Below are 72,089 nucleotides of genomic sequence, written 5' to 3'. Positions count from 1 at the left end.
AACTTTACAACTATTGAAAACCTGGACTTTACATGGACTTGATGATCATCCACTTATCTTTATAAAGGACACTGCTCTTACGCATAACCCAGTTGTTATGCCTACTTGTTTGTAAGTTTTTAATCTATATTCATTAAACAATATCTTTTTTATTGCACTATTTCGTTTCTTATCTTCTACACAGAAGCTCCTAAGACGAAAGAAAGTATGGATTTTTGACGAGCTTTCTATTTCTAATACACTTGTGAGTGCAACAAACATCTCTATTTTTATTTTTTTCGTATTAACTTATTACACTATATTTGTTTTATTTTTTCCCACATATCTATGCGCCCCGACCTTTGCCTATACATCATTTGTTATAACACTTATGAGGAGTGTTGATCTGCGGGAGCAGCAAGATTTGTAGGGTACTGTAATTTATTTCATATTCATTTTTTAAGACCTACCCACTCGTGAAGGTGTTTCTTTTCCGTTCTATATTGTGATGTAAGGATCTGGGGTATTACATAACTTTTAAGTCACTTAAATGCAAAATAAAACCAAACATGTCAGTGGTGACATTAAGTCACATAAAAATGATGTATTTCCAATCTTTAATCAATGTGCATTGCTATAGAATGCTTGATTCTTGTTTTGGAATCCACACAAGATATGAAATCTGAGATCGGTCTAAGCTTTTCCTTCAAGCATGCGAGCACGGTTTAATTGTTTTATTATTCAACATAAAATTTCCAGGTACTTAAAATCTAAATTTGTAAAATATAGCAAGGAAAAGGTATTTTTGCCAAATAGTAAAAGGAATTTTATTGGTGTAACAGTGCTATCCGCGTCAGGTTGGGTCTCTACTCTCCCTTGTTGAATTTGTCCTCATCAGTGTTCAAAAGCAAAGGAAATCTCCTCCCTGCGCAGATTCCAGATCTGATTTAGAGCACGGTGGTTGCCCATCAGACGGGACTGGGGTCTACTCGTGATCTTTTTCGTAGATACCAGTGAATGAAAACCACCAGCGGTCCCATAACCATTACAATGGCCGCACTCATTATCACTGCCACTAATGTTGTTTGAGGGATCCGGATGAATGAGGCGTTCTGTAAGTCTACACTTGGGGAGTCAGATCTTACGCATGAGTTGTCTTTTCCATTATATTCGTATAAAGGGGAACAGGAAGTGCAATTATTGGCAGACGACCCTTTACACGTAAAGCAGGATGGGTGGCAAGCGGCACAAGAACGAACAAGGTGAAAGCTGCTGGGCTCTGACACCTCCGCTCTCTGCGTAGACTTAAAGTATTTGGCAGGGCAGTAAGATAGACAGAGCTTTCCAAAGGTATAATATGGTGCCAAACATTCTATGCACGACCCATTTCTATCCCGCCTCAGACACTTTCTCATGACAGACTTCTTGATTTTCCTGGACATCATGTGTTCATCTGTCCCGTACAAAATCAACGTGACGTGATGTAGAAATCCGTGGTTGGTGTAGCTTCCTCTGTTCCTAAATTCTAAGGTCCAAAGGCCCAATGGATTTTCATCCCAAGATTGTGTGGTCATGAAGGACCAATCTCTGTACCCATCAGTGCTGGTATCATGTGGTCTCTTGCCCATCAGCACAGAACGGGTGCCCATAGGACTGGTAAGATAGATTTCCAGGTCACCTCTGCGACTGTAGCTGAGGGTCATTTGGGCTTGGACATGCTCAAGGGATGTTATGTGATTGGGGGACCCAGAACAGGCAGTGACATTGTAAGTCAAAATCAGATCTGAATGCACTCTTTTAGGGGTGCTCACAATTGTTATGAGGCACTTTCTTTGAGGCTGCGTTGTCTCCCATGTTTCGGCCAGCTCCACTACTCGTCCAGCATGCAAGAGTCCGTAGCCGAAAAAGTGGCTCACTTTTCTTCCCACTCCATTTATGACCCAATCGTCAGCCATTAGGTGGGCAGGACTGGACGCTCTTACCACGATATGTTGTATATCCCTCCATGTAAGAGCTGGGTTTGCCTCCAATGCCAAAGCAAGGATCCCGGCAGCAAGTGGAGTGGCGGCTGAAGTCCCGGTGTGTTTATCTGTACACGTGTGGCGTATATCAGTGGTGATAAAAGTCTCTTCCTCACCACCACCGCTGCTGTAAGTGCTTGTAAGTTTGCATGCACACGCCTCACTGTACCAAGGGACTGTTCCATGATTTGTGACACTCCCAACAGCAACAGTGTAGATACTGTTGGAGTAGCCGTCACTGTTGCAGTTGTCATTCCTGCCACCGTTTCCAGATGCCCAAACAAAGATAGATCCAAGGCCACGGCGGCCATTTAGTATTCCTTTGTAAAAAGCCTCAGAAGACAACACTCCTGGTCCATCCAGTATCTTTCCATCATCAGTGGGACCCCAGCTGGCGCTATAAATGTCAATATGCTGTGGGTTCAAACTCAACGACTGAGCTTCAACAAAGTCTGTGACTATCCCATCCAGCATTCGCACACCTCCTATTCTAGCGTTGTATGCTACTCCAGCGCCGCAGATATCATTATTGGCAACCGCAGCCACCTCGCCTGCACAGCGGGTCCCGTGGTTGGTCTCATTAGATGAGTTATATCGGGGCTGAGGGTCAGGATCGTCGTCATTAAAATCATAACTCGCTTCCGGATCATAGTTTAATGCGAGATCGGGGTGGTCCTTTTCAAGCCCATCATCCAGAACGGTCACCACCACGCCTCGTCCGGTATATCCACGGTTCCAAGCAGTCTGGATGCCTAAGTCAAGATTTTTACCCAGGTACCACTGCAAGCTGAAGAGGGGGTCTGTGGGAACCATACTAGGCTGTCTTTTCTCCCTTCTCCTCAGCGTCTGCTGCTCAAACCAGCTAACCTTGGGTTCTTTTTTCAGTTGAATATTTCTACCCCAGTGAGGGCTGAAGGATTTCCTTTGAATGCCACGATGAGATAAATGGTAGAAATCACTGCCAAGCACCACCTGGCCAAGGTTGATGAAACCGAATTTCTGTGCAATACGTTCTGCCTCTACAGAGCCATCAGGTATGTGCACAGCCCAGCTATTTGTGTAAATCTCCAAAGTAAAGATCACATGGATCAGAACAGTAACAACGAAAACCAGAGCTATGCTCCTCATCTTGTACTGTCAGCTTACAAAAGCATCTGTTGGCCTAACGGCCAGTGCTTTTATAACCTACACTATGTCACAGTAGAAGGGCGTGGCACATCTGTTACATCACAATAGCAGGGCGGGGCTCGGAACTCTCAGCGACAAGCCGGCTAGACAACGCTTACAGTTATGATGTCAATATATAATTCTGAAACAGTAGTGTGTGATTATATATATATATATATATATATATATATATATATATACACGGTATATACACACACACACATATATATATATCACACACAGACTACCATTCTAAAATGTGGGGTCATTTGGAAAATAAATGTCTAGCTGTAACAATTGCAAAAGGGGTTTTCTAATTATTGATTAGCCTTTTAAATTTAAACTTGGATTAAACACAACGTGCCGTTGGAACGCAGCTACAATCATTCAGTCATTTATAACATTAATGATGCCTGTGCTGTATTTCTGATGCATTTCATGTCATTTTAATAGACAACATTCGTTTTCTTACATAAAGAGAGACAGATCTATGTGACCTCGTACTTTTGAATGGTAGAGTATATATATATATAATTATAATTATATATATATATATATATATATATATTGCCAAGAGAACGCCAAGTATAAACAAAACCCTTGGGGACTCTAATCAAGATAATCTAACAGAGTAATAAAGTGACATTTAAAGAAGCGACGTGATTAAGGGTTCAAAATGGTGTAAAAAAGGCACGAGAAGACAAGCAGTCGCAGGGTCGGCCCCTGTACTTACGCCACTGACCAAGATGGCTCCGGATATAAAAACATCAAATCCATGGCATGTAGCTGTATGTCCTGACTGAGTGGTGGCGGTTAACACAGTAAGGGAATATAGATATGAATGGGATCGGCATATTGTTATCCCGACTCCTGAGTGAAGATGCGAGTCTGCAGTCAAACTCTATTCCTATGTTTCTTTTTTTTTTTGATTCCCATTGCTATGTTTCATGTACAAAGTGAAATATGTTTTAATGATCCCTTTTTTTCCCAGTGTGATACCCACAGTGTTAGCAAATGCATACACACGTATATAACCCTGGGGGGACCTGTGGGATCAATAAGGATGTCCTCCATGATGAGAGAGGCACAACCAGGGTTCATGGAATTTTATTAAGGAGAAAAACTACACAAAATCCTGATCCGTTTCATACATTTATTATACATCTATGCACAGACATGTAGTACATACATATATTCCATTTAATCTGTAATAATTGAAAACTGTTCAGATCTTTAGTCATAATATAAACAAAAGCCACATAATAGCTTGATTTATACTTTCTATGCCGACTATCCGTTTTAATGGGTTAACTACTTCCATGTCTGCTTATGGTGAACATTTCGCCCTCACAAACACGGCAGCTCCTTGAGATGAGGTACAGATGGCAGACCGCGCGGAGGGCACTGGGTGTACAGAACGGCACTAGAAGCATGAAATAAATACGTTAAAAAAAAACCACTGTATTTGTTGTTCGGTTTTGTTTATAATCCAGTCCCTCGTTTGATTGCTGCTAAAACACCGACATGTTTAGTGCGGCTGGTAACAGGCGGTGACCCGCCAACACGTCCTCTTCATGCGGAAGCTTTATATATATACGAGACCAGAGTTCTCCTCATTCCACGGTAAGCTGGACACTGTCACTTTGACCGTGCTGATCGTGTTTCCGTGCTGAAAAACATCAAGAATATTATCTTTTATTTATAATATAATATATATTTAGAATATATTCCTATAGTCCATACATTCAGAGTCTGACAAAACTAGAACTGACAGATTAAAAACGATCATTTACGTTAAGTAAATAGAGACCGGTCCGTAAACTTACAGTCTAGAGGATATTTCGATTCAATGGCCACCATCCTAGATTAAAACGCAAAAATTAACACATCTACCACTTTTGCTCCGGTTACATAGTTACATAGTTACATAGGCTGAAAAAAGACATGCGTCCATCAAGTTCAGCCTTTCCTATATCTGTTAATTTGTTGCTGTTTGATCCAAAAGAAGGCAAAAAACCCTGGCTTCGCTCTTTCCAATTTTGCACTAACCAGGGAAAAAAATTCCTTCTTGACCCCAAAATGGCAGTCAGATTTCTCCTTGGATCAATAAGCTGTTTCCCCATAATTAAAGATTATATCCCTGAATATTATGTTTTTCCAGGTATCCATCCAGTTGCAGTTTAAACGTCTGTACAGACTCTGATAAAACTACCTCTGCAGGCAGAGAATTCCACATCCTTACTGCCCTTACTGTAAAAAACCCTTTCCTCTGCTTTAGTCTAAATCTCCTTTCTTCCAGTCTAAATGCATGACCACGTGTCCTATGCATAGTCCTGTTTATGAACAGATTTCCACACAATGGTTTGTATTGGCCCCGAATATATTTATATAATGCTATCATATCCCCTCTGAGGCGACGTTTTTCTAAACTAAACAGATTTAAATTAGTTAACCTTTCTTCATAACTATATTGCTCCATTCCTTTTATTAATTTTGTAGCCCGCCTCTGCACCCTTTCTAGTGCTATGATATCCTTCTTTAGAAAAGGCGCCCAAAATTGCACAGCATATTCAAGGTGCGGCCTTACCATTGATTTATACAGAGGCAAAATTATATCTTTATTCTGCGACTTGATGCCCCTTTTTATACACGACAATACCTTACTGGCCTTAGCAACCGCAGACTGACACTGCACATTGTTGCCTAGTTTGTTGTCTATAACAATTCCCAAATCCTTCTCATTTGTCATTACCCCTAATTCACTACCGTTTAGGGTGTAGGTTGCTTGTGCATTCGCTACCCCGAAGTGCATAACTTTACATTTATCTACATTGAATTTCATCTGCCATTTGAGTGCCCAGTCCCCCAGTCTATCTAGATCCCTCTGCAGCACATTAATATCCTGCTCGCCCTGTATAACTTTACCTAGTTTTGTGTCATCTGCAAACACAGAAACATGACTTTCAATGCCTCCTGCCAGGTCATTTATAAATATGTTGAATAAAATTGGTCCCAGAACAGAACCCTGAGGGACACCACTTACCACTTTTGACCAGCTTGAAAATTTACCATTTATAACAACTCTCTGTTCTCTACCTCTAAGCCGATGTTCTACCCAAGAACAAGAATTTGCATCTAGGCCAATTTCCTTCAGTTTGAATACTAACCTATTGTGTGGAACCGAGTCAAACGCCTTGGCAAAAACCAAGTAGATTCCATCCACCGCGACCCCCTGATCCACACTTCTACTACCATCTACCATCTTAGCTTCTAGAACTTCCTTGTCATTGACATGACCACCATACTACCTCTCACCCCATCACTGATACCCCCACACCACCTCTCACCCTTCCTCTGTGCCTTATGTTTGTCACCCCATTCCCTCAAGATTGTAAGCTTGCAGGGTCCTCTCCACCAAATGTATCGGTTTGTCTCGTCAGACCCCTTGAATTTATGTATTGTATTAAGCGCTGCGTAAACTGTTGGCGCTATATAAATAAAAGATAATAATAATAATAATAAGATTATTAAGGCAGAGAACCAATTAACACTTTTCTGTTATAATATAGGGGGTTTTAATTTTTTATTTTATAATGAAATTAATAAAACACATAATATTCATAATTCTACCAAACTCAAACTATCTCTGCCAGCCTCATCCAAAAAAAGCATGCTGTATTTTTTATAATACAATACAAGGCAGTTAAAGGGGGCATATTAATCACTGAATGTTTAACTAGACTTGAGTACATGGACCAAAAATGATTTGGACACAATTTCAATTTTTCCTTTCCTGCACCTTTCGGTTTGGATGAGATTCAGGGTTTTTTTTTTTGTTTTTTTTTTTTTATTATTATTATTATTATTATTATTAGTGCTCCATTCACTATCACACTCTCAATGTCCTCATACCTTTTTCGCCAGCCAGCATAGCCGAGCAGAAATCAGGAAGAAGATGACCAAGAAAGAAGATGGGGACACGGAAGAGATTAATGGGAAAATGTGTGCTGACGACCTATAGGATATGCCACAGCGTTTCGGCAGTGAAACAACTTATTTTCTCTTATTATACCCTATAGGGATTCATCTGTCATTCTCTAGCACACAGCTATATTTTCACTTAATCTGACTCTTAGAACCTGTGACTGTACTAAGTATGTGTGTACCAAAATCTACGTTTTATTCCTATGAACACTGACCCAGTGCTGTCATTCCATAGGGGGAAAAAAAAAAAGATATAATTTCACTTAGTTTGACTCCAGAAAAAAACACAAAACATCTTATTACATTGGACATTTAACCATTTAACATTTAATCATTCATCTGTCACTCCCTAAAACACAGCAATTGTTTAAAATGCTATAAAGGGTGATAATGGCTCACATGCAGGGTTCTCAACTACTAATGTGTTAACTGCTCCAATTTAATTGTACAGCGCATCTTAATTTCTTTCTCTGAACAGATAAAGGGTAATAATAATTCCATCTAATCTAACTACCGCATTTGCTCGATTATAAGACGACCCCCCAAATCTGAATATTAATTTAGGAAAAAAAGAAAAAGCCTGAATATAAGACGACCCTAAAGGAAAAAAGTTTTACCAGAAAATGTTAATTCATGTAAACTATTTTTTTTATAAAGCTATGATTGAGAAAAATATTTTTTTTGTTTTTATTTCCTTGTATTTTCCAACCTGTCCCCCAGTTACGCACATCTGCCCCCAGGCTTGCCACTCCAATATGGCACTGTGGCCCATGATATGCCTTTTAACCCTCTATATGCCACTGTGCCCCATGGTATGCCTTTTGACCCCCTATGTGCCACTCTGCCTCCAGAAATGCCTTATACCCCTAAATGCCACTCTGGCATTTAGGGGGTTAAAATGCATATTATGGGGCAGAGTGGCATATAGGGAGGTATAAGGCATTCCAGGAGGCAGAGTGGAATTAAGGGAGTTAAAAGGCATTGTATAGAGCACTCTGCCTCCAGAAATGCCTTATACCCCTATATGCCACTCTGGCATTTAGGGGGTTAAAAGGCATATTATGGGGCAGAGTGGCATATAGGGAGGTGAAATGCCTTATACCTCCCTATATGCCACTCTGCCCCATAATATGCTTTTTAACCCCCTAAGTGCCAGAGTGGCATATAGGGGTATAAGGCATTCCAGAAATGCCCTATGCCCCCATTTAACACACACACACACACACACACACACTTACTTACTTACCGGTGCTTCCAATTTCCTGCTGTTTTGCCGGGGCAGCGGGTTAACATCTCCTTCCGCTGCAGCGGGGTTTGTTGGCAGCGGGGTTTGTCTGCGTCCGTCTCATATAGCTTCCCTGGCTGTCAGAGATCAGAGTTCCCCGCAGCGGTGCGAGGAACTCTGATCTCTGACAGCCGGGGAAGGTATACACGACGGACGCAGACAACCCCCGCTGCTAGCCACACCTCCTTCCGGCTGCAGCGGACGTTGTGTACGCGGATCGCTGCCCCGGCAACACAGCAGGAAGCACCGGTAAGTGTGTGTATGGGGGGGGAGACAGGAGGATCCAGGTCCCCTGCAGCGGTGCGGGGGATCTGGATCTTAGTCTCATAATCAGACCTCTATTTGAGGTCTGATTAGAAGACGACCCCGATTAGAAGACCCAAAATGTGGGGTCACTTTCATGTATCAATTGCAAAAGGTTTTTTTAACGATTGATTAGCCTTTTAAACTTGGATTAGCAAACACAACGTGCCGTTGGAACGCAGGAAAGATGGGTGAGATAAAGAGCCTCAAGAGTTATTCCATTAAAAATCACCAAAAAAGAATACCAGCTCTTCATCTAAACCCAGAGAAAGATGGGAAAGGGCAGACCTCCTGGAAGTATAATCTGTCGGCACTAAAGAGATTACCTGCTAGCCATACTGACCACAGAACATAATAAAACAAAACAAAAGTACACTCAGCACTGGAGATACATAATAATGTCGATCCTTAAAAGAAGGAAAAAAAAACAAGCACTATAATAGAATATCTGGAACAGACACATCGCGGACCCCTTCTGGCACACTAACTGTGAATAACGGTCAGGGACCCAGAACCTCCTCTAATGATCACACAAACCGCTATCTCCAGCGGCGCACACAGGCGCGGACCCGCATACATCTCCACACGGCCGACATAACAGTAACAACACGGCAACACCGTAAACTACACGGGTGTACACAACAATCTCCTGACCATACAAAGTGCTCGTGTTACTCCGGGACACAAGAATTATAGCAAAACATTCCTATTAGAAGGAGGACATCCTAAGAGGAATGTAATAGTCTTAAAACTTTAAGATGTAGGGTTTATAAAAATTCAAAAAAAAATCACTTTTTATGCCCCTTTTATTATAGTCTACGGCCTACGGCCTTCCTTTTTATCCTCCCTGTTAGCATGTACCATGTTTCAGTTCTCTTATGACATAAATGAGCTCTAATGACGCCATATAATTACTAATTCACGCAAACACGAACATTACAAATGAGTGTGAATGTGCAGGTGAAACCTGTGACAGCCGGTAGCGCGGATGCAGAATAAAGGTATTTGGCGGTACTACAGACTTCCAAGAGCCCCAACACCGGCCCATTTAAACATAAAGGCATGCGGTCACCTGCTCACTAAACCGGCTCTCCTTGGCATTCTGTACCGGCGGGGCGACCACGAACCCCAAACACACAGGGAGCAGGAGCGGGTTCATGTCCTGTCACTCGTACTGGAGTCCCTCACAGCATTCTGACACAACGTCGCTTCCTGCTTCCTGCTCAACTGGCGAGAAAAGAGCGCTGGGATTGGTCCACGCATTCTAGCGGCTGAATGCTCGCTCATTATTGGTCAGAACTGATGACACGTCCTCCCAATAGCAATGCGCACCCGCCATCTTTATTCCTGGCAGCGATTACGCTACTGTTCGTGATCTGTCGCTTTTTCATTTATCTGTTTTGTGTACGGAATTCGTGTGGATTCTCATAACACTGTCTATATGTTTATTATCTGAAGCAAAACGATTGTTGAATAAAATAAATATTGTTTCCAATATATAATACTTTATCAATGCTCACTCACCCTTACACATAGACATTCATGCTCAAAATATATTTTCTGTAAGATATAACAAAATATTTTTCTGTATGTGATGTAAGGATAAAAATAAAAATAGAGATGTTTGTTGCTCTCACAAGTGTATTAGAAATAGAAAGCTCGTCAAAAATCCATACTTTCTTTCGTCTTAGGAGCTTCTGTGTAGAAGATAAGAAACGAAATAGTGCAATAAAAACGATATTGTTTAATGAATATAGATGTCCCAAGACACTGTATAAAATGTAATAAATTCTCGTTTTCCGATTTTAAAGTAATAGGGATAGATTTAGTATCCCCCCACTGGCGGGGAGGAGATGTAAAAGATATGCTATCAAGAAAAGAAACTGAATGGATATATAAATTTCAAACCTACAAGAAAGACGGATTGAATGTAGAATTCGATATATCCATTTTTTTGTGAATCCATTCATTTTTTGTGTATTAATTCCCTTTTCAAACAATCAAAATTTATTTTTTCTTTTTTAAATTATATTTATTTTATTAAGTTTTTATTTACAACATATTTTATCACACATACTAATTAAAATTGCATATAAGCGTTTTTATTCATATACTTTTTATATACACGATTTTATACACATGATTTTTAAACAATATTTTTACAAGATTTCTCTCTTTTAATAACATCATTTTTACACCATGTTTGTTCCATCTGAAGGTTAATTGTTCAACCACAGAACAGATGGATATCAGTAACATAATCGTGACAGCATTCAATTAATCAATTAGCGAGAGTACAATCAGAATACTTTCTTCTACATCTCTCTCTTATGTCTTCTTTCGTGTGGGAGTTCTGTCCAACAGGATAGATTCCTAAGAAAATAAAAATACATTCACTGAATACATTGGATCTTTAAATTGGTACCAATTAATATTGTTACTAAGTTGCTACATTGTTTCACTTGCCTATTGAGGTTTGGACGGATGCCAAACCACATACACAGATGTCTTCTATCTTGAATCAGCCTGTCTGTCTTTCCTTCTGTTGGTCCCTTGATGCTCTGCCGATATATCCCTGTAACTAGAAAAGATAGTTAAATGAAAAACATTCTATATGTCATGTTTTTAACAGTATAAATCTATTTTACACACTTACCGATTTACGAATACTGCCGACTACGAGTCCCGTTGACAGAATGAAACAGAGGGTTCCACAACATCTGCCGTTATTTCATCCTGAGGAATTAAAAAAGAAAAGAAAAAAGAAAAAAGACTAAACGTGATGACGTCGAAATGACGCAAATAGAACAAGACGGCGAGCCGGGACCTTTAAAAGAACCGCGAAAACACAGACAGGATACAGATTGATTTCTTAAATTTTCTCCTGAGGAAGCCAGAATTGGTGAAACGCGTTGAGATATTTTGGAAAACTTTACAACTATTGAAAACCTGGACTTTACATGGACTTGATGATCATCCACTTATCTTTATAAAGGACACTGCTCTTACGCATAACCCAGTTGTTATGCCTACTTGTTTGTAAGTTTTTAATCTATATTCATTAAACAATATCTTTTTTATTGCACTATTTCGTTTCTTATCTTCTACACAGAAGCTCCTAAGACGAAAGAAAGTATGGATTTTTGACGAGCTTTCTATTTCTAATACACTTGTGAGTGCAACAAACATCTCTATTTTTATTTTTTTCGTATTAACTTATTACACTATATTTGTTTTATTTTTTCCCACATATCTATGCGCCCCGACCTTTGCCTATACATCATTTGTTATAACACTTATGAGGAGTGTTGATCTGCGGGAGCAGCAAGATTTGTAGGGTACTGTAATTTATTTCATATTCATTTTTTAAGACCTACCCACTCGTGAAGGTGTTTCTTTTCCGTTCTATATTGTGATGTAAGGATCTGGGGTATTACATAACTTTTAAGTCACTTAAATGCAAAATAAAACCAAACATGTCAGTGGTGACATTAAGTCACATAAAAATGATGTATTTCCAATCTTTAATCAATGTGCATTGCTATAGAATGCTTGATTCTTGTTTTGGAATCCACACAAGATATGAAATCTGAGATCGGTCTAAGCTTTTCCTTCAAGCATGCGAGCACGGTTTAATTGTTTTATTATTCAACATAAAATTTCCAGGTACTTAAAATCTAAATTTGTAAAATATAGCAAGGAAAAGGTATTTTTGCCAAATAGTAAAAGGAATTTTATTGGTGTAACAGTGCTATCCGCGTCAGGTTGGGTCTCTACTCTCCCTTGTTGAATTTGTCCTCATCAGTGTTCAAAAGCAGAGGAAATCTCCTCCCTGCGCAGATTCCAGATCTGATTTAGAGCACGGTGGTTGCCCATCAGACGGGACTGGGGTCTACTCGTGATCTTTTTCGTAGATACCAGTGAATGAAAACCACCAGCGGTCCCATAACCATTACAATGGCCGCACTCATTATCACTGCCACTAATGTTGTTTGAGGGATCCGGATGAATGAGGCGTTCTGTAAGTCTACACTTGGGGAGTCAGATCTTACGCATGAGTTGTCTTTTCCATTATATTCGTATAAAGGGGAACAGGAAGTGCAATTATTGGCAGACGACCCTTTACACGTAAAGCAGGATGGGTGGCAAGCGGCACAAGAACGAACAAGGTGAAAGCTGCTGGGCTCTGACACCTCCGCTCTCTGCGTAGACTTAAAGTATTTGGCAGGGCAGTAAGATAGACAGAGCTTTCCAAAGGTATAATATGGTGCCAAACATTCTATGCACGACCCATTTCTATCCCGCCTCAGACACTTTCTCATGACAGACTTCTTGATTTTCCTGGACATCATGTGTTCATCTGTCCCGTACAAAATCAACGTGACGTGATGTAGAAATCCGTGGTTGGTGTAGCTTCCTCTGTTCCTAAATTCTAAGGTCCAAAGGCCCAATGGATTTTCATCCCAAGATTGTGTGGTCATGAAGGACCAATCTCTGTACCCATCAGTGCTGGTATCATGTGGTCTCTTGCCCATCAGCACAGAACGGGTGCCCATAGGACTGGTAAGATAGATTTCCAGGTCACCTCTGCGACTGTAACTGAGGGTCATTTGGGCTTGGACATGCTCAAGGGATGTTATGTGATTGGGGGACCCAGAACAGGCAGTGACATTGTAAGTCAAAATCAGATCTGAATGCACTCTTTTAGGGGTGCTCACAATTGTTATGAGGCACTTTCTTTGAGGCTGCGTTGTCTCCCATGTTTCGGCCAGCTCCACTACTCGTCCAGCATGCAAGAGTCCGTAGCCGAAAAAGTGGCTCACTTTTCTTCCCACTCCATTTATGACCCAATCGTCAGCCATTAGGTGGGCAGGACTGGACGCTCTTACCACGATATGTTGTATATCCCTCCATGTAAGAGCTGGGTTTGCCTCCAATGCCAAAGCAAGGATCCCGGCAGCAAGTGGAGTGGCGGCTGAAGTCCCGGTGTGTTTATCTGTACACGTGTGGCGTATATCAGTGGTGATAAAAGTCTCTTCCTCACCACCACCGCTGCTGTAAGTGCTTGTAAGTTTGCATGCACACGCCTCACTGTACCAAGGGACTGTTCCATGATTTGTGACACCCCCAACAGCAACAGTGTAGATACTGTTGGAGTAGCCGTCACTGTTGCAGTTGTCATTCCTGCCACCGTTTCCAGATGCCCAAACAAAGATAGATCCAAGGCCACGGCGGCCATTTAGTATTCCTTTGTAAAAAGCCTCAGAAGACAACACTCCTGGTCCATCCAGTATCTTTCCATCATCAGTGGGACCCCAGCTGGCGCTATAAATGTCAATATGCTGTGGGTTCAAACTCAACGACTGAGCTTCAACAAAGTCTGTGACTATCCCATCCAGCATTCGCACACCTCCTATTCTAGCATTGTATGCTACTCCAGCGCCGCAGATATCATTATTGGCAACCGCAGCCACCTCGCCTGCACAGCGGGTCCCGTGGTTGGTCTCATTAGATGAGTTATATCGGGGCTGAGGGTCAGGATCGTCGTCATTAAAATCATAACTCGCTTCCGGATCATAGTTTAATGCGAGATCGGGGTGGTCCTTTTCAAGCCCTTCATCCAGAACGGTCACCACCACGCCTCGTCCGGTATATCCACGGTTCCAAGCAGTCTGGATGCCTAAGTCAAGATTTTTACCCAGGTACCACTGCAAGCTGAAGAGGGGGTCTGTGGGAACCATACTAGGCTGTCTTTTCTCCCTTCTCCTCAGCGTCTGCTGCTCAAACCAGCTAACCTTGGGTTCTTTTTTCAGTTGAATATTTCTACCCCAGTGAGGGCTGAAGGATTTCCTTTGAATGCCACGATGAGATAAATGGTAGAAATCACTGCCAAGCACCACCTGGCCAAGGTTGATGAAACCGAATTTCTGTGCAATACGTTCTGCCTCTACAGAGCCATCAGGTATGTGCACAGCCCAGCTATTTGTATAAATCTCCAAAGTAAAGATCACATGGATCAGAACAGTAACAACGAAAACCAGAGCTATGCTCCTCATCTTGTACTGTCAGCTTACAAAAGCATCTGTTGGCCTAACGGCCAGTGCTTTTATAACCTACACTATGTCACAGTAGAAGGGCGTGGCACATCTGTTACATCACAATAGCAGGGCGGGGCTCGGAACTCTCAGCGACAAGCCGGCTAGACAACGCTTACAGTTATGATGTCAATATATAATTCTGAAACAGTAGTGTGTGATTATATATATATATATATATATATATATATATATATACACGGTATATACACACACACACATATATATATATCACACACAGACTACCATTCTAAAATGTGGGGTCACTTGGAAAATAAATGTCTAGCTGTAACAATTGCAAAAGGGGTTTTCTAATTATTGATTAGCCTTTTAAATTTAAACTTGGATTAAACACAACGTGCCGTTGGAACGCAGCTACAATCATTCAGTCATTTATAACATTAATGATGCCTGTGCTGTATTTCTGATGCATTTCATGTCATTTTAATAGACAACATTCGTTTTCTTACAAAAAGAGAGACAGATCTATGTGACCTCGTACTTTTGAATGGTAGAGTATATATATATATAATTATAATTATATATATATATATATATATATATATATATATATTGCCAAGAGAACGCCAAGTATAAACAAAACCCTTGGGGACTCTAATCAAGATAATCTAACAGAGTAATAAAGTGACATTTAAAGAAGCGACGTGATTAAGGGTTCAAAATGGTGTAAAAAAGGCACGAGAAGACAAGCAGTCGCAGGGTCGGCCCCTGTACTTACGCCACTGACCAAGATGGCTCCGGATATAAAAACATCAAATCCATGGCATGTAGCTGTATGTCCTGACTGAGTGGTGGCGGTTAACACAGTAAGGGAATATAGATATGAATGGGATCGGCATATTGTTATCCCGACTCCTGAGTGAAGATGCGAGTCTGCAGTCAAACTCTATTCCTATGTTTCTTTTTTTTTTTGATTCCCATTGCTATGTTTCATGTACAAAGTGAAATATGTTTTAATGATCCCTTTTTTTCCCAGTGTGATACCCACAGTGTTAGCAAATGCATACACACGTATATAACCCTGGGGGGACCTGTGGGATCAATAAGGATGTCCTCCATGATGAGAGAGGCACAACCAGGGTTCATGGAATTTTATTAAGGAGAAAAACTACACAAAATCCTGATCCGTTTCATACATTTATTATACATCTATGCACAGACATGTAGTACATACATATATTCCATTTAATCTGTAATAGTAACATAGTAACATAGTTCATAAGGTTGAAAAAAGACCAAAGTCCATCAAGTTCAACCTATATACATATTGTGTCCCTACTGTGTTGATCCAGAGGAAGGCAAAAAACCCTTATCAAGCAGATGCCAATTGCCCCATACCAGGGGGAAAATTCCTTCCCGACTCCAAATATGGCAATCAGAATAAATCCCTGGATCAACGTTCTCTCCCTATTAATCTAATATCCATAACTTGTAATATTATTGCTTTCAAGAAACACGTCCAGGCTCCGTTTGAACTCTTTTATTGAGTTTACCATCACCACTTCCTCTGGCAGAGAGTTCCATAATCTCACCGCTCTTACTGTAAAGAACCCCCGTCTGTGCTGGTGTAGAAACCTTCTTTCCTCCAGCCGTAGAGGATGTCCCCTTGTTATAGATACAGTCCTGGGTATAAATAGGTCCTGGGAGTGATCTCTGTACTGCCCCCTTATGTATTTATACATAGTTATTAAGTCCCCCCTAAGCCGTCTTTTTTCCAAACTAAATAACCCCAATTCTGATAATCTTTCTGGGTACTGTAGTCCTCCCATTCCCCTTATTACTCTGGTTGCCCGTCTTTGAACCCTCTCCAGCTCCACTATATCTTTCTTGTACACTGGTGCCCAGTACTGTACACAGTATTCCATGTGTGGTCTGACTAGTGACTTGTACAGTGGTAGAATTATTTCCTTGTCGTGGGCATCTATGCCCCTTTTGATGCACCCCATGATTTTATTTGCCTTAGCAGCAGCTGCCTGACACTGGTCGCTACAGGTAAATTTACTGTTAACTAAAACTCCTAAGTCCTTTTCCATGTCAGTCGTCCCCAGTGTTTTCCCATTTAATACATATTCCCAGCCTGGATTTTTCTTCCCCATGTGCATAACCTTACATTTATCTGTGTTGAACCTCATCTGCCACATCCCAGCCCAAGCCTCCAACCTATGCAGATCCATTTGTAATCGTGCGCTGTCCTCTATTGTGTTAACCACGTTACAGAGCTTAGTATCGTCTGCAAAGATTGATACTTTACTATGCAATCCCTCTACAAGGTCATTAATAAATATATTAAAAAGAATAGGACCCAAAACTGACCCCTGTGGTACCCCACTAGCAACAGTCACCCACTCAGAGTATGTACCATTAATAACCACCCTCTGTTTCCTATCACTGAGCCAGTTACTTACCCACATACACACATTCTCCCCCAGCCCAAGCATTCTCATTTTATGTACGAGCCTTTTATGTGGCACCGTATCAAATGCTTTGGAAAAATCAAGATATACGACATCCAGCGATTCACCCCGATCCAGTCTTGAGCTCACCTCCTCATAAAAGCTGATCAGGTTAGTTTGACAGGACCGATCCCTTGTAAACCCATGCTGATATGGAGTCATACATTTATTTTCATTGAGATACTCCAAAATAGCATCTCTTAGGAAACCCTCAAACAGTTTACACACAACAGAAGTTAAACTAACAGGCCTATAATTCCCCGGGTCACTTTTTGTCCCCTTTTTGAATATTGGCACAACATTTGCTATGCGCCAGTCCTGGGGAACAGACCCTGTCACTATAGAGTCCTTGAATATAATAATAATAATTGAAAACTGTTCAGATCTTTAGTCATAATATAAACAAAAGCCACCTAATAGCTTGATTTATACTTTCTATGCCGACTATCCGTTTTAATGGGTTAACTACTTCCATGTCTGCTTATGGTGAACATTTCGCCCTCACAAACACGGCAGCTCCTTGAGATGAGGTACAGATGGCAGACCGCGCGGAGGGCACTGGGTGTACAGAACGGCACTAGAAGCATGAAATAAATACGTTAAAAAAAAAACACTGTATTTGTTGTTCGGTTTTGTTTATAATCCAGTCCCTCGTTTGATTGCTGCTAAAACACCGACATGTTTAGTGCGGCTGGTAACAGGCGGTGACCCGCCAACACTTCCTCTTCATGCGGAAGCTTTATATATATACGAGACCAGAGTTCTCCTCATTCCACGGTAAGCTGGACACTGTCACTTTGACCGTGCTGATCGTGTTTCCGTGCTGAAAAACATCAAGAATATTATCTTTTATTTATAATATAATATATATTTAGAATATATTCCTATAGTCCATACATTCAGAGTCTGACAAAACTAGAACTGACAGATTAAAAACGATCATTTACGTTAAGTAAATAGAGACCGGTCCGTAAACTTACAGTCTAGAGGATATTTCGATTCAATGGCCACCATCCTTACCACTTTTGACCAGCTTGAAAATTTACCATTTATAACAACTCTCTGTTCTCTACCTCTAAGCCGATGTTCTACCCAAGAACAAGAATTTGCATCTAGGCCAATTTCCTTCAGTTTGAATACTAACCTATTGTGTGGAACCGAGTCAAACGCCTTGGCAAAAACCAAGTAGATTCCATCCACCGCGACCCCCTGATCCACACTTCTACTACCATCTACCATCTTAGCTTCTAGAACTTCCTTGTCATTGACATGACCACCATACTACCTCTCACCCCATCACTGATACCCCCACACCACCTCTCACCCTTCCTCTGTGCCTTATGTTTGTCACCCCATTCCCTCAAGATTGTAAGCTTGCAGGGTCCTCTCCACCAAATGTATCGGTTTGTCTCGTCAGACCCCTTGAATTTATGTATTGTATTAAGCGCTGCGTAAACTGTTGGCGCTATATAAATAAAAGAAAATAATAATAATAATAAGATTATTAAGGCAGAGAACCAATTAACACTTTTCTGTTATAATATAGGGGGTTTTAATTTTTTATTTTATAATGAAATTAATAAAACACATAATATTCATAATTCTACCAAACTCAAACTATCTCTGCCAGCCTCATCCAAAAAAAGCATGCTGTATTTTTTATAATACAATACAAGGCAGTTAAAGGGGGCATATTAATCACTGAATGTTTAACTAGACTTGAGTACATGGACCAAAAATGATTTGGACACAATTTCAATTTTTCCTTTCCTGCACCTTTCGGTTTGGATGAGATTCAGGGTTTTTTTTTTGTTTTTTTTTTTATTATTATTATTATTATTATTATTATTAGTGCTCCATTCACTATCACACTCTCAATGTCCTCATACCTTTTTCGCCAGCCAGCATAGCCGAGCAGAAATCAGGAAGAAGATGACCAAGAAAGAAGATGGGGACACGGAAGAGATTAATGGGAAAATGTGTGCTGACGACCTATAGGATATGCCACAGCGTTTCGGCAGTGAAACAACTTATTTTCTCTTATTATACCCTATAGGGATTCATCTGTCATTCTCTAGCACACAGCTATATTTTCACTTAATCTGACTCTTAGAACCTGTGACTGTACTAAGTATGTGTGTACCAAAATCTACGTTTTATTCCTATGAACACTGACCCAGTGCTGTCATTCCGTAGGGGAAAAAAAAAAAAGATATAATTTCACTTAGTTTGACTCCAGAAAAAAACACAAAACATCTTATTACATTGGACATTTAACCATTTAACATTTAATCATTCATCTGTCACTCCCTAAAACACAGCAATTGTTTAAAATGCTATAAAGGGTGATAATGGCTCACATGCAGGGTTCTCAACTACTAATGTGTTAACTGCTCCAATTTAATTGTACAGCGCATCTTAATTTCTTTCTCTGAACAGATAAAGGGTAATAATAATTCCATCTAATCTAACTACCGCATTTGCTCGATTATAAGACGACCCTGATTATAAGACGACCCCCCAAATCTGAATATTAATTTAGGAAAAAAAGAAAAAGCCTGAATATAAGACGACCCTAAAGGAAAAAAGTTTTACCAGAAAATGTTAATTCATGTAAACTATTTTTTTTATAAAGCTATGATTGAGAAAAATATTTTTTTTGTTTTTATTTCCTTGTATTTTCCAACCTGTCCCCCAGTTACGCACATCTGCCCCCAGGCTTGCCACTCCAATATGGCACTGTGGCCCATGATATGCCTTTTAACCCTCTATATGCCACTGTGCCCCATGGTATGCCTTTTGACCCCCTATGTGCCACTCTGCCTCCAGAAATGCCTTATACCCCTAAATGCCACTCTGGCATTTAGGGGGTTAAAATGCATATTATGGGGCAGAGTGGCATATAGGGAGGTATAAGGCATTCCAGGAGGCAGAGTGGAATTAAGGGAGTTAAAAGGCATTGTATAGAGCACTCTGCCTCCAGAAATGCCTTATACCCCTATATGCCACTCTGGCATTTAGGGGGTTAAAAGGCATATTATGGGGCAGAGTGGCATATAGGGAGGTGAAATGCCTTATACCTCCCTATATGCCACTCTGCCCCATAATATGCTTTTTAACCCCCTAAGTGCCAGAGTGGCATATAGGGGTATAAGGCATTCCAGAAATGCCCTATGCCCCCATTTAACACACACACACACACACACACACACACACTTACTTACTTACCGGTGCTTCCAATTTCCTGCTGTTTTGCCGGGGCAGCGGGTTAACATCTCCTTCCGCTGCAGCGGGGTTTGTTGGCAGCGGGGTTTGTCTGCGTCCGTCTCATATAGCTTCCCTGGCTGTCAGAGATCAGAGTTCCCCGCAGCGGTGCGAGGAACTCTGATCTCTGACAGCCGGGGAAGGTATACACGACGGACGCAGACAACCCCCGCTGCTAGCCACACCTCCTTCCGGCTGCAGCGGACGTTGTGTACGCGGATCGCTGCCCCGGCAACACAGCAGGAAGCACCGGTAAGTGTGTGTATGGGGGGGGAGACAGGAGGATCCAGGTCCCCTGCAGCGGTGCGGGGGATCTGGATCTTAGTCTCATAATCAGACCTCTATTTGAGGTCTGATTAGAAGACGACCCCGATTAGAAGACCCAAAATGTGGGGTCACTTTCATGTATCAATTGCAAAAGGTTTTTTTAACGATTGATTAGCCTTTTAAACTTGGATTAGCAAACACAACGTGCCGTTGGAACGCAGGAAAGATGGGTGAGATAAAGAGCCTCAAGAGTTATTCCATTAAAAATCACCAAAAAAGAATACCAGCTCTTCATCTAAACCCAGAGAAAAATGGGAAAGGGCAGACCTCCTGGAAGTATAATCTGTCGGCACTAAAGAGATTACCTGCTAGCCATACTGACCACAGAACATAATAAAACAAAACAAAAGTACACTCAGCACTGGAGATACATAATAATGTCGATCCTTAAAAGAAGGAAAAAAAAACAAGCACTATAATAGAATATCTGGAACAGACACATCGCGGACCCCTTCTGGCACACTAACTGTGAATAACGGTCAGGGACCCAGAACCTCCTCTAATGATCACACAAACCGCTATCTCCAGCGGCGCACACAGGCGCGGACCCGCATACATCTCCACACGGCCGACATAACAGTAACAACACGGCAACACCGTAAACTACACGGGTGTACACAACAATCTCCTGACCATACAAAGTGCTCGTGTTACTCCGGGACACAAGAATTATAGCAAAACATTCCTATTAGAAGGAGGACATCCTAAGAGGAATGTAATAGTCTTAAAACTTTAAGATGTAGGGTTTATAAAAATTCAAAAAAAAATCACTTTTTATGCCCCTTTTATTATAGTCTACGGCCTACGGCCTTCCTTTTTATCCTCCCTGTTAGCATGTACCATGTTTCAGTTCTCTTATGACATAAATGAGCTCTAATGACGCCATATAATTACTAATTCACGCAAACACGAACATTACAAATGAGTGTGAATGTGCAGGTGAAACCTGTGACAGCCGGTAGCGCGGATGCAGAATAAAGGTATTTGGCGGTACTACAGACTTCCAAGAGCCCCAACACCGGCCCATTTAAACATAAAGGCATGCGGTCACCTGCTCACTAAACCGGCTCTCCTTGGCATTCTGTACCGGCGGGGCGACCACGAACCCCAAACACACAGGGAGCAGGAGCGGGTTCATGTCCTGTCACTCGTACCGGAGTCCCTCACAGCATTCTGACACAACGTCGCTTCCTGCTTCCTGCTCAACTGGCGAGAAAAGAGCGCTGGGATTGGTCCACGCATTCTAGCGGCTGAATGCTCGCTCATTATTGGTCAGAACTGATGACACGTCCTCCCAATAGCAATGCGCACCCGCCATCTTTATTCCTGGCAGCGATTACGCTACTGTTCGTGATCTGTCGCTTTTTCATTTATCTGTTTTGTGTACGGAATTCGTGTGGATTCTCATAACACTGTCTATATGTTTATTATCTGAAGCAAAACGATTGTTGAATAAAATAAATATTGTTTCCAATATATAATACTTTATCAATGCTCACTCACCCTTACACATAGACATTCATGCTCAAAATATATTTTCTGTAAGATATAACAAAATATTTTTCTGTATGTGATGTAAGGATAAAAATAAAAATAGAGATGTTTGTTGCACTCACAAGTGTATTAGAAATAGAAAGCTCGTCAAAAATCCATACTTTCTTTCGTCTTAGGAGCTTCTGTGTAGAAGATAAGAAACGAAATAGTGCAATAAAAACGATATTGTTTAATGAATATAGATGTCCCAAGACACTGTATAAAATGTAATAAATTCTCGTTTTCCGATTTTAAAGTAATAGGGATAGATTTAGTATCCCCCCACTGGCGGGGAGGAGATGTAAAAGATATGCTATCAAGAAAAGAAACTGAATGGATATATAAATTTCAAACCTACAAGAAAGACGGATTGAATGTAGAATTCGATATATCCATTTTTTTGTGAATCCATTCATTTTTTGTGTATTAATTCCCTTTTCAAACAATCAAAATTTATTTTTTCTTTTTTAAATTATATTTATTTTATTAAGTTTTTATTTACAACATATTTTATCACACATACTAATTAAAATTGCATATAAGCGTTTTTATTCATATACTTTTTATATACACGATTTTATACACATGATTTTTAAACAATATTTTTACAAGATTTCTCTCTTTTAATAACATCATTTTTACACCATGTTTGTTCCATCTGAAGGTTAATTGTTCAACCACAGAACAGATGGATATCAGTAACATAATCGTGACAGCATTCAATTAATCAATTAGCGAGAGTACAATCAGAATACTTTCTTCTACATCTCTCTCTTATGTCTTCTTTCGTGTGGGAGTTCTGTCCAACAGGATAGATTCCTAAGAAAATAAAAATACATTCACTGAATACATTGGATCTTTAAATTGGTACCAATTAATATTGTTACTAAGTTGCTACATTGTTTCACTTGCCTATTGAGGTTTGGACGGATGCCAAACCACATACACAGATGTCTTCTATCTTGAATCAGCCTGTCTGTCTTTCCTTCTGTTGGTCCCTTGATGCTCTGCCGATATATCCCTGTAACTAGAAAAGATAGTTAAATGAAAAACATTCTATATGTCATGTTTTTAACTGTATAAATCTATTTTACACACTTACCGATTTACGAATACTGCCGACTACGAGTCCCGTTGACAGAATGAAACAGAGGGTTCCACAACATCTGCCGTTATTTCATCCTGAGGAATTAAAAAAGAAAAGAAAAAAGAAAAAAGACTAAACGTGATGACGTCGAAATGACGCAAATAGAACAAGACGGCGAGCCGGGACCTTTAAAAGAACCGCGAAAACACAGACAGGATACAGATTGATTTCTTAAATTTTCTCCTGAGGAAGCCAGAATTGGTGAAACGCGTTGAGATATTTTGGAAAACTTTACAACTATTGAAAACCTGGACTTTACATGGACTTGATGATCATCCACTTATCTTTATAAAGGACACTGCTCTTACGCATAACCCAGTTGTTATGCCTACTTGTTTGTAAGTTTTTAATCTATATTCATTAAACAATATCTTTTTTATTGCACTATTTCGTTTCTTATCTTCTACACAGAAGCTCCTAAGACGAAAGAAAGTATGGATTTTTGACGAGCTTTCTATTTCTAATACACTTGTGAGTGCAACAAACATCTCTATTTTTATTTTTTTCGTATTAACTTATTACACTATATTTGTTTTATTTTTTCCCACATATCTATGCGCCCCGACCTTTGCCTATACATCATTTGTTATAACACTTATGAGGAGTGTTGATCTGCGGGAGCAGCAAGATTTGTAGGGTACTGTAATTTATTTCATATTCATTTTTTAAGACCTACCCACTCGTGAAGGTGTTTCTTTTCCGTTCTATATTGTGATGTAAGGATCTGGGGTATTACATAACTTTTAAGTCACTTAAATGCAAAATAAAACCAAACATGTCAGTGGTGACATTAAGTCACATAAAAATGATGTATTTCCAATCTTTAATCAATGTGCATTGCTATAGAATGCTTGATTCTTGTTTTGGAATCCACACAAGATATGAAATCTGAGATCGGTCTAAGCTTTTCCTTCAAGCATGCGAGCACGGTTTAATTGTTTTATTATTCAACATAAAATTTCCAGGTACTTAAAATCTAAATTTGTAAAATATAGCAAGGAAAAGGTATTTTTGCCAAATAGTAAAAGGAATTTTATTGGTGTAACAGTGCTATCCGCGTCAGGTTGGGTCTCTACTCTCCCTTGTTGAATTTGTCCTCATCAGTGTTCAAAAGCAAAGGAAATCTCCTCCCTGCGCAGATTCCAGATCTGATTTAGAGCACGGTGGTTGCCCATCAGACGGGACTGGGGTCTACTCGTGATCTTTTTCGTAGATACCAGTGAATGAAAACCACCAGCGGTCCCATAACCATTACAATGGCCGCACTCATTATCACTGCCACTAATGTTGTTTGAGGGATCCGGATGAATGAGGCGTTCTGTAAGTCTACACTTGGGGAGTCAGATCTTACGCATGAGTTGTCTTTTCCATTATATTCGTATAAAGGGGAACAGGAAGTGCAATTATTGGCAGACGACCCTTTACACGTAAAGCAGGATGGGTGGCAAGCGGCACAAGAACGAACAAGGTGAAAGCTGCTGGGCTCTGACACCTCCGCTCTCTGCGTAGACTTAAAGTATTTGGCAGGGCAGTAAGATAGACAGAGCTTTCCAAAGGTATAATATGGTGCCAAACATTCTATGCACGACCCATTTCTATCCCGCCTCAGACACTTTCTCATGACAGACTTCTTGATTTTCCTGGACATCATGTGTTCATCTGTCCCGTACAAAATCAACGTGACGTGATGTAGAAATCCGTGGTTGGTGTAGCTTCCTCTGTTCCTAAATTCTAAGGTCCAAAGGCCCAATGGATTTTCATCCCAAGATTGTGTGGTCATGAAGGACCAATCTCTGTACCCATCAGTGCTGGTATCATGTGGTCTCTTGCCCATCAGCACAGAACGGGTGCCCATAGGACTGGTAAGATAGATTTCCAGGTCACCTCTGCGACTGTAGCTGAGGGTCATTTGGGCTTGGACATGCTCAAGGGATGTTATGTGATTGGGGGACCCAGAACAGGCAGTGACATTGTAAGTCAAAATCAGATCTGAATGCACTCTTTTAGGGGTGCTCACAATTGTTATGAGGCACTTTCTTTGAGGCTGCGTTGTCTCCCATGTTTCGGCCAGCTCCACTACTCGTCCAGCATGCAAGAGTCCGTAGCCGAAAAAGTGGCTCACTTTTCTTCCCACTCCATTTATGACCCAATCGTCAGCCATTAGGTGGGCAGGACTGGACGCTCTTACCACGATATGTTGTATATCCCTCCATGTAAGAGCTGGGTTTGCCTCCAATGCCAAAGCAAGGATCCCGGCAGCAAGTGGAGTGGCGGCTGAAGTCCCGGTGTGTTTATCTGTACACGTGTGGCGTATATCAGTGGTGATAAAAGTCTCTTCCTCACCACCACCGCTGCTGTAAGTGCTTGTAAGTTTGCATGCACACGCCTCACTGTACCAAGGGACTGTTCCATGATTTGTGACACCCCCAACAGCAACAGTGTAGATACTGTTGGAGTAGCCGTCACTGTTGCAGTTGTCATTCCTGCCACCGTTTCCAGATGCCCAAACAAAGATAGATCCAAGGCCACGGCGGCCATTTAGTATTCCTTTGTAAAAAGCCTCAGAAGACAACACTCCTGGTCCATCCAGTATCTTTCCATCATCAGTGGGACCCCAGCTGGCGCTATAAATGTCAATATGCTGTGGGTTCAAACTCAACGACTGAGCTTCAACAAAGTCTGTGACTATCCCATCCAGCATTCGCACACCTCCTATTCTAGCGTTGTATGCTACTCCAGCGCCGCAGATATCATTATTGGCAACCGCAGCCACCTCGCCTGCACAGCGGGTCCCGTGGTTGGTCTCATTAGATGAGTTATATCGGGGCTGAGGGTCAGGATCGTCGTCATTAAAATCATAACTCGCTTCCGGATCATAGTTTAATGCGAGATCGGGGTGGTCCTTTTCAAGCCCTTCATCCAGAACGGTCACCACCACGCCTCGTCCGGTATATCCACGGTTCCAAGCAGTCTGGACGCCTAAGTCAAGATTTTTACCCAGGTACCACTGCAAGCTGAAGAGGGGGTCTGTGGGAACCATACTAGGCTGTCTTTTCTCCCTTCTCCTCAGCGTCTGCTGCTCAAACCAGCTAACCTTGGGTTCTTTTTTCAGTTGAATATTTCTACCCCAGTGAGGGCTGAAGGATTTCCTTTGAATGCCACGATGAGATAAATGGTAGAAATCACTGCCAAGCACCACCTGGCCAAGGTTGATGAAACCGAATTTCTGTGCAATACGTTCTGCCTCTACAGAGCCATCAGGTATGTGCACAGCCCAGCTATTTGTGTAAATCTCCAAAGTAAAGATCACATGGATCAGAACAGTAACAACGAAAACCAGAGCTATGCTCCTCATCTTGTACTGTCAGCTTACAAAAGCATCTGTTGGCCTAACGGCCAGTGCTTTTATAACCTACACTATGTCACAGTAGAAGGGCGTGGCACATCTGTTACATCACAATAGCAGGGCGGGGCTCGGAACTCTCAGCGACAAGCCGGCTAGACAACGCTTACAGTTATGATGTCAATATATAATTCTGAAACAGTAGTGTGTGATTATATATATATATATATATATATATATATATATATATATACACGGTATATACACACACACACATATATATATATCACACACAGACTACCATTCTAAAATGTGGGGTCACTTGGAAAATAAATGTCTAGCTGTAACAATTGCAAAAGGGGTTTTCTAATTATTGATTAGCCTTTTAAATTTAAACTTGGATTAAACACAACGTGCCGTTGGAACGCAGCTACAATCATTCAGTCATTTATAACATTAATGATGCCTGTGCTGTATTTCTGATGCATTTCATGTCATTTTAATAGACAACATTCGTTTTCTTACAAAAAGAGAGACAGATCTATGTGACCTCGTACTTTTGAATGGTAGAGTATATATATATATATAATTATAATTATATATATATATATATATATATATTGCCAAGAGAACGCCAAGTATAAACAAAACCCTTGGGGACTCTAATCAAGATAATCTAACAGAGTAATAAAGTGACATTTAAAGAAGCGACGTGATTAAGGGTTCAAAATGGTGTAAAAAAGGCACGAGAAGACAAGCAGTCGCAGGGTCGGCCCCTGTACTTACGCCACTGACCAAGATGGCTCCGGATATAAAAACATCAAATCCATGGCATGTAGCTGTATGTCCTGACTGAGTGGTGGCGGTTAACACAGTAAGGGAATATAGATATGAATGGGATCGGCATATTGTTATCCCGACTCCTGAGTGAAGATGCGAGTCTGCAGTCAAACTCTATTCCTATGTTTCTTTTTTTTTTGATTCCCATTGCTATGTTTCATGTACAAAGTGAAATATGTTTTAATGATCCCTTTTTTTCCCAGTGTGATACCCACAGTGTTAGCAAATGCATACACACGTATATAACCCTGGGGGGACCTGTGGGATCAATAAGGATGTCCTCCATGATGAGAGAGGCACAACCAGGGTTCATGGAATTTTATTAAGGAGAAAAACTACACAAAATCCTGATCCGTTTCATACATTTATTATACATCTATGCACAGACATGTAGTACATACATATATTCCATTTAATCTGTAATAATTGAAAACTGTTCAGATCTTTAGTCATAATATAAACAAAAGCCACCTAATAGCTTGATTTATACTTTCTATGCCGACTATCCGTTTTAATGGGTTAACTACTTCCATGTCTGCTTATGGTGAACATTTCGCCCTCACAAACACGGCAGCTCCTTGAGATGAGGTACAGATGGCAGACCGCGCGGAGGGCACTGGGTGTACAGAACGGCACTAGAAGCATGAAATAAATACGTTAAAAAAAAACCACTGTATTTGTTGTTCGGTTTTGTTTATAATCCAGTCCCTCGTTTGATTGCTGCTAAAACACCGACATTGTTAGTGCGGCTGGTAACAGGCGGTGACCCGCCAACACGTCCTCTTCATGCGGAAGCTTTATATATATACGAGACCAGAGTTCTCCTCATTCCACGGTAAGCTGGACACTGTCACTTTGACCGTGCTGATCGTGTTTCCGTGCTGAAAAACATCAAGAATATTATCTTTTATTTATAATATAATATATATTTAGAATATATTCCTATAGTCCATACATTCAGAGTCTGACAAAACTAGAACTGACAGATTAAAAACGATCATTTACGTTAAGTAAATAGAGACCGGTCCGTAAACTTACAGTCTAGAGGATATTTCGATTCAATGGCCACCATCCTAGATTAAAACGCAAAAATTAACACATCTACCACTTTTGCTCCGGTTACATAGTTACATAGTTACATAGGCTGAAAAAAGACATGCGTCCATCAAGTTCAGCCTTTCCTATATCTGTTAATTTGTTGCTGTTTGATCCAAAAGAAGGCAAAAAACCCTGGCTTCGCTCTTTCCAATTTTGCACTAACCAGGGAAAAAAATTCCTTCTTGACCCCAAAATGGCAGTCAGATTTCTCCTTGGATCAATAAGCTGTTTCCCCATAATTAAAGATTATATCCCTGAATATTATGTTTTTCCAGGTATCCATCCAGTTGCAGTTTAAACGTCTGTACAGACTCTGATAAAACTACCTCTGCAGGCAGAGAATTCCACATCCTTACTGCCCTTACTGTAAAAAACCCTTTCCTCTGCTTTAGTCTAAATCTCCTTTCTTCCAGTCTAAATGCATGACCACGTGTCCTATGCATAGTCCTGTTTATGAACAGATTTCCACACAATGGTTTGTATTGGCCCCAAATATATTTATATAATGCTATCATATCCCCTCTGAGGCGACGTTTTTCTAAACTAAACAGATTTAACCCCTTCGAGACAAAGGCTGATTTTACTTTTTGTACCCTTTGTGACAATGGCCTTTTTAACATTTCTGCGCTGCTTGTGTTTAGCTGTAATTTTCTTCTTTCCCGTTTACTGAACCCACACACATTAGATATTGTTTTTTTCAGGACAAGAAGGGCTTTCTTTAGATGACATTGTTTTGATTGTATCATATTATTTACTATTAAAAAAATTATAAAATATGGTGAAAAATTTAGAAAAAAATGACTGTTTCTAACTTTTAGTTGAAAAATCTTTTACTCATCTATAAAAGGTAATGAAAAAACCTGCTAAATAGATTCTACTATTTGTCCTGAGTTTAGAAATACCCAATGTTTTTATGTTTTTTTGCTTTTTTCTACCCATTATGGGGCAATAAGTACAGGTAGCGTTTTGCTATTTCAAAGCCATTTTTTCCAAATCTGGTAATTCTTCCCCCCATGTGCCGTTTCGGGTATCTTTGAACCCGGCCAATGCAATTTACCCCATCAAGTCATATATTTTTGAAAACTAGACAGCCCAGGGTATTCAAAATGCTAGTATTTTAACTCTTTCCATGCACCATATCTACCACCAGTCTTTGTCAAACTTTATGGTAGTCATTTTTTTGCATTTGTTTTGTCATACACATTTTACTTCAGGTATGAATTAAAATGTTCTAGTTTATGTCACTATCACAAAACACCCCAATATGTGTTCAGCAACATCTCCTGAGTGCAGCGATACCCCACATGAATGATTTTGCCTGGCTGTTTGGGGGCAAAAGGGCCACATTTGGGGCATGCGCATTTTTCAATGTTGAACTTTGGCATTTGGGGATCCACTGCCCATGCCCTATTTGGTACATCTTTGAGCCGGGCCATTTCAGTGTGCCCAATAAACCCATATATTTTTGAAAACTAGACACCCCAGGGTATTTCAAATGCTAGTATTTTAACTCTTTCCATGCACCATATCTACCACCAGTCTTTGTCAAACTTTGTGGTAGTCATTTTTTTGCATTTGGTTTTCCACACACATTTTAATTCAGGTATGAATTAAAATGTTCTCGTATATGTCACTATCACAAAACACCCCAATATGTGTTCAGCAACATCTCCTGAGTACAGCGATACCTCACATGAATGATTTTGCCTGGCTGTTTTGGGGCAAAAGGGCCACATTTGGGGCATGCGCTTTTTTCAATGTTGAACTTTGGCATTTGGGATCCACTGCCCATGCCCTATTTGGTACATCTTTGAGCCAGGCCATTTCAGTGTGCCCAACAAAACCATATATTTTTCAAAACTAGACACCACAGGGTATTTTAAATGCTGGTATTTTAACTCTTTGCATGCACATATTTTACCACCAGCATTTTTTCAAAGTTTGCAGTAATATTTTTGTGTGTGTATTTTTCCCACACACACCTACTTTATGTATGAATTTACAGCTCCTGGTATATGCCGCTGTCACACGACACCCCATAATGTGTTCAGCAACATCTCCTGAGTGCAGTGATACCCCACATGCATGGGTTTGTCATTTTTTGGGGGAACTAAAAGGCCACATTTGGTACGTGTGCATTTTTCTAATTGGAAATTAGATGTGTGGCCATCCTTCCCCCCGTGTTAATTGGGACGTTGTTGAACCTGGCCCATTCAATTTACCCCATCAAATCATACATTTTTTAAAAGTAGACACCCCACGGGCATTTAATATGCCAGTATTTTAACTCTTTCCATGCGAGAATTGTTTTAAGCTAATATGCTAATTTTAGGACTTGCTCACAAAAATATATTTTTTATATATATATTTTTTTTATTATTATTTTTTTAAAAAAATTTAACATTTTTTTTCAACTTGGAGGTTCCCCTGATAGTGACATCAGTGGGAAATGATTTTTACATTTTACTGTTTTTTTACTATTTTTTTCTAATTATTATTAATTTTATTTTATTTTTTAATTTATTTTTACTAATCACACTGTGATTAGAAAGCTGGGCTCCATTGACTTGCATGGTGAATGCAGTACCTGTATTCAACCTGCAAGTGGAGCCAAAGTTCTCTAGATGGTCTGGACCGTCTAGCGAACTTTTAAAATTTGTGGTTCCTGTTACAGGACGGCGGCCATCTTCCTTGATGGCGAAGATTGCCGGCAGCTGCGGCTGTGACCGCTCTCCGGAGCGGTCACAGCCCATCAAAAGGTTAGTGTTTGGTGTCGCTGGATGCCTCCTGATCGAGGCATTCCAGCGACACCATTTAAGTTTAGGAGGCGATCGTCGATCGCCTCCTAAACGCTTTTAAAACGGGCGTCCGCCGCCATACAAAGTATGGCGGATGTTGACGCCCCGTGGAGGGGCCAGAGATGGCCCCTTCGTGCCGATCGCGGTGTTGCTGAATGCCTCGAGGTCGAGGCATTCAGCAACGCTTTTTGGGTGCAGAAAGCGATAGTAGATCGCTTTCTGCACCCGTTTAAAGACGTGCCGGTCCTGGCACGTCAATTGTCGTAAAGCACATGCTTTTCCGTGTCGTGCCAGGACCGGCAATTGTCGTTAAGGGGTTAAATTAGTTAACCTTTCTTCATAACTATATTGCTCCATTCCTTTTATTAATTTTGTAGCCCGCCTCTGCACCCTTTCTAGTGCTATGATATCCTTCTTTAGAAAAGGCGCCCAAAATTGCACAGCATATTCAAGGTGCGGCCTTACCATTGATTTATACAGAGGCAAAATTATATCTTTATTCCGCGACTTGATGCCCCTTTTTATACACGACAATACCTTACTGGCCTTAGCAACCGCAGACTGACACTGCACATTGTTGCCTAGTTTGTTGTCTATAACAATTCCCAAATCCTTCTCATTTGTCATTACCCCTAATTCACTACCGTTTAGGGTGTAGGTTGCTTGTGCATTCGCTACCCCGAAGTGCATAACTTTACATTTATCTACATTGAATTTCATCTGCCATTTGAGTGCCCAGTCCCCCAGTCTATCTAGATCCCTCTGCAGCACATTAATATCCTGCTCGCCCTGTATAACTTTACCTAGTTTTGTGTCATCTGCAAACACAGAAACATGACTTTCAATGCCTCCTGCCAGGTCATTTATAAATATGTTGAATAAAATTGGTCCCAGAACAGAACCCTGAGGGACACCACTTACCACTTTTGACCAGCTTGAAAATTTACCATTTATAACAACTCTCTGTTCTCTACCTCTTAGCCGATGTTCTACCCAAGAACAAGAATTTGCATCTAGGCCAATTTCCTTCAGTTTGAATACTAACCTATTGTGTGGAACCGAGTCAAACGCCTTGGCAAAAACCAAGTAGATTCCATCCACCGCGACCCCCTGATCCACACTTCTACTACCATCTACCATCTTAGCTTCTAGAACTTCCTTGTCATTGACATGACCACCATACTACCTCTCACCCCATCACTGATACCCCCACACCACCTCTCACCCTTCCTCTGTGCCTTATGTTTGTCACCCCATTCCCTCAAGATTGTAAGCTTGCAGGGTCCTCTCCACCAAATGTATCGGTTTGTCTCGTCAGACCCCTTGAATTTATGTATTGTATTAAGCGCTGCGTAAACTGTTGGCGCTATATAAATAAAAGATAATAATAATAATAATAAGATTATTAAGGCAGAGAACCAATTAACACTTTTCTGTTATAATATAGGGGGTTTTAATTTTTTATTTTATAATGAAATTAATAAAACACATAATATTCATAATTCTACCAAACTCAAACTATCTCTGCCAGCCTCATCCAAAAAAAGCATGCTGTATTTTTTATAATACAATACAAGGCAGTTAAAGGGGGCATATTAATCACTGAATGTTTAACTAGACTTGAGTACATGGACCAAAAATGATTTGGACACAATTTCAATTTTTCCTTTCCTGCACCTTTCGGTTTGGATGAGATTCAGGGTTTTTTTTTTTTTTTTTTTTTTTTATTATTATTATTATTATTATTATTATTATTATTAGTGCTCCATTCACTATCACACTCTAAATGTCCTCATACCTTTTTCGCCAGCCAGCATAGCCGAGCAGAAATCAGGAAGAAGATGACCAAGAAAGAAGATGGGGACACGGAAGAGATTAATGGGAAAATGTGTGCTGATGACCTATAGGATATGCCACAGCGTTTCGGCAGTGAAACAACTTATTTTCTCTTATTATACCCTATAGGGATTCATCTGTCATTCTCTAGCACACAGCTATATTTTCACTTAATCTGACTCTTAGAACCTGTGACTGTACTAAGTATGTGTGTACCAAAATCTACGTTTTATTCCTATGAACACTGACCCAGTGCTGTCATTCCGTAGGGGAAAAAAAAAAAAGATATAATTTCACTTAGTTTGACTCCAGAAAAAAACACAAAACATCTTATTACATTGGACATTTAACCATTTAACATTTAATCATTCATCTGTCACTCCCTAAAACACAGCAATTGTTTAAAATGCTATAAAGGGTGATAATGGCTCACATGCAGGGTTCTCAACTACTAATGTGTTAACTGCTCCAATTTAATTGTACAGCGCATCTTAATTTCTTTCTCTGAACAGATAAAGGGTAATAATAATTCCATCTAATCTAACTACCGCATTTGCTCGATTATAAGACGACCCTGATTATAAGACGACCCCCCAAATCTGAATATTAATTTAGGAAAAAAAGAAAAAGCCTGAATATAAGACGACCCTAAAGGAAAAAAGTTTTACCAGAAAATGTTAATTCATGTAAACTATTTTTTTTATAAAGCTATGATTGAGAAAAATATTTTTTTTGTTTTTATTTCCTTGTATTTTCCAACCTGTCCCCCAGTTACGCACATCTGCCCCCAGGCTTGCCACTCCAATATGGCACTGTGGCCCATGATATGCCTTTTAACCCTCTATATGCCACTGTGCCCCATGGTATGCCTTTTGACCCCCTATGTGCCACTCTGCCTCCAGAAATGCCTTATACCCCTAAATGCCACTCTGGCATTTAGGGGGTTAAAATGCATATTATGGGGCAGAGTGGCATATAGGGAGGTATAAGGCATTCCAGGAGGCAGAGTGGAATTAAGGGAGTTAAAAGGCATTGTATAGAGCACTCTGCCTCCAGAAATGCCTTATACCCCTATATGCCACTCTGGCATTTAGGGGGTTAAAAGGCATATTATGGGGCAGAGTGGCATATAGGGAGGTGAAATGCCTTATACCTCCCTATATGCCACTCTGCCCCATAATATGCTTTTTAACCCCCTAAGTGCCAGAGTGGCATATAGGGGTATAAGGCATTCCAGAAATGCCCTATGCCCCCATTTAACACACACACACACACACACACACACACTTACTTACTTACCGGTGCTTCCAATTTCCTGCTGTTTTGCCGGGGCAGCGGGTTAACATCTCCTTCCGCTGCAGCGGGGTTTGTTGGCAGCGGGGTTTGTCTGCGTCCGTCTCATATAGCTTCCCTGGCTGTCAGAGATCAGAGTTCCCCGCACCGGTGCGAGGAACTCTGATCTCTGACAGCCGGGGAAGGTATACGCGACGGACGCAGACAACCCCCGCTGCTAGCCACACCTCCTTCCGGCTGCAGCGGACGTTGTGTACGCGGATCGCTGCCCCGGCAACACAGCAGGAAGCACCGGTAAGTGTGTGTATGGGGGGGGAGACAGGAGGATCCAGGTCCCCTGCAGCGGTGCGGGGGATCTGGATCTTAGTCTCATAATCAGACCTCTATTTGAGGTCTGATTAGAAGACGACCCCGATTAGAAGACCCAAAATGTGGGGTCACTTTCATGTATCAATTGCAAAAGGTTTTTTTAACGATTGATTAGCCTTTTAAACTTGGATTAGCAAACACAACGTGCCGTTGGAACGCAGGAAAGATGGGTGAGATAAAGAGCCTCAAGAGTTATTCCATTAAAAATCACCAAAAAAGAATACCAGCTCTTCATCTAAACCCAGAGAAAGATGGGAAAGGGCAGACCTCCTGGAAGTATAATCTGTCGGCACTAAAGAGATTACCTGCTAGCCATACTGACCACAGAACATAATAAAACAAAACAAAAGTACACTCAGCACTGGAGATACATAATAATGTCGATCCTTAAAAGAAGGAAAAAAAAACAAGCACTATAATAGAATATCTGGAACAGACACATCGCGGACCCCTTCTGGCACACTAACTGTGAATAACGGTCAGGGACCCAGAACCTCCTCTAATGATCACACAAACCGCTATCTCCAGCGGCGCACACAGGCGCGGACCCGCATACATCTCCACACGGCCGACATAACAGTAACAACACGGCAACACCGTAAACTACACGGGTGTACACAACAATCTCCTGACCATACAAAGTGCTCGTGTTACTCCGGGACACAAGAATTATAGCAAAACATTCCTATTAGAAGGAGGACATCCTAAGAGGAATGTAATAGTCTTAAAACTTTAAGATGTAGGGTTTATAAAAATTCAAAAAAAAATCACTTTTTATGCCCCTTTTATTATAGTCTACGGCCTACGGCCTTCCTTTTTATCCTCCCTGTTAGCATGTACCATGTTTCAGTTCTCTTATGACATAAATGAGCTCTAATGACGCCATATAATTACTAATTCACGCAAACACGAACATTACAAATGAGTGTGAATGTGCAGGTGAAACCTGTGACAGCCGGTAGCGCGGATGCAGAATAAAGGTATTTGGCGGTGCTACAGACTTCCAAGAGCCCCAACACCGGCCCATTTAAACATAAAGGCATGCGGTCACCTGCTCACTAAACCGGCTCTCCTTGGCATTCTGTACCGGCGGGGCGACCACGAACCCCAAACACACAGGGAGCAGGAGCGGGTTCATGTCCTGTCACTCGTACCGGAGTCCCTCACAGCATTCTGACACAACGTCGCTTCCTGCTTCCTGCTCAACTGGCGAGAAAAGAGCGCTGGGATTGGTCCACGCATTCTAGCGGCTGAATGCTCGCTCATTATTGGTCAGAACTGATGACACGTCCTCCCAATAGCAATGCGCACCCGCCATCTTTATTCCTGGCAGCGATTACGCTACTGTTCGTGATCTGTCGCTTTTTCATTTATCTGTTTTGTGTACGGAATTCGTGTGGATTCTCATAACACTGTCTATATGTTTATTATCTGAAGCAAAACGATTGTTGAATAAAATAAATATTGTTTCCAATATATAATACTTTATCAATGCTCACTCACCCTTACACATAGACATTCATGCTCAAAATATATTTTCTGTAAGATATAACAAAATATTTTTCTGTATGTGATGTAAGGATAAAAATAAAAATAGAGATGTTTGTTGCACTCACAAGTGTATTAGAAATAGAAAGCTCGTCAAAAATCCATACTTTCTTTCGTCTTAGGAGCTTCTGTGTAGAAGATAAGAAACGAAATAGTGCAATAAAAACGATATTGTTTAATGAATATAGATGTCCCAAGACACTGTATAAAATGTAATAAATTCTCGTTTTCCGATTTTAAAGTAATAGGGATAGATTTAGTATCCCCCCACTGGCGGGGAGGAGATGTAAAAGATATGCTATCAAGAAAAGAAACTGAATGGATATATAAATTTCAAACCTACAAGAAAGACGGATTGAATGTAGAATTCGATATATCCATTTTTTTGTGAATCCATTCATTTTTTGTGTATTAATTCCCTTTTCAAACAATCAAAATTTATTTTTTCTTTTTTAAATTATATTTATTTTATTAAGTTTTTATTTACAACATATTTTATCACACATACTAATTAAAATTGCATATAAGCGTTTTTATTCATATACTTTTTATATACACGATTTTATACACATGATTTTTAAACAATATTTTTACAAGATTTCTCTCTTTTAATAACATCATTTTTACACCATGTTTGTTCCATCTGAAGGTTAATTGTTCAACCACAGAACAGATGGATATCAGTAACATAATCGTGACAGCATTCAATTAATCAATTAGCGAGAGTACAATCAGAATACTTTCTTCTACATCTCTCTCTTATGTCTTCTTTCGTGTGGGAGTTCTGTCCAACAGGATAGATTCCTAAGAAAATAAAAATACATTCACTGAATACATTGGATCTTTAAATTGGTACCAATTAATATTGTTACTAAGTTGCTACATTGTTTCACTTGCCTATTGAGGTTTGGACGGATGCCAAACCACATACACAGATGTCTTCTATCTTGAATCAGCCTGTCTGTCTTTCCTTCTGTTGGTCCCTTGATGCTCTGCCGATATATCCCTGTAACTAGAAAAGATAGTTAAATGAAAAACATTCTATATGTCATGTTTTTAACTGTATAAATCTATTTTACACACTTACCGATTTACGAATACTGCCGACTACGAGTCCCGTTGACAGAATGAAACAGAGGGTTCCACAACATCTGCCGTTATTTCATCCTGAGGAATTAAAAAAGAAAAGAAAAAAGAAAAAAGACTAAACGTGATGACGTCGAAATGACGCAAATAGAACAAGACGGCGAGCCGGGACCTTTAAAAGAACCGCGAAAACACAGACAGGATACAGATTGATTTCTTAAATTTTCTCCTGAGGAAGCCAGAATTGGTGAAACGCGTTGAGATATTTTGGAAAACTTTACAACTATTGAAAACCTGGACTTTACATGGACTTGATGATCATCCACTTATCTTTATAAAGGACACTGCTCTTACGCATAACCCAGTTGTTATGCCTACTTGTTTGTAAGTTTTTAATCTATATTCATTAAACAATATCTTTTTTATTGCACTATTTCGTTTCTTATCTTCTACACAGAAGCTCCTAAGACGAAAGAAAGTATGGATTTTTGACGAGCTTTCTATTTCTAATACACTTGTGAGTGCAACAAACATCTCTATTTTTATTTTTTTCGTATTAACTTATTACACTATATTTGTTTTATTTTTTCCCACATATCTATGCGCCCCGACCTTTGCCTATACATCATTTGTTATAACACTTATGAGGAGTGTTGATCTGCGGGAGCAGCAAGATTTGTAGGGTACTGTAATTTATTTCATATTCATTTTTTAAGACCTACCCACTCGTGAAGGTGTTTCTTTTCCGTTCTATATTGTGATGTAAGGATCTGGGGTATTACATAACTTTTAAGTCACTTAAATGCAAAATAAAACCAAACATGTCAGTGGTGACATTAAGTCACATAAAAATGATGTATTTCCAATCTTTAATCAATGTGCATTGCTATAGAATGCTTGATTCTTGTTTTGGAATCCACACAAGATATGAAATCTGAGATCGGTCTAAGCTTTTCCTTCAAGCATGCGAGCACGGTTTAATTGTTTTATTATTCAACATAAAATTTCCAGGTACTTAAAATCTAAATTTGTAAAATATAGCAAGGAAAAGGTATTTTTGCCAAATAGTAAAAGGAATTTTATTGGTGTAACAGTGCTATCCGCGTCAGGTTGGGTCTCTACTCTCCCTTGTTGAATTTGTCCTCATCAGTGTTCAAAAGCAAAGGAAATCTCCTCCCTGCGCAGATTCCAGATCTGATTTAGAGCACGGTGGTTGCCCATCAGACGGGACTGGGGTCTACTCGTGATCTTTTTCGTAGATACCAGTGAATGAAAACCACCAGCGGTCCCATAACCATTACAATGGCTGCACTCATTATCACTGCCACTAATGTTGTTTGAGGGATCCGGATGAATGAGGCGTTCTGTAAGTCTACACTTGGGGAGTCAGATCTTACGCATGAGTTGTCTTTTCCATTATATTCGTATAAAGGGGAACAGGAAGTGCAATTATTGGCAGACGACCCTTTACACGTAAAGCAGGATGGGTGGCAAGCGGCACAAGAACGAACAAGGTGAAAGCTGCTGGGCTCTGACACCTCCGCTCTCTGCGTAGACTTAAAGTATTTGGCAGGGCAGTAAGATAGACAGAGCTTTCCAAAGGTATAATATGGTGCCAAACATTCTATGCACGACCCATTTCTATCCCGCCTCAGACACTTTCTCATGACAGACTTCTTGATTTTCCTGGACATCATGTGTTCATCTGTCCCGTACAAAATCAACGTGACGTGATGTAGAAATCCGTGGTTGGTGTAGCTTCCTCTGTTCCTAAATTCTAAGGTCCAAAGGCCCAATGGATTTTCATCCCAAGATTGTGTGGTCATGAAGGACCAATCTCTGTACCCATCAGTGCTGGTATCATGTGGTCTCTTGCCCATCAGCACAGAACGGGTGCCCATAGGACTGGTAAGATAGATTTCCAGGTCACCTCTGCGACTGTAGCTGAGGGTCATTTGGGCTTGGACATGCTCAAGGGATGTTATGTGATTGGGGGACCCAGAACAGGCAGTGACATTGTAAGTCAAAATCAGATCTGAATGCACTCTTTTAGGGGTGCTCACAATTGTTATGAGGCACTTTCTTTGAGGCTGCGTTGTCTCCCATGTTTCGGCCAGCTCCACTACTCGTCCAGCATGCAAGAGTCCGTAGCCGAAAAAGTGGCTCACTTTTCTTCCCACTCCATTTATGACCCAATCGTCAGCCATTAGGTGGGCAGGACTGGACGCTCTTACCACGATATGTTGTATATCCCTCCATGTAAGAGCTGGGTTTGCCTCCAATGCCAAAGCAAGGATCCCGGCAGCAAGTGGAGTGGCGGCTGAAGTCCCGGTGTGTTTATCTGTACACGTGTGGCGTATATCAGTGGTGATAAAAGTCTCTTCCTCACCACCACCGCTGCTGTAAGTGCTTGTAAGTTTGCATGCACACGCCTCACTGTACCAAGGGACTGTTCCATGATTTGTGACACCCCCAACAGCAACAGTGTAGATACTGTTGGAGTAGCCGTCACTGTTGCAGTTGTCATTCCTGCCACCGTTTCCAGATGCCCAAACAAAGATAGATCCAAGGCCACGGCGGCCATTTAGTATTCCTTTGTAAAAAGCCTCAGAAGACAACACTCCTGGTCCATCCAGTATCTTTCCATCATCAGTGGGACCCCAGCTGGCGCTATAAATGTCAATATGCTGTGGGTTCAAACTCAACGACTGAGCTTCAACAAAGTCTGTGACTATCCCATCCAGCATTCGCACACCTCCTATTCTAGCGTTGTATGCTACTCCAGCGCCGCAGATATCATTATTGGCAACCGCAGCCACCTCGCCTGCACAGCGGGTCCCGTGGTTGGTCTCATTAGATGAGTTATATCGGGGCTGAGGGTCAGGATCGTCGTCATTAAAATCATAACTCGCTTCCGGATCATAGTTTAATGCGAGATCGGGGTGGTCCTTTTCAAGCCCTTCATCCAGAACGGTCACCACCACGCCTCGTCCGGTATATCCACGGTTCCAAGCAGTCTGGACGCCTAAGTCAAGATTTTTACCCAGGTACCACTGCAAGCTGAAGAGGGGGTCTGTGGGAACCATACTAGGCTGTCTTTTCTCCCTTCTCCTCAGCGTCTGCTGCTCAAACCAGCTAACCTTGGGTTCTTTTTTCAGTTGAATATTTCTACCCCAGTGAGGGCTGAAGGATTTCCTTTGAATGCCACGATGAGATAAATGGTAGAAATCACTGCCAAGCACCACCTGGCCAAGGTTGATGAAACCGAATTTCTGTGCAATACGTTCTGCCTCTACAGAGCCATCAGGTATGTGCACAGCCCAGCTATTTGTGTAAATCTCCAAAGTAAAGATCACATGGATCAGAACAGTAACAACGAAAACCAGAGCTATGCTCCTCATCTTGTACTGTCAGCTTACAAAAGCATCTGTTGGCCTAACGGCCAGTGCTTTTATAACCTACACTATGTCACAGTAGAAGGGCGTGGCACATCTGTTACATCACAATAGCAGGGCGGGGCTCGGAACTCTCAGCGACAAGCCGGCTAGACAACGCTTACAGTTATGATGTCAATATATAATTCTGAAACAGTAGTGTGTGATTATATATATATATATATATATATATATATATATACACGGTATATACACACACACACATATATATATATCACACACAGACTACCATTCTAAAATGTGGGGTCACTTGGAAAATAAATGTCTAGCTGTAACAATTGCAAAAGGGGTTTTCTAATTATTGATTAGCCTTTTAAATTTAAACTTGGATTAAACACAACGTGCCGTTGGAACGCAGCTACAATCATTCAGTCATTTATAACATTAATGATGCCTGTGCTGTATTTCTGATGCATTTCATGTCATTTTAATAGACAACATTCGTTTTCTTACAAAAAGAGAGACAGATCTATGTGACCTCGTACTTTTGAATGGTAGAGTATATATATATATATAATTATAATTATATATATATATATATATATATATATATTGCCAAGAGAACGCCAAGTATAAACAAAACCCTTGGGGACTCTAATCAAGATAATCTAACAGAGTAATAAAGTGACATTTAAAGAAGCGACGTGATTAAGGGTTCAAAATGGTGTAAAAAAGGCACGAGAAGACAAGCAGTCGCAGGGTCGGCCCCTGTACTTACGCCACTGACCAAGATGGCTCCGGATATAAAAACATCAAATCCATGGCATGTAGCTGTATGTCCTGACTGAGTGGTGGCGGTTAACACAGTAAGGGAATATAGATATGAATGGGATCGGCATATTGTTATCCCGACTCCTGAGTGAAGATGCGAGTCTGCAGTCAAACTCTATTCCTATGTTTCTTTTTTTTTTGATTCCCATTGCTATGTTTCATGTACAAAGTGAAATATGTTTTAATGATCCCTTTTTTTCCCAGTGTGATACCCACAGTGTTAGCAAATGCATACACACGTATATAACCCTGGGGGGACCTGTGGGATCAATAAGGATGTCCTCCATGATGAGAGAGGCACAACCAGGGTTCATGGAATTTTATTAAGGAGAAAAACTACACAAAATCCTGATCCGTTTCATACATTTATTATACATCTATGCACAGACATGTAGTACATACATATATTCCATTTAATCTGTAATAATTGAAAACTGTTCAGATCTTTAGTCATAATATAAACAAAAGCCACCTAATAGCTTGATTTATACTTTCTATGCCGACTATCCGTTTTAATGGGTTAACTACTTCCATGTCTGCTTATGGTGAACATTTCGCCCTCACAAACACGGCAGCTCCTTGAGATGAGGTACAGATGGCAGACCGCGCGGAGGGCACTGGGTGTACAGAACGGCACTAGAAGCATGAAATAAATACGTTAAAAAAAAAACACTGTATTTGTTGTTCGGTTTTGTTTATAATCCAGTCCCTCGTTTGATTGCTGCTAAAACACCGACATTGTTAGTGCGGCTGGTAACAGGCGGTGACCCGCCAACACGTCCTCTTCATGCGGAAGCTTTATATATATACGAGACCAGAGTTCTCCTCATTCCACGGTAAGCTGGACACTGTCACTTTGACCGTGCTGATCGTGTTTCCGTGCTGAAAAACATCAAGAATATTATCTTTTATTTATAATATAATATATATTTAGAATATATTCCTATAGTCCATACATTCAGAGTCTGACAAAACTAGAACTGACAGATTAAAAACGATCATTTACGTTAAGTAAATAGAGACCGGTCCGTAAACTTACAGTCTAGAGGATATTTCGATTCAATGGCCACCATCCTAGATTAAAACGCAAAAATTAACACATCTACCACTTTTGCTCCGGTTACATAGTTACATAGTTACATAGGCTGAAAAAAGACATGCGTCCATCAAGTTCAGCCTTTCCTATATCTGTTAATTTGTTGCTGTTTGATCCAAAAGAAGGCAAAAAACCCTGGCTTCGCTCTTTCCAATTTTGCACTAACCAGGGAAAAAAATTCCTTCTTGACCCCAAAATGGCAGTCAGATTTCTCCTTGGATCAATAAGCTGTTTCCCCATAATTAAAGATTATATCCCTGAATATTATGTTTTTCCAGGTATCCATCCAGTTGCAGTTTAAACGTCTGTACAGACTCTGATAAAACTACCTCTGCAGGCAGAGAATTCCACATCCTTACTGCCCTTACTGTAAAAAACCCTTTCCTCTGCTTTAGTCTAAATCTCCTTTCTTCCAGTCTAAATGCATGACCACGTGTCCTATGCATAGTCCTGTTTATGAACAGATTTCCACACAATGGTTTGTATTGGCCCCAAATATATTTATATAATGCTATCATATCCCCTCTGAGGCGACGTTTTTCTAAACTAAACAGATTTAAATTAGTTAACCTTTCTTCATAACTATATTGCTCCATTCCTTTTATTAATTTTGTAGCCCGCCTCTGCACCCTTTCTAGTGCTATGATATCCTTCTTTAGAAAAGGCGCCCAAAATTGCACAGCATATTCAAGGTGCGGCCTTACCATTGATTTATACAGAGGCAAAATTATATCTTTATTCCGCGACTTGATGCCCCTTTTTATACACGACAATACCTTACTGGCCTTAGCAACCGCAGACTGACACTGCACATTGTTGCCTAGTTTGTTGTCTATAACAATTCCCAAATCCTTCTCATTTGTCATTACCCCTAATTCACTACCGTTTAGGGTGTAGGTTGCTTGTGCATTCGCTACCCCGAAGTGCATAACTTTACATTTATCTACATTGAATTTCATCTGCCATTTGAGTGCCCAGTCCCCCAGTCTATCTAGATCCCTCTGCAGCACATTAATATCCTGCTCGCCCTGTATAACTTTACCTAGTTTTGTGTCATCTGCAAACACAGAAACATGACTTTCAATGCCTCCTGCCAGGTCATTTATAAATATGTTGAATAAAATTGGTCCCAGAACAGAACCCTGAGGGACACCACTTACCACTTTTGACCAGCTTGAAAATTTACCATTTATAACAACTCTCTGTTCTCTACCTCTAAGCCGATGTTCTACCCAAGAACAAGAATTTGCATCTAGGCCAATTTCCTTCAGTTTGAATACTAACCTATTGTGTGGAACCGAGTCAAACGCCTTGGCAAAAACCAAGTAGATTCCATCCACCGCGACCCCCTGATCCACACTTCTACTACCATCTACCATCTTAGCTTCTAGAACTTCCTTGTCATTGACATGACCACCATACTACCTCTCACCCCATCACTGATACCCCCACACCACCTCTCACCCTTCCTCTGTGCCTTATGTTTGTCACCCCATTCCCTCAAGATTGTAAGCTTGCAGGGTCCTCTCCACCAAATGTATCGGTTTGTCTCGTCAGACCCCTTGAATTTATGTATTGTATTAAGCGCTGCGTAAACTGTTGGCGCTATATAAATAAAAGATAATAATAATAATAATAAGATTATTAAGGCAGAGAACCAATTAACACTTTTCTGTTATAATATAGGGGGTTTTAATTTTTTATTTTATAATGAAATTAATAAAACACATAATATTCATAATTCTACCAAACTCAAACTATCTCTGCCAGCCTCATCCAAAAAAAGCATGCTATATTTTTTATAATACAATACAAGGCAGTTAAAGGGGGCATATTAATCACTGAATGTTTAACTAGACTTGAGTACATGGACCAAAAATGATTTGGACACAATTTCAATTTTTCCTTTCCTGCACCTTTCGGTTTGGATGAGATTCAGGGTTTTTTTTTTGTTTTTTTTTTATTATTATTATTATTATTATTATTATTAGTGCTCCATTCACTATCACACTCTCAATGTCCTCATACCTTTTTCGCCAGCCAGCATAGCCGAGCAGAAATCAGGAAGAAGATGACCAAGAAAGAAGATGGGGACACGGAAGAGATTAATGGGAAAATGTGTGCTGACGACCTATAGGATATGCCACAGCGTTTCGGCAGTGAAACAACTTATTTTCTCTTATTATACCCTATAGGGATTCATCTGTCATTCTCTAGCACACAGCTATATTTTCACTTAATCTGACTCTTAGAACCTGTGACTGTACTAAGTATGTGTGTACCAAAATCTACGTTTTATTCCTATGAACACTGACCCAGTGCTGTCATTCCGTAGGGGAAAAAAAAAAAAGATATAATTTCACTTAGTTTGACTCCAGAAAAAAACACAAAACATCTTATTACATTGGACATTTAACCATTTAACATTTAATCATTCATCTGTCACTCCCTAAAACACAGCAATTGTTTAAAATGCTATAAAGGGTGATAATGGCTCACATGCAGGGTTCTCAACTACTAATGTGTTAACTGCTCCAATTTAATTGTACAGCGCATCTTAATTTCTTTCTCTGAACAGATAAAGGGTAATAATAATTCCATCTAATCTAACTACCGCATTTGCTCGATTATAAGACGACCCTGATTATAAGACGACCCCCCAAATCTGAATATTAATTTAGGAAAAAAAGAAAAAGCCTGAATATAAGACGACCCTAAAGGAAAAAAGTTTTACCAGAAAATGTTAATTCATGTAAACTATTTTTTTTATAAAGCTATGATTGAGAAAAATATTTTTTTTGTTTTTATTTCCTTGTATTTTCCAACCTGTCCCCCAGTTACGCACATCTGCCCCCAGGCTTGCCACTCCAATATGGCACTGTGGCCCATGATATGCCTTTTAACCCTCTATATGCCACTGTGCCCCATGGTATGCCTTTTGACCCCCTATGTGCCACTCTGCCTCCAGAAATGCCTTATACCCCTAAATGCCACTCTGGCATTTAGGGGGTTAAAATGCATATTATGGGGCAGAGTGGCATATAGGGAGGTATAAGGCATTCCAGGAGGCAGAGTGGAATTAAGGGAGTTAAAAGGCATTGTATAGAGCACTCTGCCTCCAGAAATGCCTTATACCCCTATATGCCACTCTGGCATTTAGGGGGTTAAAAGGCATATTATGGGGCAGAGTGGCATATAGGGAGGTGAAATGCCTTATACCTCCCTATATGCCACTCTGCCCCATAATATGCTTTTTAACCCCCTAAGTGCCAGAGTGGCATATAGGGGTATAAGGCATTCCAGAAATGCCCTATGCCCCCATTTAACACACACACACACACACACACACACACACTTACTTACTTACCGGTGCTTCCAATTTCCTGCTGTTTTGCCGGGGCAGCGGGTTAACATCTCCTTCCGCTGCAGCGGGGTTTGTTGGCAGCGGGGTTTGTCTGCGTCCGTCTCATATAGCTTCCCTGGCTGTCAGAGATCAGAGTTCCCCGCAGCGGTGCGAGGAACTCTGATCTCTGACAGCCGGGGAAGGTATACACGACGGACGCAGACAACCCCCGCTGCTAGCCACACCTCCTTCCGGCTGCAGCGGACGTTGTGTACGCGGATCGCTGCCCCGGCAACACAGCAGGAAGCACCGGTAAGTGTGTGTATGGGGGGGGAGACAGGAGGATCCAGGTCCCCTGCAGCGGTGCGGGGGATCTGGATCTTAGTCTCATAATCAGACCTCTATTTGAGGTCTGATTAGAAGACGACCCCGATTAGAAGACCCAAAATGTGGGGTCACTTTCATGTATCAATTGCAAAAGGTTTTTTTAACGATTGATTAGCCTTTTAAACTTGGATTAGCAAACACAACGTGCCGTTGGAACGCAGGAAAGATGGGTGAGATAAAGAGCCTCAAGAGTTATTCCATTAAAAATCACCAAAAAAGAATACCAGCTCTTCATCTAAACCCAGAGAAAGATGGGAAAGGGCAGACCTCCTGGAAGTATAATCTGTCGGCACTAAAGAGATTACCTGCTAGCCATACTGACCACAGAACATAATAAAACAAAACAAAAGTACACTCAGCACTGGAGATACATAATAATGTCGATCCTTAAAAGAAGGAAAAAAAAACAAGCACTATAATAGAATATCTGGAACAGACACATCGCGGACCCCTTCTGGCACACTAACTGTGAATAACGGTCAGGGACCCAGAACCTCCTCTAATGATCACACAAACCGCTATCTCCAGCGGCGCACACAGGCGCGGACCCGCATACATCTCCACACGGCCGACATAACAGTAACAACACGGCAACACCGTAAACTACACGGGTGTACACAACAATCTCCTGACCATACAAAGTGCTCGTGTTACTCCGGGACACAAGAATTATAGCAAAACATTCCTATTAGAAGGAGGACATCCTAAGAGGAATGTAATAGTCTTAAAACTTTAAGATGTAGGGTTTATAAAAATTCAAAAAAAAATCACTTTTTATGCCCCTTTTATTATAGTCTACGGCCTACGGCCTTCCTTTTTATCCTCCCTGTTAGCATGTACCATGTTTCAGTTCTCTTATGACATAAATGAGCTCTAATGACGCCATATAATTACTAATTCACGCAAACACGAACATTACAAATGAGTGTGAATGTGCAGGTGAAACCTGTGACAGCCGGTAGCGCGGATGCAGAATAAAGGTATTTGGCGGTACTACAGACTTCCAAGAGCCCCAACACCGGCCCATTTAAACATAAAGGCATGCGGTCACCTGCTCACTAAACCGGCTCTCCTTGGCATTCTGTACCGGCGGGGCGACCACGAACCCCAAACACACAGGGAGCAGGAGCGGGTTCATGTCCTGTCACTCGTACCGGAGTCCCTCACAGCATTCTGACACAACGTCGCTTCCTGCTTCCTGCTCAACTGGCGAGAAAAGAGCGCTGGGATTGGTCCACGCATTCTAGCGGCTGAATGCTCGCTCATTATTGGTCAGAACTGATGACACGTCCTCCCAATAGCAATGCGCACCCGCCATCTTTATTCCTGGCAGCGATTACGCTACTGTTCGTGATCTGTCGCTTTTTCATTTATCTGTTTTGTGTACGGAATTCGTGTGGATTCTCATAACACTGTCTATATGTTTATTATCTGAAGCAAAACGATTGTTGAATAAAATAAATATTGTTTCCAATATATAATACTTTATCAATGCTCACTCACCCTTACACATAGACATTCATGCTCAAAATATATTTTCTGTAAGATATAACAAAATATTTTTCTGTATGTGATGTAAGGATAAAAATAAAAATAGAGATGTTTGTTGCACTCACAAGTGTATTAGAAATAGAAAGCTCGTCAAAAATCCATACTTTCTTTCGTCTTAGGAGCTTCTGTGTAGAAGATAAGAAACGAAATAGTGCAATAAAAACGATATTGTTTAATGAATATAGATGTCCCAAGACACTGTATAAAATGTAATAAATTCTCGTTTTCCGATTTTAAAGTAATAGGGATAGATTTAGTATCCCCCCACTGGCGGGGAGGAGATGTAAAAGATATGCTATCAAGAAAAGAAACTGAATGGATATATAAATTTCAAACCTACAAGAAAGACGGATTGAATGTAGAATTCGATATATCCATTTTTTTGTGAATCCATTCATTTTTTGTGTATTAATTCCCTTTTCAAACAATCAAAATTTATTTTTTCTTTTTTAAATTATATTTATTTTATTAAGTTTTTATTTACAACATATTTTATCACACATACTAATTAAAATTGCATATAAGCGTTTTTATTCATATACTTTTTATATACACGATTTTATACACATGATTTTTAAACAATATTTTTACAAGATTTCTCTCTTTTAATAACATCATTTTTACACCATGTTTGTTCCATCTGAAGGTTAATTGTTCAACCACAGAACAGATGGATATCAGTAACATAATCGTGACAGCATTCAATTAATCAATTAGCGAGAGTACAATCAGAATACTTTCTTCTACATCTCTCTCTTATGTCTTCTTTCGTGTGGGAGTTCTGTCCAACAGGATAGATTCCTAAGAAAATAAAAATACATTCACTGAATACATTGGATCTTTAAATTGGTACCAATTAATATTGTTACTAAGTTGCTACATTGTTTCACTTGCCTATTGAGGTTTGGACGGATGCCAAACCACATACACAGATGTCTTCTATCTTGAATCAGCCTGTCTGTCTTTCCTTCTGTTGGTCCCTTGATGCTCTGCCGATATATCCCTGTAACTAGAAAAGATAGTTAAATGAAAAACATTCTATATGTCATGTTTTTAACAGTATAAATCTATTTTACACACTTACCGATTTACGAATACTGCCGACTACGAGTCCCGTTGACAGAATGAAACAGAGGGTTCCACAACATCTGCCGTTATTTCATCCTGAGGAATTAAAAAAGAAAAGAAAAAAGAAAAAAGACTAAACGTGATGACGTCGAAATGACGCAAATAGAACAAGACGGCGAGCCGGGACCTTTAAAAGAACCGCGAAAACACAGACAGGATACAGATTGATTTCTTAAATTTTCTCCTGAGGAAGCCAGAATTGGTGAAACGCGTTGAGATATTTTGGAAAACTTTACAACTATTGAAAACCTGGACTTTACATGGACTTGATGATCATCCACTTATCTTTATAAAGGACACTGCTCTTACGCATAACCCAGTTGTTATGCCTACTTGTTTGTAAGTTTTTAATCTATATTCATTAAACAATATCTTTTTTATTGCATTTCGTTTCTTATCTTCTACACAGAAGCTCCTAAGACGAAAGAAAGTATGGATTTTTGACGAGCTTTCTATTTCTAATACACTTGTGAGTGCAACAAACATCTCTATTTTTATTTTTTTCGTATTAACTTATTACACTATATTTGTTTTATTTTTTCCCACATATCTATGCGCCCCGACCTTTGCCTATACATCATTTGTTATAACACTTATGAGGAGTGTTGATCTGCGGGAGCAGCAAGATTTGTAGGGTACTGTAATTTATTTCATATTCATTTTTTAAGACCTACCCACTCGTGAAGGTGTTTCTTTTCCGTTCTATATTGTGATGTAAGGATCTGGGGTATTACATAACTTTTAAGTCACTTAAATGCAAAATAAAACCAAACATGTCAGTGGTGACATTAAGTCACATAAAAATGATGTATTTCCAATCTTTAATCAATGTGCATTGCTATAGAATGCTTGATTCTTGTTTTGGAATCCACACAAGATATGAAATCTGAGATCGGTCTAAGCTTTTCCTTCAAGCATGCGAGCACGGTTTAATTGTTTTATTATTCAACATAAAATTTCCAGGTACTTAAAATCTAAATTTGTAAAATATAGCAAGGAAAAGGTATTTTTGCCAAATAGTAAAAGGAATTTTATTGGTGTAACAGTGCTATCCGCGTCAGGTTGGGTCTCTACTCTCCCTTGTTGAATTTGTCCTCATCAGTGTTCAAAAGCAGAGGAAATCTCCTCCCTGCGCAGATTCCAGATCTGATTTAGAGCACGGTGGTTGCCCATCAGACGGGACTGGGGTCTACTCGTGATCTTTTTCGTAGATACCAGTGAATGAAAACCACCAGCGGTCCCATAACCATTACAATGGCCGCACTCATTATCACTGCCACTAATGTTGTTTGAGGGATCCGGATGAATGAGGCGTTCTGTAAGTCTACACTTGGGGAGTCAGATCTTACGCATGAGTTGTCTTTTCCATTATATTCGTATAAAGGGGAACAGGAAGTGCAATTATTGGCAGACGACCCTTTACACGTAAAGCAGGATGGGTGGCAAGCGGCACAAGAACGAACAAGGTGAAAGCTGCTGGGCTCTGACACCTCCGCTCTCTGCGTAGACTTAAAGTATTTGGCAGGGCAGTAAGATAGACAGAGCTTTCCAAAGGTATAATATGGTGCCAAACATTCTATGCACGACCCATTTCTATCCCGCCTCAGACACTTTCTCATGACAGACTTCTTGATTTTCCTGGACATCATGTGTTCATCTGTCCCGTACAAAATCAACGTGACGTGATGTAGAAATCCGTGGTTGGTGTAGCTTCCTCTGTTCCTAAATTCTAAGGTCCAAAGGCCCAATGGATTTTCATCCCAAGATTGTGTGGTCATGAAGGACCAATCTCTGTACCCATCAGTGCTGGTATCATGTGGTCTCTTGCCCATCAGCACAGAACGGGTGCCCATAGGACTGGTAAGATAGATTTCCAGGTCACCTCTGCGACTGTAGCTGAGGGTCATTTGGGCTTGGACATGCTCAAGGGATGTTATGTGATTGGGGGACCCAGAACAGGCAGTGACATTGTAAGTCAAAATCAGATCTGAATGCACTCTTTTAGGGGTGCTCACAATTGTTATGAGGCACTTTCTTTGAGGCTGCGTTGTCTCCCATGTTTCGGCCAGCTCCACTACTCGTCCAGCATGCAAGAGTCCGTAGCCGAAAAAGTGGCTCACTTTTCTTCCCACTCCATTTATGACCCAATCATCAGCCATTAGGTGGGCAGGACTGGACGCTCTTACCACGATATGTTGTATATCCCTCCATGTAAGAGCTGGGTTTGCCTCCAATGCCAAAGCAAGGATCCCGGCAGCAAGTGGAGTGGCGGCTGAAGTCCCGGTGTGTTTATCTGTACACGTGTGGCGTATATCAGTGGTGATAAAAGTCTCTTCCTCACCACCACCGCTGCTGTAAGTGCTTGTAAGTTTGCATGCACACGCCTCACTGTACCAAGGGACTGTTCCATGATTTGTGACACCCCCAACAGCAACAGTGTAGATACTGTTGGAGTAGCCGTCACTGTTGCAGTTGTCATTCCTGCCACCGTTTCCAGAAGCCCAAACAAAGATAGATCCAAGGCCACGGCGGCCATTTAGTATTCCTTTGTAAAAAGCCTCAGAAGACAACACTCCTGGTCCATCCAGTATCTTTCCATCATCAGTGGGACCCCAGCTGGCGCTATAAATGTCAATATGCTGTGGGTTCAAACTCAACGACTGAGCTTCAACAAAGTCTGTGACTATCCCATCCAGCATTCGCACACCTCCTATTCTAGCGTTGTATGCTACTCCAGCGCCGCAGATATCATTATTGGCAACCGCAGCCACCTCGCCTGCACAGCGGGTCCCGTGGTTGGTCTCATTAGATGAGTTATATCGGGGCTGAGGGTCAGGATCGTCGTCATTAAAATCATAACTCGCTTCCGGATCATAGTTTAATGCGAGATCGGGGTGGTCCTTTTCAAGCCCTTCATCCAGAACGGTCACCACCACGCCTCGTCCGGTATATCCACGGTTCCAAGCAGTCTGGACGCCTAAGTCAAGATTTTTACCCAGGTACCACTGCAAGCTGAAGAGGGGGTCTGTGGGAACCATACTAGGCTGTCTTTTCTCCCTTCTCCTCAGCGTCTGCTGCTCAAACCAGCTAACCTTGGGTTCTTTTTTCAGTTGAATATTTCTACCCCAGTGAGGGCTGAAGGATTTCCTTTGAATGCCACGATGAGATAAATGGTAGAAATCACTGCCAAGCACCACCTGGCCAAGGTTGATGAAACCGAATTTCTGTGCAATACGTTCTGCCTCTACAGAGCCATCAGGTATGTGCACAGCCCAGCTATTTGTGTAAATCTCCAAAGTAAAGATCACATGGATCAGAACAGTAACAACGAAAACCAGAGCTATGCTCCTCATCTTGTACTGTCAGCTTACAAAAGCATCTGTTGGCCTAACGGCCAGTGCTTTTATAACCTACACTATGTCACAGTAGAAGGGCGTGGCACATCTGTTACATCACAATAGCAGGGCGGGGCTCGGAACTCTCAGCGACAAGCCGGCTAGACAACGCTTACAGTTATGATGTCAATATATAATTCTGAAACAGTAGTGTGTGATTATATATATATATATATATATATATATATATACACGGTATATACACACACACACATATATATATATATATATCACACACAGACTACCATTCTAAAATGTGGGGTCACTTGGAAAATAAATGTCTAGCTGTAACAATTGCAAAAGGGGTTTTCTAATTATTGATTAGCCTTTTAAATTTAAACTTGGATTAAACACAACGTGCTGTTGGAACGCAGCTACAATCATTCAGTCATTTATAACATTAATGATGCCTGTGCTGTATTTCTGATGCATTTCATGTCATTTTAATAGACAACATTCGTTTTCTTACAAAAAGAGAGACAGATCTATGTGACCTCGTACTTTTGAATGGTAGAGTATATATATATATAATTATAATTATATATATATATATATATATATTGCCAAGAGAACGCCAAGTATAAACAAAACCCTTGGGGACTCTAATCAAGATAATCTAACAGAGTAATAAAGTGACATTTAAAGAAGCGACGTGATTAAGGGTTCAAAATGGTGTAAAAAAGGCACGAGAAGACAAGCAGTCGCAGGGTCGGCCCCTGTACTTACGCCACTGACCAAGATGGCTCCGGATATAAAAACATCAAATCCATGGCATGTAGCTGTATGTCCTGACTGAGTGGTGGCGGTTAACACAGTAAGGGAATATAGATATGAATGGGATCGGCATATTGTTATCCCGACTCCTGAGTGAAGATGCGAGTCTGCAGTCAAACTCTATTCCTATGTTTCTTTTTTTTTTTGATTCCCATTGCTATGTTTCATGTACAAAGTGAAATATGTTTTAATGATCCCTTTTTTTCCCAGTGTGATACCCACAGTGTTAGCAAATGCATACACACGTATATAACCCTGGGGGGAACCTGTGGGATCAATAAGGATGTCCTCCATGATGAGAGAGGCACAACCAGGGTTCATGGAATTTTATTAAGGAGAAAAACTACACAAAATCCTGATCCGTTTCATACATTTATTATACATCTATGCACAGACATGTAGTACATACATATATTCCATTTAATCTGTAATAATTGAAAACTGTTCAGATCTTTAGTCATAATATAAACAAAAGCCACATAATAGCTTGATTTATACTTTCTATGCCGACTATCCGTTTTAATGGGTTAACTACTTCCATGTCTGCTTATGGTGAACATTTCGCCCTCACAAACACGGCAGCTCCTTGAGATGAGGTACAGATGGCAGACCGCGCGGAGGGCACTGGGTGTACAGAACGGCACTAGAAGCATGAAATAAATACGTTAAAAAAAAACCACTGTATTTGTTGTTCGGTTTTGTTTATAATCCAGTCCCTCGTTTGATTGCTGCTAAAACACCGACATGTTTAGTGCGGCTGGTAACAGGCGGTGACCCGCCAACACGTCCTCTTCATGCGGAAGCTTTATATATATACGAGACCAGAGTTCTCCTCATTCCACGGTAAGCTGGACACTGTCACTTTGACCGTGCTGATCGTGTTTCCGTGCTGAAAAACATCAAGAATATTATCTTTTATTTATAATATAATATATATTTAGAATATATTCCTATAGTCCATACATTCAGAGTCTGACAAAACTAGAACTGACAGATTAAAAACGATCATTTACGTTAAGTAAATAGAGACCGGTCCGTAAACTTACAGTCTAGAGGATATTTCGATTCAATGGCCACCATCCTAGATTAAAACGCAAAAATTAACACATCTACCACTTTTGCTCCGGTTACATAGTTACATAGTTACATAGGCTGAAAAAAGACATGCGTCCATCAAGTTCAGCCTTTCCTATATCTGTTAATTTGTTGCTGTTTGATCCAAAAGAAGGCAAAAAACCCTGGCTTCGCTCTTTCCAATTTTGCACTAACCAGGGAAAAAAATTCCTTCTTGACCCCAAAATGGCAGTCAGATTTCTCCTTGGATCAATAAGCTGTTTCCCCATAATTAAAGATTATATCCCTGAATATTATGTTTTTCCAGGTATCCATCCAGTTGCAGTTTAAACGTCTGTACAGACTCTGATAAAACTACCTCTGCAGGCAGAGAATTCCACATCCTTACTGCCCTTACTGTAAAAAACCCTTTCCTCTGCTTTAGTCTAAATCTCCTTTCTTCCAGTCTAAATGCATGACCACGTGTCCTATGCATAGTCCTGTTTATGAACAGATTTCCACACAATGGTTTGTATTGGCCCCGAATATATTTATATAATGCTATCATATCCCCTCTGAGGCGACGTTTTTCTAAACTAAACAGATTTAAATTAGTTAACCTTTCTTCATAACTATATTGCTCCATTCCTTTTATTAATTTTGTAGCCCGCCTCTGCACCCTTTCTAGTGCTATGATATCCTTCTTTAGAAAAGGCGCCCAAAATTGCACAGCATATTCAAGGTGCGGCCTTACCATTGATTTATACAGAGGCAAAATTATATCTTTATTCCGCGACTTGATGCCCCTTTTTATACACGACAATACCTTACTGGCCTTAGCAACCGCAGACTGACACTGCACATTGTTGCCTAGTTTGTTGTCTATAACAATTCCCAAATCCTTCTCATTTGTCATTACCCCTAATTCACTACCGTTTAGGGTGTAGGTTGCTTGTGCATTCGCTACCCCGAAGTGCATAACTTTACATTTATCTACATTGAATTTCATCTGCCATTTGAGTGCCCAGTCCCCCAGTCTATCTAGATCCCTCTGCAGCACATTAATATCCTGCTCGCCCTGTATAACTTTACCTAGTTTTGTGTCATCTGCAAACACAGAAACATGACTTTCAATGCCTCCTGCCAGGTCATTTATAAATATGTTGAATAAAATTGGTCCCAGAACAGAACCCTGAGGGACACCACTTACCACTTTTGACCAGCTTGAAAATTTACCATTTATAACAACTCTCTGTTCTCTACCTCTAAGCCGATGTTCTACCCAAGAACAAGAATTTGCATCTAGGCCAATTTCCTTCAGTTTGAATACTAACCTATTGTGTGGAACCGAGTCAAACGCCTTGGCAAAAACCAAGTAGATTCCATCCACCGCGACCCCCTGATCCACACTTCTACTACCATCTACCATCTTAGCTTCTAGAACTTCCTTGTCATTGACATGACCACCATACTACCTCTCACCCCATCACTGATACCCCCACACCACCTCTCACCCTTCCTCTGTGCCTTATGTTTGTCACCCCATTCCCTCAAGATTGTAAGCTTGCAGGGTCCTCTCCACCAAATGTATCGGTTTGTCTCGTCAGACCCCTTGAATTTATGTATTGTATTAAGCGCTGCGTAAACTGTTGGCGCTATATAAATAAAAGATAATAATAATAATAATAAGATTATTAAGGCAGAGAACCAATTAACACTTTTCTGTTATAATATAGGGGGTTTTAATTTTTTATTTTATAATGAAATTAATAAAACACATAATATTCATAATTCTACCAAACTCAAACTATCTCTGCCAGCCTCATCCAAAAAAAGCATGCTGTATTTTTTATAATACAATACAAGGCAGTTAAAGGGGGCATATTAATCACTGAATGTTTAACTAGACTTGAGTACATGGACCAAAAATGATTTGGACACAATTTCAATTTTTCCTTTCCTGCACCTTTCGGTTTGGATGAGATTCAGGGTTTTTTTTTTGTTTTTTTTTTATTATTATTATTATTATTATTATTATTATTATTAGTGCTCCATTCACTATCACACTCTCAATGTCCTCATACCTTTTTCGCCAGCCAGCATAGCCGAGCAGAAATCAGGAAGAAGATGACCAAGAAAGAAGATGGGGACACGGAAGAGATTAATGGGAAAATGTGTGCTGACGACCTATAGGATATGCCACAGCGTTTCGGCAGTGAAACAACTTATTTTCTCTTATTATACCCTATAGGGATTCATCTGTCATTCTCTAGCACACAGCTATATTTTCACTTAATCTGACTCTTAGAACCTGTGACTGTACTAAGTATGTGTGTACCAAAATCTACGTTTTATTCCTATGAACACTGACCCAGTGCTGTCATTCCGTAGGGGAAAAAAAAAAAAGATATAATTTCACTTAGTTTGACTCCAGAAAAAAACACAAAACATCTTATTACATTGGACATTTAACCATTTAACATTTAATCATTCATCTGTCACTCCCTAAAACACAGCAATTGTTTAAAATGCTATAAAGGGTGATAATGGCTCACATGCAGGGTTCTCAGCTACTAATGTGTTAACTGCTCCAATTTAATTGTACAGCGCATCTTAATTTCTTTCTCTGAACAGATAAAGGGTAATAATAATTCCATCTAATCTAACTACCGCATTTGCTCGATTATAAGACGACCCTGATTATAAGACGACCCCCCAAATCTGAATATTAATTTAGGAAAAAAAGAAAAAGCCTGAATATAAGACGACCCTAAAGGAAAAAAGTTTTACCAGAAAATGTTAATTCATGTAAACTATTTTTTTTATAAAGCTATGATTGAGAAAAATATTTTTTTTGTTTTTATTTCCTTGTATTTTCCAACCTGTCCCCCAGTTACGCACATCTGCCCCCAGGCTTGCCACTCCAATATGGCACTGTGGCCCATGATATGCCTTTTAACCCTCTATATGCCACTGTGCCCCATGGTATGCCTTTTGACCCCCTATGTGCCACTCTGCCTCCAGAAATGCCTTATACCCCTAAATGCCACTCTGGCATTTAGGGGGTTAAAATGCATATTATGGGGCAGAGTGGCATATAGGGAGGTATAAGGCATTCCAGGAGGCAGAGTGGAATTAAGGGAGTTAAAAGGCATTGTATAGAGCACTCTGCCTCCAGAAATGCCTTATACCCCTATATGCCACTCTGGCATTTAGGGGGTTAAAAGGCATATTATGGGGCAGAGTGGCATATAGGGAGGTGAAATGCCTTATACCTCCCTATATGCCACTCTGCCCCATAATATGCTTTTTAACCCCCTAAGTGCCAGAGTGGCATATAGGGGTATAAGGCATTCCAGAAATGCCCTATGCCCCCATTTAACACACACACACACACACACACACACACACTTACTTACTTACCGGTGCTTCCAATTTCCTGCTGTTTTGCTGGGGCAGCGGGTTAACATCTCCTTCCGCTGCAGCGGGGTTTGTTGGCAGCGGGGTTTGTCTGCGTCCGTCTCATATAGCTTCCCTGGCTGTCAGAGATCAGAGTTCCCCGCAGCGGTGCGAGGAACTCTGATCTCTGACAGCCGGGGAAGGTATACACGACGGACGCAGACAACCCCCGCTGCTAGCCACACCTCCTTCCGGCTGCAGCGGACGTTGTGTACGCGGATCGCTGCCCCGGCAACACAGCAGGAAGCACCGGTAAGTGTGTGTATGGGGGGGGGAGACAGGAGGATCCAGGTCCCCTGCAGCGGTGCGGGGGATCTGGATCTTAGTCTCATAATCAGACCTCTATTTGAGGTCTGATTAGAAGACGACCCCGATTAGAAGACCCAAAATGTGGGGTCACTTTCATGTATCAATTGCAAAAGGTTTTTTAACGATTGATTAGCCTTTTAAACTTGGATTAGCAAACACAACGTGCCGTTGGAACGCAGGAAAGATGGGTGAGATAAAGAGCCTCAAGAGTTATTCCATTAAAAATCACCAAAAAAGAATACCAGCTCTTCATCTAAACCCAGAGAAAGATGGGAAAGGGCAGACCTCCTGGAAGTATAATCTGTCGGCACTAAAGAGATTACCTGCTAGCCATACTGACCACAGAACATAATAAAACAAAACAAAAGTACACTCAGCACTGGAGATACATAATAATGTCGATCCTTAAAAGAAGGAAAAAAAAACAAGCACTATAATAGAATATCTGGAACAGACACATCGCGGACCCCTTCTGGCACACTAACTGTGAATAACGGTCAGGGACCCAGAACCTCCTCTAATGATCACACAAACCGCTATCTCCAGCGGCGCACACAGGCGCGGACCCGCATACATCTCCACACGGCCGACATAACAGTAACAACACGGCAACACCGTAAACTACACGGGTGTACACAACAATCTCCTGACCATACAAAGTGCTCGTGTTACTCCGGGACACAAGAATTATAGCAAAACATTCCTATTAGAAGGAGGACATCCTAAGAGGAATGTAATAGTCTTAAAACTTTAAGATGTAGGGTTTATAAAAATTCAAAAAAAAATCACTTTTTATGCCCCTTTTATTATAGTCTACGGCCTACGGCCTTCCTTTTTATCCTCCCTGTTAGCATGTACCATGTTTCAGTTCTCTTATGACATAAATGAGCTCTAATGACGCCATATAATTACTAATTCACGCAAACACGAACATTACAAATGAGTGTGAATGTGCAGGTGAAACCTGTGACAGCCGGTAGCGCGGATGCAGAATAAAGGTATTTGGCGGTACTACAGACTTCCAAGAGCCCCAACACCGGCCCATTTAAACATAAAGGCATGCGGTCACCTGCTCACTAAACCGGCTCTCCTTGGCATTCTGTACCGGCGGGGCGACCACGAACCCCAAACACACAGGGAGCAGGAGCGGGTTCATGTCCTGTCACTCGTACTGGAGTCCCTCACAGCATTCTGACACAACGTCGCTTCCTGCTTCCTGCTCAACTGGCGAGAAAAGAGCGCTGGGATTGGTCCACGCATTCTAGCGGCTGAATGCTCGCTCATTATTGGTCAGAACTGATGACACGTCCTCCCAATAGCAATGCGCACCCGCCATCTTTATTCCTGGCAGCGATTACGCTACTGTTCGTGATCTGTCGCTTTTTCATTTATCTGTTTTGTGTACGGAATTCGTGTGGATTCTCATAACACTGTCTATATGTTTATTATCTGAAGCAAAACGATTGTTGAATAAAATAAATATTGTTTCCAATATATAATACTTTATCAATGCTCACTCACCCTTACACATAGACATTCATGCTCAAAATATATTTTCTGTAAGATATAACAAAATATTTTTCTGTATGTGATGTAAGGATAAAAATAAAAATAGAGATGTTTGTTGCACTCACAAGTGTATTAGAAATAGAAAGCTCGTCAAAAATCCATACTTTCTTTCGTCTTAGGAGCTTCTGTGTAGAAGATAAGAAACGAAATAGTGCAATAAAAACGATATTGTTTAATGAATATAGATGTCCCAAGACACTGTATAAAATGTAATAAATTCTCGTTTTCCGATTTTAAAGTAATAGGGATAGATTTAGTATCCCCCCACTGGCGGGGAGGAGATGTAAAAGATATGCTATCAAGAAAAGAAACTGAATGGATATATAAATTTCAAACCTACAAGAAAGACGGATTGAATGTAGAATTCGATATATCCATTTTTTTGTGAATCCATTCATTTTTTGTGTATTAATTCCCTTTTCAAACAATCAAAATTTATTTTTTCTTTTTTAAATTATATTTATTTTATTAAGTTTTTATTTACAACATATTTTATCACACATACTAATTAAAATTGCATATAAGCGTTTTTATTCATATACTTTTTATATACACGATTTTATACACATGATTTTTAAACAATATTTTTACAAGATTTCTCTCTTTTAATAACATCATTTTTACACCATGTTTGTTCCATCTGAAGGTTAATTGTTCAACCACAGAACAGATGGATATCAGTAACATAATCGTGACAGCATTCAATTAATCAATTAGCGAGAGTACAATCAGAATACTTTCTTCTACATCTCTCTCTTATGTCTTCTTTCGTGTGGGAGTTCTGTCCAACAGGATAGATTCCTAAGAAAATAAAAATACATTCACTGAATACATTGGATCTTTAAATTGGTACCAATTAATATTGTTACTAAGTTGCTACATTGTTTCACTTGCCTATTGAGGTTTGGACGGATGCCAAACCACATACACAGATGTCTTCTATCTTGAATCAGCCTGTCTGTCTTTCCTTCTGTTGGTCCCTTGATGCTCTGCCGATATATCCCTGTAACTAGAAAAGATAGTTAAATGAAAAACATTCTATATGTCATGTTTTTAACAGTATAAATCTATTTTACACACTTACCGATTTACGAATACTGCCGACTACGAGTCCCGTTGACAGAATGAAACAGAGGGTTCCACAACATCTGCCGTTATTTCATCCTGAGGAATTAAAAAAGAAAAGAAAAAAGAAAAAAGACTAAACGTGATGACGTCGAAATGACGCAAATAGAACAAGACGGCGAGCCGGGACCTTTAAAAGAACCGCGAAAACACAGACAGGATACAGATTGATTTCTTAAATTTTCTCCTGAGGAAGCCAGAATTGGTGAAACGCGTTGAGATATTTTGGAAAACTTTACAACTATTGAAAACCTGGACTTTACATGGACTTGATGATCATCCACTTATCTTTATAAAGGACACTGCTCTTACGCATAACCCAGTTGTTATGCCTACTTGTTTGTAAGTTTTTAATCTATATTCATTAAACAATATCTTTTTTATTGCACTATTTCGTTTCTTATCTTCTACACAGAAGCTCCTAAGACGAAAGAAAGTATGGATTTTTGACGAGCTTTCTATTTCTAATACACTTGTGAGTGCAACAAACATCTCTATTTTTATTTTTTTCGTATTAACTTATTACACTATATTTGTTTTATTTTTTCCCACATATCTATGCGCCCCGACCTTTGCCTATACATCATTTGTTATAACACTTATGAGGAGTGTTGATCTGCGGGAGCAGCAAGATTTGTAGGGTACTGTAATTTATTTCATATTCATTTTTTAAGACCTACCCACTCGTGAAGGTGTTTCTTTTCCGTTCTATATTGTGATGTAAGGATCTGGGGTATTACATAACTTTTAAGTCACTTAAATGCAAAATAAAACCAAACATGTCAGTGGTGACATTAAGTCACATAAAAATGATGTATTTCCAATCTTTAATCAATGTGCATTGCTATAGAATGCTTGATTCTTGTTTTGGAATCCACACAAGATATGAAATCTGAGATCGGTCTAAGCTTTTCCTTCAAGCATGCGAGCACGGTTTAATTGTTTTATTATTCAACATAAAATTTCCAGGTACTTAAAATCTAAATTTGTAAAATATAGCAAGGAAAAGGTATTTTTGCCAAATAGTAAAAGGAATTTTATTGGTGTAACAGTGCTATCCGCGTCAGGTTGGGTCTCTACTCTCCCTTGTTGAATTTGTCCTCATCAGTGTTCAAAAGCAGAGGAAATCTCCTCCCTGCGCAGATTCCAGATCTGATTTAGAGCACGGTGGTTGCCCATCAGACGGGACTGGGGTCTACTCGTGATCTTTTTCGTAGATACCAGTGAATGAAAACCACCAGCGGTCCCATAACCATTACAATGGCCGCACTCATTATCACTGCCACTAATGTTGTTTGAGGGATCCGGATGAATGAGGCGTTCTGTAAGTCTACACTTGGGGAGTCAGATCTTACGCATGAGTTGTCTTTTCCATTATATTCGTATAAAGGGGAACAGGAAGTGCAATTATTGGCAGACGACCCTTTACACGTAAAGCAGGATGGGTGGCAAGCGGCACAAGAACGAACAAGGTGAAAGCTGCTGGGCTCTGACACCTCCGCTCTCTGCGTAGACTTAAAGTATTTGGCAGGGCAGTAAGATAGACAGAGCTTTCCAAAGGTATAATATGGTGCCAAACATTCTATGCACGACCCATTTCTATCCCGCCTCAGACACTTTCTCATGACAGACTTCTTGATTTTCCTGGACATCATGTGTTCATCTGTCCCGTACAAAATCAACGTGACGTGATGTAGAAATCCGTGGTTGGTGTAGCTTCCTCTGTTCCTAAATTCTAAGGTCCAAAGGCCCAATGGATTTTCATCCCAAGATTGTGTGGTCATGAAGGACCAATCTCTGTACCCATCAGTGCTGGTATCATGTGGTCTCTTGCCCATCAGCACAGAACGGGTGCCCATAGGACTGGTAAGATAGATTTCCAGGTCACCTCTGCGACTGTAGCTGAGGGTCATTTGGGCTTGGACATGCTCAAGGGATGTTATGTGATTGGGGGACCCAGAACAGGCAGTGACATTGTAAGTCAAAATCAGATCTGAATGCACTCTTTTAGGGGTGCTCACAATTGTTATGAGGCACTTTCTTTGAGGCTGCGTTGTCTCCCATGTTTCGGCCAGCTCCACTACTCGTCCAGCATGCAAGAGTCCGTAGCCGAAAAAGTGGCTCACTTTTCTTCCCACTCCATTTATGACCCAATCGTCAGCCATTAGGTGGGCAGGACTGGACGCTCTTACCACGATATGTTGTATATCCCTCCATGTAAGAGCTGGGTTTGCCTCCAATGCCAAAGCAAGGATCCCGGCAGCAAGTGGAGTGGCGGCTGAAGTCCCGGTGTGTTTATCTGTACACGTGTGGCGTATATCAGTGGTGATAAAAGTCTCTTCCTCACCACCACCGCTGCTGTAAGTGCTTGTAAGTTTGCATGCACACGCCTCACTGTACCAAGGGACTGTTCCATGATTTGTGACACCCCCAACAGCAACAGTGTAGATACTGTTGGAGTAGCCGTCACTGTTGCAGTTGTCATTCCTGCCACCGTTTCCAGATGCCCAAACAAAGATAGATCCAAGGCCACGGCGGCCATTTAGTATTCCTTTGTAAAAAGCCTCAGAAGACAACACTCCTGGTCCATCCAGTATCTTTCCATCATCAGTGGGACCCCAGCTGGCGCTATAAATGTCAATATGCTGTGGGTTCAAACTCAACGACTGAGCTTCAACAAAGTCTGTGACTATCCCATCCAGCATTCGCACACCTCCTATTCTAGCATTGTATGCTACTCCAGCGCCGCAGATATCATTATTGGCAACCGCAGCCACCTCGCCTGCACAGCGGGTCCCGTGGTTGGTCTCATTAGATGAGTTATATCGGGGCTGAGGGTCAGGATCGTCGTCATTAAAATCATAACTCGCTTCCGGATCATAGTTTAATGCGAGATCGGGGTGGTCCTTTTCAAGCCCTTCATCCAGAACGGTCACCACCACGCCTCGTCCGGTATATCCACGGTTCCAAGCAGTCTGGATGCCTAAGTCAAGATTTTTACCCAGGTACCACTGCAAGCTGAAGAGGGGGTCTGTGGGAACCATACTAGGCTGTCTTTTCTCCCTTCTCCTCAGCGTCTGCTGCTCAAACCAGCTAACCTTGGGTTCTTTTTTCAGTTGAATATTTCTACCCCAGTGAGGGCTGAAGGATTTCCTTTGAATGCCACGATGAGATAAATGGTAGAAATCACTGCCAAGCACCACCTGGCCAAGGTTGATGAAACCGAATTTCTGTGCAATACGTTCTGCCTCTACAGAGCCATCAGGTATGTGCACAGCCCAGCTATTTGTGTAAATCTCCAAAGTAAAGATCACATGGATCAGAACAGTAACAACGAAAACCAGAGCTATGCTCCTCATCTTGTACTGTCAGCTTACAAAAGCATCTGTTGGCCTAACGGCCAGTGCTTTTATAACCTACACTATGTCACAGTAGAAGGGCGTGGCACATCTGTTACATCACAATAGCAGGGCGGGGCTCGGAACTCTCAGCGACAAGCCGGCTAGACAACGCTTACAGTTATGATGTCAATATATAATTCTGAAACAGTAGTGTGTGATTATATATATATATATATATATATATATACACGGTATATACACACACACACATATATATATATCACACACAGACTACCATTCTAAAATGTGGGGTCACTTGGAAAATAAATGTCTAGCTGTAACAATTGCAAAAGGGGTTTTCTAATTATTGATTAGCCTTTTAAATTTAAACTTGGATTAAACACAACGTGCCGTTGGAACGCAGCTACAATCATTCAGTCATTTATAACATTAATGATGCCTGTGCTGTATTTCTGATGCATTTCATGTCATTTTAATAGACAACATTCGTTTTCTTACAAAAAGAGAGACAGATCTATGTGACCTCGTACTTTTGAATGGTAGAGTATATATATATATAATTATAATTATATATATATATATATATATATATATATATATATATATTGCCAAGAGAACGCCAAGTATAAACAAAACCCTTGGGGACTCTAATCAAGATAATCTAACAGAGTAATAAAGTGACATTTAAAGAAGCGACGTGATTAAGGGTTCAAAATGGTGTAAAAAAGGCACGAGAAGACAAGCAGTCGCAGGGTCGGCCCCTGTACTTACGCCACTGACCAAGATGGCTCCGGATATAAAAACATCAAATCCATGGCATGTAGCTGTATGTCCTGACTGAGTGGTGGCGGTTAACACAGTAAGGGAATATAGATATGAATGGGATCGGCATATTGTTATCCCGACTCCTGAGTGAAGATGCGAGTCTGCAGTCAAACTCTATTCCTATGTTTCTTTTTTTTTTTGATTCCCATTGCTATGTTTCATGTACAAAGTGAAATATGTTTTAATGATCCCTTTTTTTCCCAGTGTGATACCCACAGTGTTAGCAAATGCATACACACGTATATAACCCTGGGGGGACCTGTGGGATCAATAAGGATGTCCTCCATGATGAGAGAGGCACAACCAGGGTTCATGGAATTTTATTAAGGAGAAAAACTACACAAAATCCTGATCCGTTTCATACATTTATTATACATCTATGCACAGACATGTAGTACATACATATATTCCATTTAATCTGTAATAGTAACATAGTAACATAGTTCATAAGGTTGAAAAAAGACCAAAGTCCATCAAGTTCAACCTATATACATATTGTGTCCCTACTGTGTTGATCCAGAGGAAGGCAAAAAACCCTTATCAAGCAGATGCCAATTGCCCCATACCAGGGGGAAAATTCCTTCCCGACTCCAAATATGGCAATCAGAATAAATCCCTGGATCAACGTTCTCTCCCTATTAATCTAATATCCATAACTTGTAATATTATTGCTTTCAAGAAACACGTCCAGGCTCCGTTTGAACTCTTTTATTGAGTTTACCATCACCACTTCCTCTGGCAGAGAGTTCCATAATCTCACCGCTCTTACTGTAAAGAACCCCCGTCTGTGCTGGTGTAGAAACCTTCTTTCCTCCAGCCGTAGAGGATGTCCCCTTGTTATAGATACAGTCCTGGGTATAAATAGGTCCTGGGAGTGATCTCTGTACTGCCCCCTTATGTATTTATACATAGTTATTAAGTCCCCCCTAAGCCGTCTTTTTTCCAAACTAAATAACCCCAATTCTGATAATCTTTCTGGGTACTGTAGTCCTCCCATTCCCCTTATTACTCTGGTTGCCCGTCTTTGAACCCTCTCCAGCTCCACTATATCTTTCTTGTACACTGGTGCCCAGTACTGTACACAGTATTCCATGTGTGGTCTGACTAGTGACTTGTACAGTGGTAGAATTATTTCCTTGTCGTGGGCATCTATGCCCCTTTTGATGCACCCCATGATTTTATTTGCCTTAGCAGCAGCTGCCTGACACTGGTCGCTACAGGTAAATTTACTGTTAACTAAAACTCCTAAGTCCTTTTCCATGTCAGTCGTCCCCAGTGTTTTCCCATTTAATACATATTCCCAGCCTGGATTTTTCTTCCCCATGTGCATAACCTTACATTTATCTGTGTTGAACCTCATCTGCCACATCCCAGCCCAAGCCTCCAACCTATGCAGATCCATTTGTAATCGTGCGCTGTCCTCTATTGTGTTAACCACGTTACAGAGCTTAGTATCGTCTGCAAAGATTGATACTTTACTATGCAATCCCTCTACAAGGTCATTAATAAATATATTAAAAAGAATAGGACCCAAAACTGACCCCTGTGGTACCCCACTAGCAACAGTCACCCACTCAGAGTATGTACCATTAATAACCACCCTCTGTTTCCTATCACTGAGCCAGTTACTTACCCACATACACACATTCTCCCCCAGCCCAAGCATTCTCATTTTATGTACGAGCCTTTTATGTGGCACCGTATCAAATGCTTTGGAAAAATCAAGATATACGACATCCAGCGATTCACCCCGATCCAGTCTTGAGCTCACCTCCTCATAAAAGCTGATCAGGTTAGTTTGACAGGACCGATCCCTTGTAAACCCATGCTGATATGGAGTCATACATTTATTTTCATTGAGATACTCCAAAATAGCATCTCTTAGGAAACCCTCAAACAGTTTACACACAACAGAAGTTAAACTAACAGGCCTATAATTCCCCGGGTCACTTTTTGTCCCCTTTTTGAATATTGGCACAACATTTGCTATGCGCCAGTCCTGGGGAACAGACCCTGTCACTATAGAGTCCTTGAATATAATAATAATAATTGAAAACTGTTCAGATCTTTAGTCATAATATAAACAAAAGCCACCTAATAGCTTGATTTATACTTTCTATGCCGACTATCCGTTTTAATGGGTTAACTACTTCCATGTCTGCTTATGGTGAACATTTCGCCCTCACAAACACGGCAGCTCCTTGAGATGAGGTACAGATGGCAGACCGCGCGGAGGGCACTGGGTGTACAGAACGGCACTAGAAGCATGAAATAAATACGTTAAAAAAAAAACACTGTATTTGTTGTTCGGTTTTGTTTATAATCCAGTCCCTCGTTTGATTGCTGCTAAAACACCGACATGTTTAGTGCGGCTGGTAACAGGCGGTGACCCGCCAACACGTCCTCTTCATGCGGAAGCTTTATATATATACGAGACCAGAGTTCTCCTCATTCCACGGTAAGCTGGACACTGTCACTTTGACCGTGCTGATCGTGTTTCCGTGCTGAAAAACATCAAGAATATTATCTTTTATTTATAATATAATATATATTTAGAATATATTCCTATAGTCCATACATTCAGAGTCTGACAAAACTAGAACTGACAGATTAAAAACGATCATTTACGTTAAGTAAATAGAGACCGGTCCGTAAACTTACAGTCTAGAGGATATTTCGATTCAATGGCCACCATCCTTACCACTTTTGACCAGCTTGAAAATTTACCATTTATAACAACTCTCTGTTCTCTACCTCTAAGCCGATGTTCTACCCAAGAACAAGAATTTGCATCTAGGCCAATTTCCTTCAGTTTGAATACTAACCTATTGTGTGGAACCGAGTCAAACGCCTTGGCAAAAACCAAGTAGATTCCATCCACCGCGACCCCCTGATCCACACTTCTACTACCATCTACCATCTTAGCTTCTAGAACTTCCTTGTCATTGACATGACCACCATACTACCTCTCACCCCATCACTGATACCCCCACACCACCTCTCACCCTTCCTCTGTGCCTTATGTTTGTCACCCCATTCCCTCAAGATTGTAAGCTTGCAGGGTCCTCTCCACCAAATGTATCGGTTTGTCTCGTCAGACCCCTTGAATTTATGTATTGTATTAAGCGCTGCGTAAACTGTTGGCGCTATATAAATAAAAGATAATAATAATAATAATAATAAGATTATTAAGGCAGAGAACCAATTAACACTTTTCTGTTATAATATAGGGGGTTTTAATTTTTTATTTTATAATGAAATTAATAAAACACATAATATTCATAATTCTACCAAACTCAAACTATCTCTGCCAGCCTCATCCAAAAAAAGCATGCTGTATTTTTTATAATACAATACAAGGCAGTTAAAGGGGGCATATTAATCACTGAATGTTTAACTAGACTTGAGTACATGGACCAAAAATGATTTGGACACAATTTCAATTTTTCCTTTCCTGCACCTTTCGGTTTGGATGAGATTCAGGGTTTTTTTTTTGTTTTTTTTTTTATTATTATTATTATTATTATTATTATTAGTGCTCCATTCACTATCACACTCTCAATGTCCTCATACCTTTTTCGCCAGCCAGCATAGCCGAGCAGAAATCAGGAAGAAGATGACCAAGAAAGAAGATGGGGACACGGAAGAGATTAATGGGAAAATGTGTGCTGACGACCTATAGGATATGCCACAGCGTTTCGGCAGTGAAACAACTTATTTTCTCTTATTATACCCTATAGGGATTCATCTGTCATTCTCTAGCACACAGCTATATTTTCACTTAATCTGACTCTTAGAACCTGTGACTGTACTAAGTATGTGTGTACCAAAATCTACGTTTTATTCCTATGAACACTGACCCAGTGCTGTCATTCCGTAGGGGAAAAAAAAAAAAGATATAATTTCACTTAGTTTGACTCCAGAAAAAAACACAAAACATCTTATTACATTGGACATTTAACCATTTAACATTTAATCATTCATCTGTCACTCCCTAAAACACAGCAATTGTTTAAAATGCTATAAAGGGTGATAATGGCTCACATGCAGGGTTCTCAACTACTAATGTGTTAACTGCTCCAATTTAATTGTACAGCGCATCTTAATTTCTTTCTCTGAACAGATAAAGGGTAATAATAATTCCATCTAATCTAACTACCGCATTTGCTCGATTATAAGACGACCCTGATTATAAGACGACCCCCCAAATCTGAATATTAATTTAGGAAAAAAAGAAAAAGCCTGAATATAAGACGACCCTAAAGGAAAAAAGTTTTACCAGAAAATGTTAATTCATGTAAACTATTTTTTTTATAAAGCTATGATTGAGAAAAATATTTTTTTTGTTTTTATTTCCTTGTATTTTCCAACCTGTCCCCCAGTTACGCACATCTGCCCCCAGGCTTGCCACTCCAATATGGCACTGTGGCCCATGATATGCCTTTTAACCCTCTATATGCCACTGTGCCCCATGGTATGCCTTTTGACCCCCTATGTGCCACTCTGCCTCCAGAAATGCCTTATACCCCTAAATGCCACTCTGGCATTTAGGGGGTTAAAATGCATATTATGGGGCAGAGTGGCATATAGGGAGGTATAAGGCATTCCAGGAGGCAGAGTGGAATTAAGGGAGTTAAAAGGCATTGTATAGAGCACTCTGCCTCCAGAAATGCCTTATACCCCTATATGCCACTCTGGCATTTAGGGGGTTAAAAGGCATATTATGGGGCAGAGTGGCATATAGGGAGGTGAAATGCCTTATACCTCCCTATATGCCACTCTGCCCCATAATATGCTTTTTAACCCCCTAAGTGCCAGAGTGGCATATAGGGGTATAAGGCATTCCAGAAATGCCCTATGCCCCCATTTAACACACACACACACACACACACACACACTTACTTACTTACCGGTGCTTCCAATTTCCTGCTGTTTTGCCGGGGCAGCGGGTTAACATCTCCTTCCGCTGCAGCGGGGTTTGTTGGCAGCGGGGTTTGTCTGCGTCCGTCTCATATAGCTTCCCTGGCTGTCAGAGATCAGAGTTCCCCGCACCGATGCGAGGAACTCTGATCTCTGACAGCCGGGGAAGGTATACGCGACGGACGCAGACAACCCCCGCTGCTAGCCACACCTCCTTCCGGCTGCAGCGGACGTTGTGTACGCGGATCGCTGCCCCGGCAACACAGCAGGAAGCACCGGTAAGTGTGTGTATGGGGGGGGAGACAGGAGGATCCAGGTCCCCTGCAGCGGTGCGGGGGATCTGGATCTTAGTCTCATAATCAGACCTCTATTTGAGGTCTGATTAGAAGACGTCCCCGATTAGAAGACCCAAAATGTGGGGTCACTTTCATGTATCAATTGCAAAAGGTTTTTTTAACGATTGATTAGCCTTTTAAACTTGGATTAGCAAACACAACGTGCCGTTGGAACGCAGGAAAGATGGGTGAGATAAAGAGCCTCAAGAGTTATTCCATTAAAAATCACCAAAAAAGAATACCAGCTCTTCATCTAAACCCAGAGAAAGATGGGAAAGGGCAGACCTCCTGGAAGTATAATCTGTCGGCACTAAAGAGATTACCTGCTAGCCATACTGACCACAGAACATAATAAAACAAAACAAAAGTACACTCAGCACTGGAGATACATAATAATGTCGATCCTTAAAAGAAGGAAAAAAAAACAAGCACTATAATAGAATATCTGGAACAGACACATCGCGGACCCCTTCTGGCACACTAACTGTGAATAACGGTCAGGGACCCAGAACCTCCTCTAATGATCACACAAAGCGCTATCTCCAGCGGCGCACACAGGCGCGGACCCGCATACATCTCCACACGGCCGACATAACAGTAACAACACGGCAACACCGTAAACTACACGGGTGTACACAACAATCTCCTGACCATACAAAGTGCTCGTGTTACTCCGGGACACAAGAATTATAGCAAAACATTCCTATTAGAAGGAGGACATCCTAAGAGGAATGTAATAGTCTTAAAACTTTAAGATGTAGGGTTTATAAAAATTCAAAAAAAAATCACTTTTTATGCCCCTTTTATTATAGTCTACGGCCTACGGCCTTCCTTTTTATCCTCCCTGTTAGCATGTACCATGTTTCAGTTCTCTTATGACATAAATGAGCTCTAATGACGCCATATAATTACTAATTCACGCAAACACGAACATTACAAATGAGTGTGAATGTGCAGGTGAAACCTGTGACAGCCGGTAGCGCGGATGCAGAATAAAGGTATTTGGCGGTGCTACAGACTTCCAAGAGCCCCAACACCGGCCCATTTAAACATAAAGGCATGCGGTCACCTGCTCACTAAACCGGCTCTCCTTGGCATTCTGTACCGGCGGGGCGACCACGAACCCCAAACACACAGGGAGCAGGAGCGGGTTCATGTCCTGTCACTCGTACCGGAGTCCCTCACAACGACACAACGTCGCTTCCTGCTTCCTGCTCAACTGGCGAGAAAAGAGCGCTGGGATTGGTCCACGCATTCTAGCGGCTGAATGCTCGCTCATTATTGGTCAGAACTGATGACACGTCCTCCCAATAGCAATGCGCACCCGCCATCTTTATTCCTGGCAGCGATTACGCTACTGTTCGTGATCTGTCGCTTTTTCATTTATCTGTTTTGTGTACGGAATTCGTGTGGATTCTCATAACACTGTCTATATGTTTATT

General features: G+C 40.7%; 2 protein-coding genes and 4 pseudogenes across 2 annotated transcripts; all 6 read right to left on the bottom strand.

The window, feature by feature from the left end:
• LOC149281622 (proprotein convertase subtilisin/kexin type 4 pseudogene) overlaps positions 1-3,128 on the bottom strand; it is a 3,380-nt pseudogene extending 252 nt beyond the window's left edge.
• Positions 3,129-11,470: 8,342 nt separating this feature from the next.
• On the bottom strand, positions 11,471-14,795 carry LOC149281621 (proprotein convertase subtilisin/kexin type 4-like). The gene is made up of 3 exons (XM_089499171.1): positions 13,666-14,795; positions 13,187-13,455; positions 11,471-11,475 (listed from the first exon to the last, which is right to left on the bottom strand). Exons 1-3 carry the CDS (start codon positions 14,793-14,795, stop codon positions 11,471-11,473), a joined length of 1,404 nt encoding a protein of 467 aa, XP_089355297.1.
• Positions 14,796-23,554: 8,759 nt separating this feature from the next.
• LOC149281620 (proprotein convertase subtilisin/kexin type 4-like) lies at positions 23,555-36,398 on the bottom strand. Its single transcript, XM_089499170.1, has 4 exons — positions 36,311-36,398; positions 31,712-31,809; positions 24,931-26,871; positions 23,555-23,614 (listed from the first exon to the last, which is right to left on the bottom strand). The coding sequence occupies exons 1-4, from the start codon at positions 36,396-36,398 to the stop codon at positions 23,555-23,557; spliced, it is 2,187 nt and encodes a 728-aa protein (XP_089355296.1).
• A 1,413-nt stretch (positions 36,399-37,811) lies between these two features.
• Positions 37,812-41,191, bottom strand: LOC149281619 (proprotein convertase subtilisin/kexin type 4 pseudogene; annotated as a pseudogene).
• Positions 41,192-49,497: 8,306 nt separating this feature from the next.
• Positions 49,498-52,874, bottom strand: LOC149281618 (proprotein convertase subtilisin/kexin type 4 pseudogene; annotated as a pseudogene).
• Positions 52,875-61,184: 8,310 nt separating this feature from the next.
• On the bottom strand, positions 61,185-64,564 carry LOC149281617 (proprotein convertase subtilisin/kexin type 4 pseudogene; annotated as a pseudogene).
• Positions 64,565-72,089: the final 7,525 nt, after the last annotated feature.

The sequence above is a fragment of the Sceloporus occidentalis genome, unplaced genomic scaffold (assembly GCF_023333645.1).
Source record: "Sceloporus occidentalis isolate IW3139 unplaced genomic scaffold, rSceOcc1.0.p SCAF_130, whole genome shotgun sequence".
NCBI classification, from domain to species: Eukaryota; Metazoa; Chordata; class Lepidosauria; order Squamata; family Phrynosomatidae; genus Sceloporus; species Sceloporus occidentalis.
The sequence above is the reverse complement of the archived record's forward strand: the minus strand, read 5'-3'. Positions and strand labels throughout refer to the sequence as shown.

What these genes read in the sequence shown, in the direction of transcription:
- LOC149281621 (XM_089499171.1), bottom strand. Translation starts at nt 14,795, where the DNA reads ATGAGGAGCATAGCTCTGGTTTTCGTTGTTACTGTTCTGATCCATGTG. An exon ending in GCTTTGGCATTGGAGGCAAA is followed by an intron (nt 13,456 to 13,665) that starts CCCAGCTCTTAC and finishes CATAACAATTGT; the next exon opens with GAGCACCCCTAAAAGAGTGC.
- LOC149281620 (XM_089499170.1), bottom strand. Translation starts at nt 36,398, where the DNA reads ATGCGTGGACCAATCCCAGCGCTCTTTTCTCGCCAGTTGAGCAGGAAG. An exon ending in CGGACGCCCGTTTTAAAAGC is followed by an intron (nt 26,872 to 31,711) that starts GTTTAGGAGGCG and finishes TTTACTTTGGAG; the next exon opens with ATTTACACAAATAGCTGGGC. An exon ending in ATGGAAAAGACAACTCATGC is followed by an intron (nt 23,615 to 24,930) that starts GTAAGATCTGAC and finishes TTAATTCCTCAG; the next exon opens with GATGAAATAACGGCAGATGT.